General features: G+C 35.9%; 1 protein-coding gene across 3 annotated transcripts; it reads right to left on the bottom strand.

The window, feature by feature from the left end:
- Positions 1 to 11038: 11038 nt before the first annotated feature.
- Positions 11039 to 27405, bottom strand: LIPF (lipase F, gastric type). 3 transcript variants are annotated; one of them, XM_017510114.1, is made up of 10 exons: positions 27362 to 27405; positions 22369 to 22484; positions 22083 to 22200; positions 21036 to 21234; positions 19855 to 19964; positions 17506 to 17642; positions 15621 to 15767; positions 14019 to 14090; positions 13576 to 13647; positions 11039 to 11407 (listed from the first exon to the last, which is right to left on the bottom strand). In XM_017510114.1, the coding sequence occupies exons 2-10, from the start codon at positions 22471 to 22473 to the stop codon at positions 11171 to 11173; spliced, it is 1197 nt and encodes a 398-aa protein (XP_017365603.1). In that variant the 5' UTR covers positions 22474 to 22484; positions 27362 to 27405; the 3' UTR covers positions 11039 to 11170. The 3 variants fall into 3 exon arrangements, with proteins under 3 accessions (XP_017365603.1, XP_017365602.1, XP_017365604.1); XM_017510113.1 differs by lacking the exon at positions 27362 to 27405 and adding an exon at positions 26280 to 26298 and having other exon boundaries at positions 11075 to 11407; XM_017510115.1 differs by lacking the exon at positions 27362 to 27405 and adding an exon at positions 26280 to 26298 and having other exon boundaries at positions 11171 to 11407; positions 21036 to 21135.
- Between the last annotated feature and the right edge of the window lie 32490 nt (positions 27406 to 59895).

Here is a 59895-nt window from a genome sequence, read left to right as displayed (position 1 = left end):
TTGAGATGGAGTCTTGCTCTGTCACCCAGGCTGGATTGCAATGGCACGATTTCAGCTTACTGCAACCTCTGTCTCCTGCGTTCAAGTGATTCTCCTGCCTCAGCCTCCCCAGCAGCTGGATTTATAGCCTGCCATTACACCTGGCTAATTTTTTTTCTTTTTGTATTTTTTTTCTTTAGTAGAGATGGGGTTTCATCATGTGAGTCAAGTTGGTCTCGAACTCCCAACCTCAGGTGACCCACCCACCTCGGCTTCCCAAAATGCAGGGATTATAGGCGTGAGCCACAGGGCCCAGCCCTCTCACTATTTTTTAAAATAGCCTGTCTTCAAGCTTACTAATTCTTTCTTCTGCTTGATCAATTCTGCTAATAGACTTTGATGCGTTCTTCAGTATGTTAATTGTGTTTTTCAACTCCAGTTTCTGCTTGATTCTTTGTAATTATTTCAATCTTGTTGTTAAATTTATTTGATAGAATCCTGAATTCCTTCTCTGTGTTGTCTTGAATTTCTGTGATTTTCCTCAAAATAGCTATTTTGAAGTTTACAGCTGAAAGGTCACATTTCTCTGTCTCTCTGGGGTTGGTCTCTGGTGGCTTATTTAGTTTATTTGGTGGGGTCATATTTTCCTAGATGGTCTTGATGTTTGCAGATGTTCATCAATGTCTGGGCATTTAAGAGTTATGTATTCTTTGTAGTCTTCACAGTCTGGGCTTGCTTGTACACATTTTTACTGGAAGGTTTTCTAGGTATTCAGAGGGATTTGAGTGCTGTGATCCAAGTTTTTGGTCACTGTAGCCATGTCTGCATTAGGTGGCATTGTTAGCCCAGTAATGCTGTAGCTCTTGCAGACTTATAGAGGTACCAACTTGGTGATTTTGGATAAGATTCAGAAGAATTCTGTGAATTACCAGGCAGAGGATCTCGTTCTTTTCCCTTACTTTTCCCCAAACAAATGGAGTGTCTGTCTCTATGCTGAGCTGCCTGAAGTTGAGGGAGGAGTAACATAAGCACCCCTGTATCCACTACCACTGAGACTGCACTGGGTCAGACCTGAAGCCAGCACAGTACTGGGTCTTGCCCAAGGCTGGCTATAATCATTACCTGGCTACTGCCTATGTTTATTCAGGGGCACAGAGCTCTACAATTAGAAGATGATAAAGCCAGCCAGGCTCATGTCCTTCCTTTCAAGGTGGCAAGTTATCGCCAGCTCCACAGGGTCCAGAGATGTCATCCAAGAGTCAGAGCCTGGAGTCCAATATCTTAGGAATCCACCTGGTGCCTTATTCTACTGCAGCTGAGCTGGCACCCAAACCACAACACAAAGTCCTTTCCACTCTTCCTTCCCCTTTTCATAAACAGAAGTGTCTCTCCCCATGGCCACACCCCACCCCTCTACGAGGCCTGTGCTGAATATTGCCAGGCACCACCAATATTCGCTCAAGCCCAGTGGCTCTTCAGTCAGTCAGCTTGTGGTGAATGCTTCCAGCCCTGAGACTCCTTCAGGACAGTGGGTCCTCCTCTGGTCCAGGGCAGTTCCAGAAATGCTGTCCAAGAGCCAAGGCCTGGAATTGGGAACCGCAAGTGCCTGTTTGGTACTCTACCCCACTGTGGTTAAGTTGGCACCTAAGCTGATTTTTTCTTCTTATGAAGGTGCTTTTTTGTGTAGACAGTTGTCAAATTTGGTGTTCTTGTGGGGAGGATGATCGATGGAGTCTTCTGTTTGTTCTTTTGCTCTGACGATTGGTAAAGGCGTCTGTTTGCTCCGGCTTTCCATCTTGCTCTGCCTCCCTAGAACCATGGACCTGGGACTACGTTTTGTAACGGTTAAACCAATCTCAAGTATGTTTGCTATTTAAATGTGATTTTAAAAAATAATCTGGCACATGAAAGAAAAAACAGATCATCGACAGGGAGAAAAACAATTAGTAGTTAAATTATTTGCTAATGAGGCATTTATTATATAGGCACATAATAATAAGCTTCGATAGTTAAAGAAGAGCTCCCATGTGGATGGTTTGTGCCATGCAGTAGAGGACATGTCATGAGATGCAACATGGGTTACCCAAATTTACAGAGTTCACAAATCTAGAAGCAATGATAAAAAACATCACACGTACTTCTGTAGAAAACAAACAAAGATTGGTAACAAAGGTAACAAATATAATGTTTAGCAGGAACTCATGTGAGAGATTTATTTATATTAAGGCTTGATTTGATCTGTTAATGTGGTATATTGAATAAGTTTGGGTTTTTGAGCCAGGAACACCTGAATTCATAGGCTGGTTTCACTAATTTTGATGAGGATTTGCACATATAATTTATCCTACATCCCCTTTCTTTGCATGTTATAATACAAAATTGGCACACTATACTAATATTTATATTATGCATATGTTTGTATAATTAATACAAAATTGGCATAATATTACCAGTTTCATAGTACTTTTGTAGATATTAAGTGTTATCCCATGTTTAAAGTGCTTAGCTCAGTGTTAGCTATCTTCTGTCTGAGAACTTCTCTAAGATTTAATTCCTGATTGGATTTTGCTTATTTAGATAATCTTTTTTTTTCCACAATTTTTAATACAGGAGCTGACATGCTAAGTAAAATGAGTACAGACACCATCTATTGATTAAATAGGGTAAATGCCCCTGGATTAAGAGGAAAAACACATGCAGCCTCCAAATCTACCCTACCCTCTAGTGGCAAATCTGGATAACTGCATAGTTCTATGAAATTCTGTGAAAATAGATCGTGAATGTAAAAATGTTATTTTTAATAATAGTTTTTTTCATAGAATTATTAGCTGCATGCTCTGGCCACTTACGGAACTAATTTCAAAGAGCAGTTAAATTTTAGAGCTGTGAAAAAAAAACACTGCTTGATTTGCAGCAATTCTGATGTAATCACAACGTATAATTTCCTTATTAATGGCATAGATTCTGGGCTGTGTGTAATTTGAAAGGTCGAAATACTATTTGGTTATTTAAAGTCAATTTTGACTTCAAAAGCTTTTTAAAGATGAAGAAACTGAGCATGTTATAGAAAAAATAAGGAGAGAGAAAAAAGAAAATTATCAACACTCCTTAAATGGTACACATCATCTGTGCTTCAAGTAGTGCATTTTGTAGCTATAGAACAGAATGTCATTAATAATAACATTCGATACAAGGTTAATACTACAATTATTACAATGCTATCAGAAGCAGAGTTTATTCTCTATTATTTCTATTGCCTCCTCCTTTGTTTCATATCTGTAAAATCTGGTGTTGATACTAGCAAAGGTTTATCTAGAGAAGAAATATGTAAGCTCAACCACATTGTAAGATATGAAAGTTGTCTCTAATAAGAGATATGTCATTCACTATATTTAATGAAATCAAAGATAATAATAGGTCTAAGTAATATGCAATTGTGAGTTGCTGATTACAAAGCACAGCCAAATGAAAGCAAACCAATAATACTGCAACAAAATGTGATGTGTTTAATAGACTCAAAACAGTAATTCTCAAAGTAGAAATTCCTGACCAGTGGCATCAGCATTTGCTGGGAACTTGTTTCACATGCAAATTCTTAGATTGGCCCTAGACCTACTGATGCAGGAACACCAGAGATTGGCAAACTACAGATGATTCTGGTGTATGCTAAAGGTTGATGGTAGTAGACTGTTCTCCAGGGCATTTCTTCATGTCTCAAATCAGTTTTTGTCCCAGAGTTTTCAAGGATGTGTGTATAGTGAAAAGCCTTGAAAGTTAGAAGTGTCTCCTTCCAGGGTAGAGGGTAGATTTGTTTCTAACCAGTATAATAAAGATGTCTTCATATGGGGCAAAGATTGGACAATTTTGCTGGCAGCTCCTTTAGGAGATTGGGAGGTTCCTAAACTTGGAATTCTTCACTATGACATACACTTATTGCTTATGCAACATCCACCTGGGTCCACTTCTGCATCTCCTCTACGGACTTGGGGAACAAGGAGGATGTGAAGGTCATGAGGTCTGCTGTGATACAAATAATTGAGTCCTTTGTTTTTGAGCCAAGAGTTTCTTATCTCCTACTGGCAGGCTACCTTGTTAGCCTGTGAGACTCTTTGTGGTCCTTTGCAGTTTAGAACTGTGGGGCCAGAACACTCAATCAGATCCATTAAAATGGATCGTCCTCACTTTAGTCACGTCTCTGCTCAGGTGTCAGTTCCCAGGGGACCCTTTTCTGAACACTCAATTTAAAATAGTATCTTGCACAAAATAACAGATTTCTCACATTTTCACCCATACGTAGGAGCTAAAAATGGAAAATATTGAACTCATGGAGATGGAGGGAGTAAAATGATGCTTACTAGAGGATGTGAAGGGTAGTGGGGAGGTAGAAATAAATTGGAAATAGTTAATGGACACAAAAATACAGTTGGAATGAATAAGAGCTAATATTTTCTAGCACAATAGGATGATAAAATTATAATAATCTATTATCTATTTTTAAATAACTTTAAAATTAGAACTGGAATGTTCCTAACACAATGAAATGATCAATGCTTGGGTGACAGATACTCCAACTACCTTGATTTGATTATTATACATTTTATGCCTGTAACAAAACATTACATGTATATCATAAATATATGCAATTATTACATACCCATAATTCAAAAAAGAATAGTGCCTGTGCCATTCGTTTCTACTCTATAACCTGTATTTTATCAGAAATTATTCTTACTTGATATCATAATATATCTGATTATAATTATCAACCTCCACCATTAAAATGTAAGTTCTGTCAGAATAGGAGTTTGTCTTTTGTTCCTAGAACAAAGGGAACAATGTTTGTTTTGATAAATATTGAGTTTACATAAATATTTATTAAACAAATATCAATATTATATAGGATTTAAATTTATTAGATGAATATATATTTTCCAAGCAGTGCAGATTTAATAGACCAAGAAGCTTTTTTTTTTTTAAAATTCAATCAGATCAATTTTTGGCCTGTTAGTAAGTTGTCACATTTTATATCATTAATTTAACATGTGTCTGGCAGAAGGCATATTATTTAATTATTTAACCCAAAGATATATAATTTCCAATGCCTTCTTAGCTCATTTTTGGTCTGAACTTGCTTTAGAGCCAAACCATTTGCAGATCTTCTAATATTTTAACTTTCTTTGCTGATTTGACCTGTTTTGAATTCAAGTAACTTTTGGAATTCTAAAGAATAGTAAATATTTGCTGTGAGGGGCTGAAAACTAAAGGCATAAAGCAAAGACTTCTAAATTCACTAGAAGGTACATTCTTGAAGTTCTCGGAAAAGGAATATTAAAGCTTATATGATTAAAATTATTTGGCAGAATATTTATTGAAAGAAATTTAATTCTTTTTCTGACTTTATGCCTATGTCTGCATAAACACATTCTCAGTAAAGGTATATTTATTTGTAAATGTGTATTTACAAATATATAGTGTATACACGTAACACACACACATATATACACTCACATAATGAGCATATGTTCCTCATCTTCAGTGTCTTATAACCTTATCTAAAATATTTGAGATAAGGATTCACAACACAGAGCTACCCAACTCCCAGGAAATATTCTTGGATTATACCTTTCCAATCAGTAGGCACTGACTTAGTTAGCTACAGTGACATAAATTGAAAGTAAGATAGTAAGTCAGGTAATGTACTGGCACATGTGAATTGGGTTTACTCCAATAAAGAACAACAGATTCTTAGCACCAAGACCTTTAACTGAGGAAATTTAGAAAAGCATAGATGTTTTTCTTAAATATTGAACTCATAGATATGGCAATTCATATCATCCAGATGACTCTCCAGATCAACCATATCTATAAGTTCAATATTTAATTCACATATATTAACTAGATGATATGAACAGATGAGAAGAAAACCTAAGTGGGGAAACCAAATGAATACAGGAAGACAAAATTTCTCACATGCTCTCAGTCTTGAAAACAAACCTTGAAGTAATTACACAGGAAGGTTAAAATTCAGGGAAGTATAATTTGCTAAGTGCCAAAATGTAAATATTAAAAATAAAATTATTAAATGGAAGCTGGTTTCTCAGATTCAGCCTAACTTGGTCCCATAATTGTATGTAAGCTTTGGCTTTGCACGCTTATGAATATGCTTTTATTATGTTACTGAAAGATAATCAGGCTTCTAGGAACTGATTTATACTAGCCAAAACCACAAAGAAGAGATAATAAGTCAGAGTATCCAACTTTAAGTGTGCAGAGAAATTATCCACTGTTCTGTAATCAGATATTTATTTAGGCTGCTCTAACAATTTCCCACTTAGTAGATGAGTCTATCTTGACTCACCTACTATAAGTTATAGTAACTTATAATAGCCTATACGTTATTACAAGAAGATTGTCTGATATGTAAGAGAAAAGGAATAATAATCTTAATAAGTAATACCTTACAATTATAAAACTAATAATAATGGGTAATATTAGTTGAGTGATACCACAGATCATGCACTGATTATATTAGAATGTTCAAGAAATAAACACACAAATCCTCAGAACTCTGGGAGGTAGACACTCATTATTTCCATGAAGGAAATTAAAGCTCATGAAGTTAATAACTTTCTCCATTTATTAAATGGCTGGCCAGGAACTCAATCCAGGTCACTCTGACTCTCTGTGTTTATAAGAATTTTGTTAAATGGTTTGTTTGAAAATGTATGCATGTACTCTTCTCCACCTTCACACTGGCTAGAATACACTCAGTTTTAGGTTTTCATTTATCCATATCTACTATAGATTTTATTATGGAATTACCTTGTTATGACACTTTGTATTGTTTATAGTTTATTTTAGGGATAACTTAAAATCCTTGAGGAAATTTTGGACTCACAGGTATCATCAGCAACCCACTTCCAAACTACTGCATAGGGTGGGTTATTTCAGCAAATAATCTCATCTGTAATTTTTTTTTTTTTTTTTTTTAGACAGAGCCTCACTCTGTTGCCCAGGCCGGAGTGCTATGGTGGTATCTTGGCTCATTGCAACCTCTGCCTCATTGGGTCAAGTGATTCTCTTGCCTCAGCCTCCCAAGTAGCTGGGATTCCAGGTGTGGGCTACCACATTCTACTAATTTTTATATTGTTAGTAGAGATGGGGTTTTACCATGTTGCCAGGCTGCTCTCAAACTCCTAATCTCAGGTGATCCACCCACTTCAGCCTCCCAAAGTTCTGGGATTACAAGCATGAGCCACTGCACCTGGCCTCATCTGTATTTCTATTTGTTCTTCAGAGTGTTACTTTCAAAAGAAAATTCTGGAGTTACACCTTCCCTCTATTCTTTAAATACCTTTTCTGGTTTGGCTTAGATTATATATAGCTTTTAGAATTAGAATTTTTCCAGTAGAGCTAGGATAATGGCCAACTGAGACATGCAGGTAATGTTTGCATCTGGAAGCTCAAGTCCCTTTCTGTGTCTTCTATTATCTTCCTTTCTTTACTTCCTTCTTGCCTCCATTCCTTCTTTTTCCTTGTAATATCTAACTGCTAGTTCTCACTTTTTCTCACACTTTCAGAGAAAGCTCACATTCAGTTGGCATTTTTCTTTCACCAGATTTCTGTGTGTAACCCTAGGAGCTAAGATATCCAGTATTACCCTGTAATACTTCCTAAAACTCTTAGAAACCCCCCTCTTCCATTTTCTCTCTCAGATAACTCTAGTTCTCACTTTTTCTCACACTTTCATAGAGAGCTCGCATTCAGTTGGCATTTTTCTTTCACCAGATTTCTGTGTGTAACCCTAGGAGCTAAGATACCCAGTATTACCCTGTAATACTTCCTAAAACTCTTAGAAATCCCCCTCTTCCGTTTTCTCCCTCAGATAACTCTAGAAGTGTTTGACACTGTAACAGAGCTATTCATTTCAGCCTTGCACAGCTAAAGGAGAAGAGTACTTGGATTAGAAGATGTTGATTCCATCCCTGACAATGCCAATTGTATGACTTATCAAAGTGCTAAACTTCTATTAACTTTAATATCCCCACTTGGAAAATAATAGGATTATACTAGATAATTGCTTAGATTCTTCAAATTTGAAAATACCATGATTTTTAAAAATATGAGTCATGTTATTTCTAGTGGGTTTTAGATTGCAACACAGTTCTTGGTTCATATATACTGGTTTTCATGTGAGTTATGCGCAGAAGCATAGAAAACTACCTGCAGCCCCAAGACAATTTAAACAGAATTTTGGAGGGAAATGTGAACAACAATGTGATGATACAAGTTAAGAAGTGTATTTGAGGCATAATAAACAGACAACTTGATTGAAAGGGAGTTAAGCTACTAGTTAAGTAGTTGAAAAAGAGATAGTATATGTAAGTAACCAACTTTATGAGGATTTTACATGGTAGGTTGAACAATTTGAACTTTGGTGGAACAATGAAGAGGATTTTAGGAACAGTTTGGAATGTTAAGCAGAGATGAGAGAAAGGAAGACCATTTAAGATGCGACTTTAACAGTTCAAGCATTGTGTGTTGACAGCTGTCATGATGGAGAAGGAGATGAAGAGCTAAGTTTTTTTTTTTAATTGACAGAAAAAATGAACACAAAGTACTGATATGTGTTATCTCAAAAATATTTCCTATGTCTCTGTATTGAAAAGGCCTACAAATAATGACCTAATAACAATGATCATCCTCACTTATAGAATATGATCTTGTAAAATTCCACATTAAAAGGAATCAGGACCTCTTAGGGAAATAATTAGCAGAAGCAGCAAATATTCAGAATGACAGGTTTGGTCAAAAGAACTTTGGGGCCAACTTACAGAAGCTCTCACAAGCGACAGAGGATATAATTTTAATATAAGTAAAGATAATCCTTAACAAGAAATATGAAAGGCAAGGAATGTGGAATATAATCAGCAAAATTCCAGTGGTTTGAAACTACAACACAAAATACAGTTTCTTCAACAACAAAATGCAAGGGGGAAAAAAAGAAAGGGCAAAGGAGCCTATAGAGCTAAAGAAACAAGAGACAATATCAAGTGATAAAAGGCCTTACTTGAATTTCAATTTAAAGAAACTATAAAACATTTTGACATTTATGAGACTGTTGGAAATTTGAGGACTCGCTAGATATTTTTAAAGTTTTAGATGTAATAACAGTATTATTATGTTAAAAAGAGACTATCTTTTAGCAGTTCATCCTGAAATCCTCATGGATGAAATATATGATACTTGAGATTTGCTTCAAATTAGGATGAGAGAAGTGGCTAGAGGTACAGATGAAACCAGATTATGAAACAAGTTTATGTATTGATAACTGTTGAAGCTGACTAATGGTACAAAGGGGATTATTAAACTATTCTGTCCAAAATTATATATGTTTAACATTTTTTATATTACAAAGGAGAGGCAGTATTCAAAGTTGATTCCAGGGTCTCAATCCCTGCAGATTATGAAACAAGGCTATGTATTGATAATAGTTGAAACCGAGTAATGGGTACAAAGGGGATATTAAACTTTTCTGTCTAAAATTATGTATGTTTAACATTTTTTTATATAACAAAGGGAAAGTATAGCTAGAGGAGAGGCAGTATTCAAAATTGATTCCACAGTCTCACTCCCTGGTTACTGGGAGAACTTCATTAACTTGACATTTATTTGGCTCAGAGACATGGGGATGATGAATTTGAGTTTGAAATGATTGAGCTTGACATGGTAAGAGGTTTCCCAAGGAGTGATTACAACAGGCAGATAGAAATAAACTCTTGAAGATTAGCTGATAAATTGACAGTTCAAACTAACATATGAGAGACAGCAAAGCTGCTGTGGAAGCAATAAGATAGTATTTAATTGTGTTCAAAATCCAAACCAGAACAGCCTGCAGCTGCTGAGTACAGACTAAAAGAAAGGCAGATAGCTGGAAAAGCATAAGAGACTGCAAGAGTCTAATGATTGTTCTTTTCTCAAGAAGGTAGAGTTGATGAAACATCTGAGTCCTTAACTGCTTCCACCAACATGTACATTTGTAGCTAGCCACTGACATGATCATGTTAGTTTAGTAGTCTGCCAACAAAGTTGGCACTGAAATATTGAAATAAAGGCTCCTAAATTATCTTCTTTTAGCAATTTCTTGCTTAAAATAAATTGTTTGGGCTTCCTAAGAAACAAAGATTGAGGAATGTAACAATATAATAAACATTGTTAGCATGTTTTTGTGAATACTCACTATGTTCTACACATTATGCTGGGTACAAGATATTCCTTATCTCATTCATATTTTATACATCAAATGCTAACATAGCATAATAGGTGTTATTTGAATAAATTAATTGCATAAAATATGAGGTCACAAATTTGTGGGGTTAATAAAATTTCCCAGGTAAGGCAAGGCTGTATGTTTTTAGAAATTTTGAAAGTTTGGGTTAGCCTTTTTTTTTTTTTTTTTTTTTTTCTGATGGCAGTTGTACATCCTAATTTATATATCATGGGAATGTTTCTGGACCCTATGGCAGGGATTTCAAAAATAGTTCGGTTAGTTGGTGTCTATTTGGTAGTCAAGACCCAAAAACATGAGGGCAGAACAATAGTAAGTAGCACAGCATATCCTTTTCCTCCCAAATTCCTGAATCAAGGTTGAGGTCACTGTTACGTCCCAAACTACACTTGCTCTCCTCTCCCTGGGAAGTGAAAGTGAGTTGATTTATTTTATATCCCAACTGAGCTTTCCATAAGATTAAATATGCAAAAGAGCAAGTGATAGCCCCACTGCACAGATGGAAAGACTCAGCATCATCAACAATAGAAAGCAGTATACTCAGTATCAAGTGTACATGAGCAGAGTGACTATGAAGCCAATACTGTCATTTAGTAACACTCATGGTTCACAGCTCATATATAAGTGAGTTCAGAAGCGAAATTGAATGGGAAAATGGAAAGAGAAGCTTCATTTCCCCAGAAATATGTTCTCTCGAGTGTTTCTAGATAAATTTTCAGGTGAAAAATTAAATTTTTTTAAATTAAAAAAATTCAAAATGACAAATGGAAGTTTGTTGATGCTAGTATATTTCTAAAGTCAAAATTACAGAAAGAAGTACTGCATGTCAAACATTACAGAACTCTATGTGTGAGAGAATAAAGTATTTTGGAAAAACAAATGGATAATTCTTTAAATCCAGAACTACTTTTTGTTGTCTGACATCATGGAAACAATTTCATTGTAAACTTCTTGAGGGGCATCCATTGCCCAGATAAAGTCCAAGTGATTATAAAAGGGAATCTCCTTGTGGTAAATAAGATTGGGGAGTTTTGGAAGCAAAATGCCAACGTCTTGGGGGTCAGCCAATAGGTCATTGCCACCATTCCACACTGCAATTGGTACATTCATGGCTGTCACATTGTAGTAGGGAGGCTTAGGCTAGAAAACACAAGAGAAAGAATCAGAGTTTAGGTAACAACACTTTAAATCCAGTACTTCTTCTTCTTCAAGTAGAGTGTAAAACATTAACTGACAGTTTTATAAGTGAATTCTAGCAATGATTGCACAGAGAAAACCACCTTTATCCACAGAGCAAAGTGAATGCAATATGTTTTAGATCAGTGCTTCTCAAATTCTAATGGACCTGTGAATCACCTGAGGATCTCATTGAAATAAAGATTCTAATTCAGTAGATTCAGTGGAAGAGCCTGAGATTCTGCATTCATAGGTGATGCTGATGCCATTGGCTCCAAACCATGCTCTGAACAGCAAGGCTTTAGACAGTAAGTCTTACAAATTAAGAACATAGATTGCAACTCAAGCTAAGGGAAATGGATTTGATTAGATTCTAATTGTTAATAGGTTGTTTCTACCTAAACACTCCAAAGTATGATCTTAGAATGTCCCAAGTCATTTATTTCAGCTTTGTATTGACTTCCCAGTATGGTCAGGGGATAGGTCAGTTGGTTCAGTTACAGAGCTGTAATTGTTGAATAGCTACCTGAATATTTTCAAAATGTTGCTTCAAATTCTGAGAAAGGGTGTTATCATCTCCATGTCCTATTTCTCAAAAATCACAATCACACATAAATTTTAAAGAGGTTTACAAAGTAGAAAAGGGAATAAGAGAATCATCTCCAATTTTCTTGCTGCCCAGAGAGAATTTTGTTAGTTTATTTAGATCATAATTTCAGGAATAGTAATCCAATATACTAAAAGTTTCTGTATTCTCACCTTTTGTGTAATAGCCAGCTTGCCATAGCAAAATATTTTATGGTATTTAATTTCCCTAATATTTTCATGATTTCTATTATATTTCCTAAATATTAGAGAAAAGGGAGCAGTGTGGAAAATATTCATGATTATAAACCCACTTTGTTTTACTTACATCCCGTTATTCAAAGAATTTTCTAGATGCTGGCCCTGGCTCTTAAATTAGTGTCACTGCTTCAGTTAGTTAAAGACCAATCTGGTATGTTATTTGTTTGGTTGGAAGAAGGGTGGACTTTGGGACTGAGTTTCTATGTCCCACTTGTTCCTCTAAGATGAAGTCTTCTTATTATGATTATTAGAGCCCAGCAGAAAGAGACACTCAAAGCAAATCTGTGTTTTGGAGGTTTAAGAAGATGATGGTGGGAGGAAAAACATGTTTTCAACAAAAGTTTGATCTCATGCTATTCTGAAAACGTTAAAGACATAACACAAAATCAAGGTGGGGGGCATCTTCTCTACACATAGAATACTGTTATTAAAGCATATAAATCCCTTATAAATTTTGAGTCATGGAAACACGTTAAGCTTAGTAGAGTTGTTCAGCTACTACTTGGATGGAAAAATTAGATGTGGTGAAAAGGAAAAATAGAAGGTTACAAAATACTGTAGGGTACTTCCTTTGTTCAACATTAGTCAGTGATACCCTGAACTAAGAGCTTATAGATGTTATAGCATGAAATCCTGTCAACAACCTCCTGAGCCCAAGTGGAGAGATGAAGAAATGATTGCCCAAACTCATATTGACTACAGATAAGATAAACTCCAAGGTCTGGATTCTTAGGATGATAAGTGTGAGGACTGCTTAGTATGTCTGCCTGTGCTAAAGGCCTCTTCCTGTTGTAAAATATTTCCAGCCTTGACCTGCAAGCACAACATATTTTTCTTCTATATGGGCATATATTCTGGTGAAATCACTCCTCTGGCTGTCAACAAAGGAAAGAGTATTGTTTAAGAAGACCAGAAATTCCAACTCTATCTCATGAATGATTAGAATTATCAGCTTATTATATTAGGTATTTGTACTTCAGAAAAGAGAGAACAGTGTGTTGGGGATCTGGGATACTGGACAGGTCAGTGTAATGGCAATGGCTAGTGGTAAGTCCTGGGAAGTCTCTCACATATGGGGGTGTTGTACTTCAAGGGTAGCTTTGTAAACCTCTTTAAATGAGCATAGCAACCGAAGCATGAATGCATAGTCATGTGTGAGAATGAGAGACAGGGCATCAACATTCCTTTGGAAAATAGATGTGCAATTAACATAATTTCTTCCTTAACATTCACATAGTTAATATTGTTGTTTAAAATGTGAATAATTCCAACTTTAAGAAGCTTACCTGATTATAGTGCATCATATTCTGAGCTGGGCTTCCCCAATCATAAGCTTGAAATTTCCCAGACTTAACAGCCTAATGTAGGGAAATTAAAAACAAATAAAAATTATTATATTGTGAAAAATAAAATTCAAACATTTCCAAGCAGTTTATTTTCAATTTAAACAATTATAAAACATTTTTCTTATTCCAAAAGGTTATTTATAATCCAGGACAAGGTATTTAAGTAAGTTTAAATGCAACTTTACTCAATTTTTCTTGCATGCCAAGTCATAAAAAGCATTTGCTTCTTTGAAATAAATTCATAGTTATTTTTGTGTGGTAGTCAATGCCAGAAAAATTACCTGCTAGGTGCACTCGGCAGGATATTTTAAGAATGTGCTTAGGTAAAATGTAAAGTGTTGAGGCCCACAAAATAAATTTTAACAGCATTTGAAAAGTGATACCTGGGTCCAATGGAAGATGTTTTGAACAGAAGTTCCTGCCGGGTTATGTGACAGATACACATCCAAGCGACTCTAGAAATCAGCACACACATATGACATATATATACGTCGACATACTCAGTATCTCAAAAACAGTTAAGATCTGTGTTTTCTGATTCAGGTCAAGTGTTTAAAGGTAACATTTACTGGTAGGATATGAACGACACATTTGCATGTCACTTCAGAATTTGCAAAGTGCAATTGCATGTGTTAACCCATTTAATTTGTATCTGCCTAATGAGGAGAGCTTATTAGTTCCATTTTATCAAAATGAAAACTGAGGCACAAAGAAGTTTAGAGAAATGTCTAATATTCACACAGAATAGAGCCAGATACTTTAATGCAGGTCCCTGAATCTAAATTCTCAGCTTTTATGCTTCTCTACCCAGTGCCAGAGTGCTGTAGTTAAATATTCACACACAGGCCTTTTGCTTTGCAGAACCCCAGATAGCAAACTGAAGTCCCTTTCTCCACTTGCAGAGGGCCACTCCATAGTGGGTCTTAATGCCATTAATATAGTAGACTGTGGCCAGAGTGAAAAAAATTGGCCATCTTCATTGAAGACTGAAGATTCTCTTCTGCAAATTATTACACAGAAGATGAAATTTCTAATTTCCTTTGTCTTATTTTACTATTATTTTTCTTATTAGACTCTCACTAATGGAATACAGCAATTTTTTCTGCCTTTACTTAGTGTGATGAGGATAGGCTACTCTCTGTTAAACTCCACATATGGAATGACAGATAACTACAACACTTCATAGAATTATACCTTCTTATCAATAAACATAATTTTCTTAGGTGTTCAATGGTATAAACTATATAATTTTGAGTGAAGACAGTTGTCTATGATTAACAGTAGAAAACCTTATATGATATTACTATGTGCTCGATGCTTTGTACAACGTTCTATATGCTTTAAACATACTAGCTCATTTGATCATCAAAATAATGGATTTTGTGGATGAGGAAATCAAGACAGAGGAGTTTAAGTCGGTTCCAAATGTAGGGTTTGAATTTAAACTGATCTAAATCCATACTCTTAACTACCTTATGATAGTGTATTTTGTCCATACATTTTAAAACCCCAACTCAGTACAAAGTGAGTAAAAGGATAGATAAAGAAGATGGGCAAAGTCTTACATAAATAGTTGCTCAGAAATATGGTCTATAAGATTTATGGAAATGATTATCAGTGTTAAAAATCTTTATTGAAAACATTTATTCAATACCTAGACATTTTTCTCACAGAGGAGCCTATCAAAACATATGGTTCAATCCATTCTCTCACAGAATTTAAATGTAACACCTATTATTTAGGTGCTCATAGTAAGTAGTGAATTTTTTTTTCTTCATGTTGTTTATTTTAGGGGCAATCAGGGTAAAGGAAGGACTCTGGAAATGATGAAATTGGGAGCAATGATTTGTGAATTCTCTTGTGTTTATCAGGATATCACAATTCTAAACCTGCTCCTAGTTCTCATAAAGCACCAATTCTAAGTGGCAATGAAACAAGTAATCAAGGATGTTGCTCAAAATATAGAAATTGCAATGAATACAAACCGTGTTGAAGTTCTTACTGTCAAATCCACAAAAGATAAATAAGGCATTGCTGCAAACGCGATTCAGTGTCTCACGGGAGCACACTTCAGTAGCAAGAAATTGATCAAAGAAGTTGTGTGGGAGGAATAATTTGTCACCAAATATCATCTGAAAAATAAAGGCATTATTAGAGGGTTGTAGCAATCAAGCTGGAGAAAAGACTCACTAATTTATCTAATCTATTTATACATGTGTGATTAGGATGATGATATATTCCAATTTTTACATGTTGTTTTAGGAATTTCCAATACTTTCAGTTGGTTAATTCCCTCAATAAAGTTGTGAAATGGGCAGCACAGATATCAATACTGGGTATCTACTGTGGCATTCAGAACTGTACTGACTGCTAACAGGAAGTATAAGACACAAAGAGTTACAATCTAGTTGGGGTGATAGGAGTTGTGGGATGAAATCTTTAAACAACATGGCAGACTGTCATAATGAAGAGTCAAGATGTGAGATTTCAGCAATGAATTACGAAAAGTTTTGGAGGAGAAATGGTGACTTGGCCATATTTTCAAAAAAGCCTTTACAGAGGCAATGAGGCTCAGTATAAGAACTGAAGCCTAGGTCCAGTGGCTCACACATGTAATCCCAGCACTTTGGGAGGCCCAGGCGGGTGGATCATGAGGTCAGGAGATCAAGGCCATCCTGGCCAATGTGGTGAAACCCTATCTCTACTAAAAATCAAAAAAAAAATTAGCTGGATGTGGTGGTGCACACCTGTAATCCCAGCTACTCAGGAGGCTGAGGCAGGAGAGTCGCTTGAATCTGGGAGGCAGAGATTGCAGTGAGCCGAGATTGCGCCACTGCACTCCAACCTTGCCACAGAGCGAGACTCCGTCTCAAAAAAAAAAAAAAAAAAAAGATTGAAAGAGTTTGTTCCAACTCTCTTTGAGGAAGGCAAATAATTTGTTATCTCTATTTTATACATAAGGAAACATGAGGTTAACATGAGTCAGCAACTTGGGCTAATTAGAGCTGAATTATACCTAAAATCCTTACCCGAGCCTCTAACTTGAGGTCTAGTGCTTTTTTAAATTTAACTAATGTCTGCATTGCCTATCAGAAAATCTGTGTACAAGTAGGAGATAAGTTCTTAATCAGTGTTGCCAATAAATATATTTGGGTCACCACAAAACTTTAGATTTTAATACAAGTTTTCCAAATGTAGTTTTGGAAAGGCAAGTTCTATTAGGCTTTAGACATATATGTTAATACAGAGTAAAAAGAGATGAACAATACAAAATCATAGAAGGAAATTGCGTCATTACATTTTATAGCCTGAGGCTAAACCATTCTCCTAAAGGAAAGTGGAAAGTAAGTGTGTGTGTATGCGTGTGTGTATGTGTGTGTGTGTTTTACTAGGTAAAAGAATTAGCGTATAAGTATTGGCAAACAAAAGGATTATTAATTCCATAACATGTGTGACTACTGCATAAGGCACTTAATATTTATAATTTATTGAAATCCACATCCCTGTCTTATGAAATGCCCGTTTAAGGATGAAGGAGCTCTTGGGAAAGCCAAAAGGGAAAGCCATGAGAGATCTCAAGGTGTTTGCCCTTGAGATGATTGAGTCAATGACTCAATCATTGACTTAATTCCCCCTTTTCTCCTTTTCCCTTCCCTTCCTTTCCCTCCTCTTTCCAGTCTCTCTGGCACAAGTTTGTTAATCTCCTTATTTGACTATTTTGTTTTGTTTTTATTTCCCCTTCCCTCTCCTGGAGTGGAATCACAGCCTTGACACAACTGTATAGAGTGCTTGATAAACAAACCATTGTGAAAAAGCAAAACTACTTTCAGGCATTGCTGACCCATTACTTAATTAAAGAGAATCAAATACCTTGAAGAGGAATGAAGGAACAAATCTAAGTTTGTTTAAAAGGCTTTTCGTATACTTCACAGTAGCAACCGGAGCTAGAGCATAGAAGGTTTTGATTCTTTCAGCCAGTTTGGGATTGGTGGAAAAGGCAATAAAACCTGAAAAATAACAAGGAACTGGTGAAAAGGGGGTATGTATGTATTTGTGTGTTGTCGTTTGGTTTGTTTTTACAAGTGTGACATTATTTTGGACTTACTAAGGATGGTGTTTGAGACAACCTGAGAAATTGGCATCTCTGCTGGCTCAAAGTGATTAGATTTTTGTGTTATTTGTTTTATTTTCATAGTTTTCTGTAGGGACATGAGGCTAGAACGTTTTAAAAGTTATCATAAACCTTAATCTGACCTTAGAAAATAGGCCGGATTTAGGATACTCATATGGTTACAAAAAATAATTATGTATGCTATATATTTTTATGAATTTAAATTTATCTCTTCACAGTGAGATAACTAACACTTAATATGAGTAGAGTATATAAGTGGAAAGGTTAAGGGTAGAAGTTTAAAATATGACCAAACTCGATTTGAATCCTGGCTCTGTGGTTTGTTAGCTTTGTGGTTTATTAGCTTTGTGACCTTGGACAAGTCACCAAATCTCTAAGAGCTGCTGTTTCCTTATCTGAAATACAAGGATAGTGGTGAGTGCTTCGTTAGGTTGTTAGGAACTAAAGGAAGTAAATCATGTAAAGAAAGAATTTATCATTATTCTTGGCACATAGTAAATACTTGATAAATGAGGACCCAAGAGAAATCAAATATCTATACATTTAAAGACTTTCAGTAATTAATTAATTTTATAAGCGCTAATATACTAGCAGATGAGGATGTGATTACGTAGTTTTCAAGTTTAACTTTGCAGTATAACTACATAGGCAAGGCCCTCTCCCTGTCATTAATGACATATTGATGAGACTCAAGAATGGCCTGAAAAAAACCCTCTCTGATCTAGACATCTGTATAATATGTAGCCTGCTTCTCTTTGTGGAAAATGGTTTTTCTGAGAACACCCTTCATCCAGGTCACGACTATCTTCTTCATGGGTACTATAAGAGTCCTCTAATTGGTTCTCTGCTCCTGCCCCTTTTCCCCTCAGCGACAAAAGGGATCCTGTTATGAATTATGTAGCTCTTCGATTCAAAATTATTCTGCGCTTTTCTTTTTTCTCAAGAGTGAAAGCTAAAATCCCTACAACAGCCAAAGAGCCCTAAACAGTCTTTCCTCTCCAACCCTTGTGATTTCATCGCTCATTCTCTATGTCTCTTTCTCGATTTGATTCATTCACGCAAGACGTGGTCTCACTGCTATTCCTTGAACAAACTAGGTGTGCTCCAGTTCAGATTCTTTCACTTGCTATTCTCTCTTCCTGGAACACCAGCCTGCTAGGTAGGCATATGGCTCACTCTGGCCTCTATCATGGCTTTACCCAGAGGGTGCTTGTGTTACCTATCTACAATTGCTGTGAACCCCTCTGGTGCTCTATAATGTGATTCCCTGGGTTATTTTCTATCCATAGCTTTACCATTATCTAAAATATATTATATTTTACTTTTTTTTTTTTTTGGAAAGTTTTACTCTTGTTGCCCAGGCTGGAGTGCAATGGTGTAATCTCAACTCACCACAACCTCTGCCTCCCAGGTTTCAGTAATTCTCATGCCTCAGCCTCCTGAGTAGCTGGAATTACAGGCATGTGCCACCATGCCTGGCCAATTTTTGTATTATTAGTAGAGATGGGGTTTCTCCATGTTGGTCAGGCTGGTCTTGAACTCCCAACCTCAGCTAATCCACCTGCCTCGGCCTCCCAAAGTGCTGGGATTACAGGCGTGGGCCACCATGCCCAGCCTATATTTTACTTTTTTGCCATTTTTAAACTACTTGATCACATCCTCATCTGCTAGTATACTACTGCCTCTATCACTAGAGTGTAAGTGGTACAAAGGCAGAAGTTTTCATCTATTTCATTTATTGTTGTATTCTTCGGATACATCATAGGAGTCTGCCCCATAAATATGGTCAAATGAATAGAATAAACTCAGTTCAGTGGCCATGTGGTATAATGTTTCAGAGTATATGCTTGGGAGTCAGACTGCCTGAGTTATCTTATTGGTAATAACCATGTTACCTTGCACAAACTGTTTATCCACTTGCTTTGTTTTCCCATATAATAGGAATTATAATTGTCCCTATGTCATTGTGTTGTTGGAGGCATTAAATGAATAGAAAGCAATTAGTGTGGTTGCTAACACACCTACCATAATCACTGGGAAAATGTTTATGAGGAGTAAACCACTTGGCCTTGACTGCCATTACTTACCAATGGTGGTGCCCTGTGAATGGCCAACATAGTGTAGCTGCTTCTGTCCAGTTTTGTTTACAATGAAGTCGATTGTGGCTGGAAGGTCATATTTAGCCATTTCATCAAAGCTGAAAGGAAAAAGACAAAAGTGAATACACTTCCTTGATATAGTTTCTAAAATTCAAGCATTCATAGCCAATGATCCCTTTGGAATATAGAAAACTGCATTATCTAAATATTGATGCTTAGAGACCATCAGTGAGTGTCAGGTGCCTTTGGGTGGCTTCTTATAAACAACTGACATCATTTCTGAAGCACAGCATTACAGCTGCAACTGAATCCAAACAAGATAGTATCTGTAGGTAGGAATTATTTCTATCCTTGAAATGGAATGTCAGATTTAATAATAATGTGTATGCTGTGTTCCAGTGTTATTTTATATAAATCCTATCTTTCTCTATTTCATTATTCACAAATCAGCCAACATATTTTGAAAACGAAAACTGGATTATGCTACCTCCCTATTTGAAAATTCTCAGTGTACTTAGAATGAGGCCCAATACTCTCACTATCACCACTACAGCCCTGTCAGCACCTCAGTCTTTATTCATGTCATTCTCCTTCTGCCCAGCACACCTGGGATACACAGGTTTCTTTTCAGCTCCTAGAACTCTCGGAACACTTTCATGCCTTAGCAACAGCAGCCATATTTTCTTCTGTTCTCCACCTCCATCAGTAATTTCCAAGAATAAGGCACAGGAAGACCAGTGAGAGAAGCCTGTGATAATCTCTCCATGGTATCTGAATTTCACTCTCCCCACCCCTCCTATTGATGATGACTCAGATTGCTCTTCTCCTATCCCCAACTGGGCTTTGACATCCTTCTTGAATCCATATGGACATTCCTTTGGAATTTTCCAGGGGCAGAGAATTTCCTTGCTTCAGCCATATTGTTCATTCCATTTGGAAAAGCACATTCTGGGATCCCTTATGGAGACTCCTGAGATCACAGAAAGTTTGAAGGAAAAGCTACCCTAGGAATGAGGTACATGGAAGAATCCAAGAATGGATTAGAATGAAAATGACTTATTTCTCCTCCTACTTGGAGTGTAATTTGTTAAAAAGGGACTGGATTAGTAGGGGTGAATGCCCATGCTTTTAAAGCCCAATGTTTATTTTTAATTGTCCCTTTTCTTTACCTGAAAGCCCAGAATTCAACTGAGTCCGGTGAATAGTACAAGTTTTTCCTGGCCCAGGTGTTTCCTCTGCTGTTGCCCAGCCACACATCATAACCAGCGTCTGCCAGAATGAAGGCAAGGCTGTTGTTTGGCAAGTTGGCAATCCAGTTTGTGGCTGATGCAAGCAAACCGTGCTGCAAAAACACAACAGGTCTCTGGCCTAAAGAAAAAAAAAATGTTTATAAACTTCATAAATGAATTCCTTATTCTAGGATAAACGTGAGACTAGAAACAGTCTTCCATATGATTAGCATTAAATACATTTGCCTGATTGAGTTGAATATTTTTGACTATCTTAACCATGCTGATAATTTCTCAGGGAGTTGATTTCTCAGGTGCCAACACTTATGAAACTGTACACTTTAAATATGAGCAGTTTATTATATGCCAGTTACATCTCAATAAAACTATTGAAAAATTATATTCTCAGGTAATCCAGCACAATGTTATATTAGGTAAACTGCGAGTGGTAAAATTATGAGTAATCTTTTTTTTTCTTTTTGTGCTTAACAACATTTCTACAAGGAGAAAAGGGTAAACTTTCAATAGTACTAGTGAAAATTGGACTGCATGTGTTTAGGAAATGGGCCTTGAATTGGCTCCCCATCGTCCCCTCTGCAACACACACCATGGCTAACTCTTCCTGATCTTCTAGGTCTTCAACCAGTTAAAGCTTCATCCATGCTTTCCTTGACTCCCCTAGCTGGGTTAGGTGATTTTATTAAAACTTTCAGTTTAACATCCTATGTACAGTTATAGCTTGAGTACATATTATTACAATCACCCATTTACTTATCTATTTGATTGGCTTGATGATGATCTCTTTTAAAACTGAAAATACAGCTTAGTTATTGTTGCATTTCGAGAATAAGCAATACGTTAAATCTTTAGGAAGAAATAAAAGGAGGAAAAAGGAAAGAACAAAAAAGGAAAAGATGAAGGAAGAAAGAAGAGGGAAGGAGGAAGAAAGAAGGAAAGGAAAAAACTGAGAAAGGAAGGGAGATATACCTCTATTCCCTGAATTTATCTTCCCATAAGGAATTCTGTCTACTTCAAGGATATAACCATCTTCAGTCACAACTTCGTATTTTTCATTTGGGTATCCCCAATAAGAAATCATCTGACTCTGAGAAAGAAAACCCAAAACTTTAAATTTTAGTTGATTTTTAGATACATCTAATAAATAAATATTGCTGTTTATTTTTAATTGGTCATATAAAATCTTAAACCCATCATGATTTTAAATAATAGTATCTTTTAGTTGTATAGAGTTTCTTTCCCTAGAGTAACTTACAATGTTCATAGTCACTTCAGGGCTTCCAGGATTTACTTTTCCAAAGAAACCATGTGTAGTTCCCAGTACAGATGTCAAACTCGCCAGTGTTAAAAGTAGCCACATTTTGGACCTGCCTGAAAGAAAAGAATAACCCGTGCCATAGTTAACCCATTATACTTTCATAATGCTCATATTTTATGCCAATTTTACCTTTGTGCCGAGTAAAGGAATGCTTGGGTTTGATTATATTCAGTTGGGAAATAAACTGCGACACATGAATGTCAGCACAAGTAACTTAATGCTTTTAATGCTTAACATGTTTTCACTATTTGATTCCTTTTGTTTAAGAACATTTCCCATTTGGTTTCAAGTCATACTGAATTAATCTTAATTGGCAAAAAATTTTCTCTAATTGGCATAACAATGTATTCTTATTATGCTTTGTGTTTTAGACTTTTACCACTTTCTTTTGAAAGCCCAGATTTGGGTGGGGGATGTGTGGGCCTTTGACTTCTTTAGCTCTAGTCTCTATATAATGTGCTTCAAAGTCAATATGATAATTTTAAATGTTCTTTATAATAGTCATTCCATAAACATTTACTGACTGCGGGTCATTATGTGGATTTAAAAGCTGCTACCACCTTCTCAAAATGGTGCCATAACCAGAGTTATGTGTGAATATAATTTCAGGGGCGTTATTGCTCTTTTAAATTTTTGCTGAATATTGTCTCATTGAAATTACTTAGGTAGGCCTTGAAAATTATAAATCAGCAATGTATTGGATGGTCCAATATCCTTTTTAACAAATATTTAACAATAAAAAGGAAAATTAGTATCATGATTTGAAAAGGATCCAAGAGATTTTCTAATTGAATCCTCACATATTTTACAAATGAGAAATAACAACTCAATTCTTTAATAACAATGCTAATTCTAAGTAAACTCTGAATTAGTGATACTATTTAAATAATCAGCCTTTTACATAATTACTCTAACAAAATTGTTAGGCTTTCTGAGGTGTAGAGCAATACAGGTCAAGAGCAATACAGGCCAGTGATAAAATGTGTTTGTTATTATACATATATATATATTGCACTTTAGGTTCTGGGGTACATGTGCAGAACATGGAGGATTGTTGCATAGGTACCTACATGGCAATGTGATTTGCTGCCTCCATCCCCCCATCACCTATATCTGGCATTTCTCCCCATGTTATCCCTCCCCAACCTCCCTACCCCCCACTGTCCCTCCCCTATTCCCCCCCAACAGACCCCAGTGTGTGATGCTCCCCTCCCTGTGTCCATGTGTTCTCATTGTTCAACACCTGCCTATAAGTGAGAACATGTGGTATTTGAGTTTCTGTTCTTGTGTCAGTTTGCTGAGAACGATGGTTTCCAGATTCATCCATGTCCCTACAAAGGACACAAACTCATCGTTTTTATAGCTGCATAGTATGCCATGGTATATATGTGCCAAATTTTCCTCGTCCAGTCTATCATCGATGGGCATTTGGGTTGGTTCCAGGTCTTTGCTATTGTAAACAGCACTGCAGTGAACATACATGTTATGTGACTTTATAATAGAACGATTTATAATCCTTCAGATATATACCCAATAATAGGATTGTTGGGTCAAATGGAATTTCTATTTCTAGGTCCTTGAGGAATCGTCACAATGGTTGAACTAATTTCACTCCCACCAACAGTGTAAAAGTGTTCCTATTTCTCCGCATCCTCTCCAGCATCTATTGTCTCCAGATTTTTTAATGATCAACATTCTAACTGGCGTGAGATGATATCTCAGTGTGGTTTTGATTTACATTTCCCTAATGACCAGTGATAATGAGCATTTTTTCACATATCTGTTGCCCTCATGTATGTCTTCTTTTGAAAAGTGTCTGTTCAAATCCTTTGCCTACTTTTGAATGGGTTTGTTTGTTTTTTTCTTGTAAATCTGTTTTAGTTCTTTGTAGATTCTGGATATTAGCCCTTTGTCAGATGGGTAGATTGCAAAAATTTTTTTCTCATTCTGTTGGTTGCACGTTCTCTCTAATAATTGTTTCTTTTGCTGTACAGAAGCTCTGGAGTTTAATTAGATCCCATTTGTCTATTTTGGCTTTTGTTGCCAATGCTTTTGATGTTTTAGTCATGAAGTCCTTGCCTATGCCTATGTCCTGAATGGTTTTGCCTAGGTTTTCTGCTAGGATTTTTATGGTGTTAGGTCTTATGCTTAAATCCTTAATCCATCTGGAGTTAATTTTAGTGTAAGGTGTCAGGAAGGGGTCCAGTTTCTGCTTTCTGCACATGGCTAGCCAGTTATTCCAACACTATTTATTAAACAGGGAATCCTTTCCCTATTGTTTGTTTTTGTCAGATTTGTCAAAGATCAGATGGTTGTAGATGTGTGACCTTGCTTGAAAATAGGCTAATTGATGAGCCTGCAAGATCTAACCCCTCATAAAAGCTGAGTAGGTTCCAGGTTAAAGTAGCTTGCCCATCTTAAAATTTATCAGCCTTGCTTGTCAATATGTGGTTCTTGGGGCAACTAGTCAGCATTTTCTCTTGTACAATAACTAGGAATTTCATATACATATAAACTTAGAATGAAACTCATGCTCCTTCCAATTTTTTTTATTTTGACCGAAATTTCAACTCATAACTATCTTTTTTCAAAGATCATTTCTGTAGGACTCCAACTTTCTGATCTTACGATATATATATTTATTTATATATATCACATTATCTTAATATATCATTTATTTATATATATCATAAGATTAGTTTCTCAAACTGATCATATTTATATATACATTTGAGAAACTAGGTCTCACTCTGTCCCCCAGGTAGGAGTACATACATATATGATATAGTAATATATTTATGTAAATTCTTATATTTATGTAAATAAATATATTTCTATATCATATATGTAAATATATATATATTTGAGAAACTAGGTCTCAATCTGTCACCCAAGGTAGCATGATCATAGCTCATTGCAACTTTGATCTCCTGGTTCTTGGTCCCAAGTGATTCCCCCCGCCCCTGGCCCCGCTTCCACAGTAGCTAAGGCTATAGGAGTGCATCTAGCTATTTTTTTTTCTCTTTTTTTAGAAATTGGGTGTTCCTACATTACCCGGGCTGGTCTTGAACTGGCCCCAAGGTATTTTCCTGCCTGGGCTTCCCAAAACACTGGGATTATAGACACGAGCCACCACATCTGGCCCTATAGACAACATTTGATATTAGACCTACAACCCTTGGACTTCCTTCTATGTTGTAGTCACCAACTATAAGTTTGAGAATCTTCAGATACTAAGCTCATGAAAAAGCTTCAATGGAGAAGTGATATTGTCCTCAAATATCCGAAGGGAAGCCATGTAGAGGACAGTTTTACATCAATTTATTTTTAGTGTGTCAGAAATAAATTATTCATTAAATATTTATTGAGAAACTGTGTGTTAGCAATATTTGGAGGTCATATATAGAAATATTTGACTTGAATACAGTGAAGAAATTGTAATATTTGGATCTTTGGATTCAAGTGAAATTCTTTGAAAAGTGGTGACTTCTCAGTTGCTGATAATATGTCAACAAAACCTATTTATAGTAATACATGCAGAGCACATGGCATAGTTCCTGATTTACAATAAAGCCAGACCAGAACTCTCAAGATCTAAATCTGACCCTCTGGTCTAATAGTTTGGCCACTGATTTAGTATAGAATTAGATTTAAGGGTGTCTCTTAAAAGTCAGTTTTTAACTAAGCCTTGTCTTTACCATGATATTTTAGGGAGGGATAACCCTGTATATAAAAACTAACCAGCAGTATTGTAACATTCAAACCAGAGGCTTTCATCAAACGTTTCAGGAACCCACAAGGTCTCCATTAAGTGATTTGCCATTGTAAAGTGAGGATACTTAACCTACTGTTTGCATTGGAGTACATACCAACAGGCTCAAAGGAGTTCAAGGTCAGAATAAATTTCTCAAAATGCTTGTTACCAAGTGCTACGAAAATACCAGTAGTTAACATGTACAGAGGATCCACTGTGTGCTGAACTGTGTGTTCAACATAGTATATATGAAGTGAACTATCTTTGTTAAGACAGTTTTCCCATCTATAAAATAGGGCCTGTAACAGTTCATTTCTCTATGTTAGAAGAATTCATTATGATAACAAAAGTAGAGTTCTTAACATGCTGGGTATCTTATAAACATTGTTTAAATATAGTTATTATTATTATCTCCTTTAATAATTCTCATAACAACTCTATGAAGTAGGTAGCATTATATTGTCCATTTTACAGATAAGCAAGGTAAGGCTAAAAGAGGACTCATCCAACCAAAATATAGAAAGTAGTGTAGCTCATATTTGGAACTAGATAGGAGTCTGTTTCCAAAGACTATGTTCTTTCCCACTGTAATCCTTCTTCAGTATGACCCTGGGCCAGCTTTTATAGGGAGATCATCCCCAGAGAGATGTATGTAATTTGCTCTAGTCTTCTATTTTGAAAAATTTATAATTTAAATAAATGCTTTAGTAACCTATGAAGTTTAACAATAGTATTAATATGATCAATTCAACAGCAGTTGATTTGAATGATACTAAATATTCAACACAGCACATTAATACAGCCAATTATATGACACTAGAGTACTAGTCTATTCCTTCTCAAAAAGAAGAATCACAGAGACTAGACTTTCACATTAGGAACTTAATAAACAAACTTGTAATTCAATAATTAAGAAATTACAAGACTTTCACATTAGGCACTAACTGCAATAATAAGCAAATTTGTCATTCGATAATTAAGAATCTCATGTCCATACAAAAAAAATTTAAAAAAAATCAAATCCTAGAGGTATAAGCCATAATTCAAACAGATTAATTTATAAAGGTGAATATGCAACAAATATCTAAGCCTTTAAAAAAAAGCAACACTTGAGTTAAAGAAAAAATAAATCTAATAATTCAAATAACAGTTTTGTTCAGCAGAAGTTATACTTACAGTTTCCTCAGAAATAGGATTATGTTTCTCTGGATGGCTAGTATTTTGGTTAATGTTGTATTGACTTCTTATATACAAAACCTTTAACAATAGTCAGATTACTCATCCACTGATCACATTACCAAAAAGACTTAATATCTGGGCATCATCTAATGTTAACAGGACAAAACTAGAAATTAAATATTGCATTCATTTTCACATAGTATTGAGTGCTCACCTTTAACTTTTAACAAACACAAATGTTGGCCAAAGCAGTTCTGAGGGTTAAAATGATTTAGGAAACATTAAAAATAATCCTTGATAGCCTAAACATATAAAAGTTTTTGAGCCAAAGGTATAATGCAGATGATTATATAGTTTGGCTCAGATAAAAAGGCATAAAATGACAAAAGGGCACCTGTTATTCTTTAAATTGCAGTACATAAGCCATTCTGACTAGATGGTTAGATAAGTGAATGTGTTCAGCAAAGATTAATATTTTATTATGGTCTTTGACCAGGGTCTCAAATCCTACAGATAATGGTCTAGCTAATACACAAAACCCAGCCCTTGACCTTTAAGAACATATGTGTGGCGTCTTTTTCTTTATAAGAAATCTAGGCTTAATACCTGGGTAATGAAACACTCTGTACAACAAACCTCCATGACACAGATTTACCCTTGTAACAAACCTGCACTTGTACCCCTGAACTTAGAATAAACGTTAGAAAAAAAGCAAACAAAAATATCTATTGGTTAGAGTTTGAACAATGTGAATGTGTTTATAAATGAATTGTGCAATTAAAAAATATATTAAATTATATTTTTCAATACAGTTGATCCTTTATAACCATCATGAGCATCTGTTGCTCACAGTGAAAGAAAAATAGAATTATATTTTAATTTGTTAAAATTATTATGATTGATTTTTAGAAACTTTTGCTTTATTTTATTTATTTTTTATTATACTTTAAGTTCTGGAATACATGTGCAGAACGTACAGATTTGTTACATAGTATACATATGCCATAGTGATTTGCTGCGCCCATCAATCCATCATCTATGTTAGGTATTTCTCCTCATGCTACCCCTCCCCTTTTCCCACCCTCCAAGAGGCCTTAGTGTGTGACGGTCCCCTCCCTGTGTCCATGTGTTCTCATTGTTCAACTCCCTCTTATGAGTGGGAACATGTGGTGTTTGATTTTCTGTTCCTTTGTTAGTTTGCTGAGAATGATGGTTTCCAGCTTCATCCATGTCCCTGCAAAGGACATGATCTTATTCTTTTTTATGGCTGCATAGTATTCCATGCTGTGTATGTGCCACATTTTCTTTATCCACTCTATCGTTGATGGGCATTTGGTTTGGTTCCAAGTCTTTGCTATTGTGAATAGTGCTACAATAAGCATATGTGTTCATATGTCTTTATACTAGAATGACTTATAGTCCTTTGGGTATATACCCAGTAATGGAATTGCTGGGTCAAATGGTACTTCTGGTTCTAGATCCTTGAGGAATTGCCACACTGTCTTCCACAATGGTTGAACTAATTTACCCTCTAACCAACAGTGTAAAAGTGTTCCACAGCCCCTCCAGCCTCTGTTGTCCCCTGACTTTTTAATGATCACCATTCTAACTGGAGTGAGATGGTATCTCACTGTGGTTTTGATTTGCATTTCTCTAATGACCAGTGAAGATGAGCTTTTATTCATATTTTTATTGGCCACATAAATGTCTTCTTTTGAGAGGTGTCTATTCATATCCTTCATGCCCTTTTTGATGAGGTTGTTTGTTTTTTCTTGTAAATTTGTTTGTTTCTGTAGATTCTGGATATTAGCCCTTTGTCAGATGGATAGAATGAAAAAATTTTCTCCCATTCTGTATGTTGCCTGTTCACTTGGATGATAGTTCCTTTTACTGTGTAGAAAGAAGCTCTTTAGTTTAATTCGATCCTATCTGTCAATTTTGGCACTTGTTACAATTGCTTTTGGTGTTTTAGTTGTGACGTCTTTGCCCATGCCTATGACCTGAATGGTATTGCCTAGGTTTTCTTCTAGGGTTTTCATGGTTTTAGATCTTATGTTTAAGTCTTTAATCCATCTTGAGTTAATTTTTATATAAGGTGTAAGGAATGGGGCTGGTTCCAGTTTTCTGCATATAGCTAGCATTTATTAAATAGGGAATCATTTCCCCATTGCTTGTTTTTGTTAGGTTTATCAGTGATCAAATGGTTGCAGATGTGTGGTGTTATTTCTGAGGCCTCTGTTCTGTTCCGTTGGTCTATATATCTGTTTTGGTAACAGTACCATGCTGTTTTGGTTACTGTAGCCTTGTAGTATAGTTTGAAGTCAGGTAGTGTGATACCTTCAGCTTTGTTCTTTTTCTTAGGATTTCTTGACTATACAGGCTATTTTTTGTAGTTTTAGTCTAATTCTGTGAAGAAAGTCAATGGTAGCTTGATAAGAATAGCATTGAATCTATATATTACTTTGGGCAGTATGGCCATTTTCTTGATATTGATTCTTCCTATCCATGAGCTTTTCCATTTGTTTGTGTCCTCCCTTATTTCCTTGAGCAGTGGTTTGTAGTTCTTGAAGAGGTCCTCCACAGCCCTTGTAAGTTGTATTCCTAGGTATTTTATTCTCTTTGTAGCAATGTGAATGGGAGTTCACTCATGATTTGGCTCTGTTTGTCTATTACTGGTGTATAGGAATGCTTGTGATTTTTGCACACTGATTTTGTATCCTGAGACTTTGCTGAAGTTTCTTATCACCTTAAGGAGTTTTGGGCTGAGATGATGGGCTTTCTGAAGATACAATCCTGCCATCTGCAAACAGAGAAAATTTGACTTCCTCTCTTCCTATTGGAATACACTTTATTTCTTTCACTTGCCTGATTGCCCTGGCCAGAAATTCCAGTACCATGTTGAATAGGAGTGATAAAAGAGGGCATCCTTGACTTGTGCTGGTTTTCAAAGGGAATGCTTCCAGCTTTTGCCCATTCAGTATGATATGATATTCAGGTTGTGGATTTGTCATAAATAGCTCTTATTATTTTGAGATATGTTCCATCAATTCCTACTTTATTGAGTGCTATTACTATGAAGTGGTGTTGAATTTTATCAAAGGACTTTTCTGCATTTATTGAGATAATCGTGTGGTTTTTGTCATTGGTTCTGTTTATATGGTGGATTACATTTATTGATTTGCATATATTGAACCAGACTTGTATCCCATGGATGAAGCCAACTTGATCATAGGGGATAAGCTTTTTGATGTGCTGCTGGATTCGGTTTCCCAGTATTTTATTAAGGATTTCCACATCGATGTTCATCAGGGATATTGGCCTGAAATTTTCTTTTTTTGTTGTGTCTCTGCCCAGTTTTGGTATCCGGAGATGATGCTGGCCTCATAAAATGAGTTAGAGAGGATTCCCTCTTTTTCTATTGTTTGGAATAGTTTCAGAAGAAATGATACCAGCTCCTCTTTGTACCTCTGGTAGAATTCAGCTGTTAATCTGTCTGGACCTGGGCTTTTTTTGGTGAGTAGGCTATTAATTACTGCCTCAATTTCAGAACTTGTTATTAATCTATTTAGGGATTCAACTTCCTAGTTTAGTCTTCAGAGGGTGTATGTGTCCAAGAATTTACCCATTTCTTCTAGATTTTCAAGTTTATTTGTATAGAGGTGCTTATAGTATTTTCTGATGGTAGTTTGTATTTCTGTGGGATTAGTGGTGATATCACCTTTATTATTTTTTTATTGTGTCGATTTGATGCTTCTCTCTTTTCTTCTTTATTAGTCTGGCTAGTGGTCTATCTATTTTGTAGATCTTTCAAATAACCACCTACTGGATTCACTTATTTTTTAAGGGTTTTTCATGTCTGTCTCTCAGTTCTGCTCTGATCTTAGTTCTTTCTTGTCTTCTGCTAGCTTTTGAATTTGTTTGCTCTTGCTTCTCTAGTTATTTTAATTGCGATGTTAGGTTGTCGATTTTAGATCTTTCCTGCTTTCTCCTGTGAGCATTTAGTGCTATAAATTTATCTCTAAACACTGTTTCATCTGTGCCCCAGGGATTTTGGTACATTGTGTCTTTGTTCTCGTTGGTTTCCATGAACTTACTTATTTTTGCCTTAATTTCATCATTCGGAAGTCATTCAGGAGTAGGTTGTTCAGTTTCCATGTAGTTGTGTGGTTTTGAGTGAGTTTCTTAATCTCGAGTTCTAATATTATCACACTGTTGTCAGAGAGACTGTTTATTATTTATGTCCCTTTACATTTGCTGAGGAGTGTTCTACTTCCAATTATGTGGTCAATTTTAGAATAAGTGCTATGTGGTGCTGAAAAGAATTTATTTTCTGTTGATTTGGGGTGGAGAGTTCTGTAGATATGTATTAGATCTGCTTGGTCCAGAGCTGAGTTCAAGTCCTGAATATCCTTTAAAATTTTTGATCTCATTGATCTGTCTAATATTGACAGTGGGGTGTTAAAGTCTTTCCACTGATATTGTGTGGGAGTCTAAATCTCTTTGTAGGTCTCTAAGAACTTATTTTATGAATCTGGGTGCTCCTATGTTGGGTACATGTATATTTAGGATAGTTAGCACTTCTTGTTGTATTGATCCCTTTACCATTATGTAATGCCCTTCTTCGTCTTTTTTGATCTTTGTTGCTTTAAAGTCTGTTTTATCAGAGACCAGGATTGCAACCCTGCTTTCTTTTTTTTAATTTCCATTTGCTTGGCATAGACATACCAAATGCGTGCTTTGCAGTAGTAAACTACCTAATGGAGATTTTAAAAAATAGCATGATTAATTAAATGTGAATATAACATGAAGAAGGATATTTAAATATATGTGAGAAAAGCACATATGTAATAGAGTATTACTATTTCTTTTTTCTGATGTCAATGATAAGAAATTTTGGTAACAACAATAGAAAAGCTTTTGTAAGCTGCTGGAAAAAAATATAGTTTAAGTCTTGCACAGACTGTTTCATCGAAACCACCTTGATTTCAAGATATGTGGGACAGAAATCAGCAAACACCATTAACGCATTCAGTGTTTGAGGCTCTTAATTAGGACAAATGGAAACATGAATCTAATTTGGAAATCATCTTTAATTAGGCTGTAATGGTAAGAGGTCAAGAGCAGGAGGAATGATTGTCTCCATAGAGACATGTATTAGGTGATTCTAGGCAAATCATGTATTCACTTAAGCCTTACTTATGTAATAAACTGTACATAAATGATAGTAATAATAAACACTATAATAATACCACTATCGTAGTAATAGTAATAATACTATAATAACATAAAATCATGGTAATAATCATAGTAATTAATGTAATACTATAAATCATAGTAATAATAACACTATCTCCCCAACTACATGATAGGTTTGATAGATAAATGACCTTATTTACTTTTTTTGCTTGGCACATTTTACTCAAGATTCAAGATTCAAGTTTCATTTCAAATGTCACTTCCATGATGAGGACTTATCTGAATTGTCCAACAGAGTTAGTTCATTCTTCCCCTGGTTTTCCTAGGTCTTCAGCTATACCACACTTCTCACACTTTTTGTGCTATAAATATAAGCTATCTGTTTCCTACCTAGACTGTGTATAACAAATGAAAGGGTGGATGGATTAATAAATTAGCACATGAGTAGAGATCAAAGAAGATAATATAATAGCATATACTTTAGAAAATTTAAAGAACTGAAGAAATAAATGTAAGATAGTATTATCACTAGTGTTTCATCTTGGCCTCACTGAAAAAACAACAAGATCCACAAGAATGCCCCAACCCGCTCATAGACAGATGCTGCCCTTTATATAATGTGAAGATTTCTTTATGTTTTTTTCTGACAAGAGAAGAATAGCATAGGCACAAAAACATGGGGTCTGGGGTCAAACTGATTAAGCTCAAATTTTTGCACTACCACCTGCTTCCTGTATGAATTTATATCAACTTCAGTCTCTCATTTCCTTCATTTATAAAATTGGGATAACATTGCCCTACCTCTCAGATTGTTGTTGTTAAAAGTTAAATGAGTTAATTCCTAATATACTTAGCAAAATGTATAGTATAGATACTCAGTAAATGGTACTTTTTATAATGAATAAATGGACTCATTTCTCAAGACCTCATTCATTCGTTGAGCAAATATTTATTGAGTGCCTACTGCATGTTCAACACTGTTTCAGGAGGTAGAAATACTTATTAAAAAGGCAAAATCAATTCCTGTCCAGTAGGAGCTTACATTTTGCAGAGAGACAAACAATGAACAAATGGATATGAAAGAGAATAAGCAGAGTTCATCACTTAGGATGAAGTGGCCATGGAAGGCTTCTCTCAGGAAGCAACTGAGACCTAAATGACAGGAAGGAACTAACCTTGTGAAGAGCCAGTGAAGTGCATTCCAGGCCAAGTTCAAAGGACATGAAGTGGGAAATGACTTGTCATCTTCAGTGGACAGAAAAGAGGCCAGGAAATGGCTGAGGCACAGGAAGTGAAGGTGAGAGTGGTGAAAGGCAATGTTGGGAAATCAGCCAGGACCAGATCATAAGGCTCATGAAAAGGAGTTTGATTTCATTTCAAGGGAAGTAGAATGCACTGAAGGGTATGAAGCAGGGTAGTGATATGCTATATGTTTTTTTAAAAAAATCAACCTGGAGACTGTATACAGATGAAGAAAGAAAGGAAAGAATGGAAACAGGAATCACAGTTAAAGCTTTTGCAATGTTTCAGCTGAAAGATGATAAAGCTTTGATCAGAATGGTAGCAGAGAAGGTAATAAGAGCTGATTCAAGGTATCTTCTGGGTGTTTGTCTGATAGAATTTACTAACATTAGATTCAGGAGAGGTTAGGGTGAGAGAAAAAAGAAGAAACAAGAGTTATTTATAGGTTTTTGCTTTAACCAACTGGTGGATGGTGGGTTGGATGGTCAATTACATAGGGAAGCCTAAGGAAGGAGCAGATGGGGTGGGAGGTAGAAAGTCAGGAAATCCATTTTGGATATTTTGACCCATAGATGAAATCATGAAATAGATATTTTTCATAAGACTGTTGAGTTTAAGGAAGCATTTGTATTGGAAACAAATGTGAACGTAATTAGTACACAAATGGTAGGTATCTAGCCTTGGAATGGGATAAAATCACTTAGGGAAGTAGCTCTCAATTTTGACTATGTATTAGATTCCCCTGGGGAACTTTTAAATATCAATGGCTAGTTCCCTGATCACTTAAGAAGGGATCACATAAGAAGCCCTAGGGTGTTAGTTGGACATCAACATTAAAAAAGAAACCTTTATGTTAATTCTGATACATTCATGAGTGCTGAGAACCACTGACACAGGGGAGAGATTTTAGATAGAGAAGAGAAAGTGGCCCAAGATTGAGCTCTAAGGCACTACAATACTTAGAGAACTAAGATTCCCAGTAAAGGGAACTGATAAGGAGCAGCCAAAAAGAATGAAAATAGACAAGACAGGAAAGTGTTTAAAACAGTGTGGCTAACTGTCTTCAATGTTACCAAGACAGATGCTAAGGACAGATGTAGTGTTTTAAAATTTATTTTTCTTTGAAGCATCATATATACACAATAAAGTGTACTGTATACATCTTAAGTGCACATTTTGATTGCTTTGCGTACATTTAGACACTGAAGTAACTGCCACTCAGATCCAGATATGGAGCTTTCCAACACGCTAAAAGGATCTTTTGTTATCCTTCCAGATTCATATCCCCCACACCTCCCGGAAGACCAATTTTCTGCTTATACATAGGCATGGATTAGTTTTGCCCATTTTAAACTCCTTATAAAAAGGATCAGAAAATATGTACTCTTGTGTCTGGCTACTTTTGCTCAACCTTATTTCTGTGAGTTCATCCATGTTATTCCATATATCAACAGCTTGTTCTTTTTATAGCTCTATAGTTTTCAATTGCGTAGACTTAGTGAATACAATTCATCTAGTCTCCCATTGATAGATATTTGGGTTGCTTCGAGTTTATTGGCACTTATGAATAATGCTGTTATAACCATTCTTTACGTGGCTTTTTGATGGATATATGTTTACTTTTCTACTAGGTGTTTTTCTAGGAATGGAATTGCTGGTTCCTTAGGATAGACCTACAACTAACTTTATAAGACCCTGCCACACAGTTTTCCAGAGTGATTATACAAACTTACACCCCCTCCAGCAATAAATGGGAGTTCCAATATTCCATATACTCACTAATACTTAATATTGTCATTCTTTTAATTTGTAGCAATTCTGGTGGGTGTGAAGTGGTATTTCATTGTAGTTTTACTTTGCCTTTCTTGATAAATAATGAGAGACATTTTTTTCCCCACCTGAGACAGAGTTTTCCTCCTGTCGCCCAGGCTGGAGCACAATGGCACAATCTTGGCTCACTGCAACCTCCGCCTCCTAGGTTCAAGTGATTCTCCTGCCTCAGCCTCCCAAGTAGCTGGGATTATAGGCACCCACCACTACACCCAGCTAATTTTTTTGTATTTTTAGTAGAGACAGGGTTTCACCATGTTGGTCAGGCTGGTCTTGAACTCCTGACCAATTAGAGACATTTTAATGTACTTACTGGGCATTTAGTTATCCTCTTAGCAAAGTCCCTGTTCAAAACTTTTGGCCAATTTTATTGACTTGTTTTTCTTTTTCTTTCTTTTTTTTTTCTTCCTTTTTTTTTAGACGGAGTCTGACTCACTCTGTTGTCCAGGCTGAAGTGCAGTGGCACGATCTCAGCTCACTTCAAACTCTGCCTCTTTGGGTTCAAGTGATTCTCCTGACTCAGCCTCCTAAGTAGCTGCGATTGCGCCTGGCTAATTTATGGGGTTTCACCATGTTGGCCAGGCTGGTCTCAAATTCCCAGCCTCAAGTGATTCACCCGCCTCACCTCCCAAAGTGCTGAGATTACAGGCGGGAGCCACTGCACCCAACCAACTTTTTTTTTCCTTTAATTGTTGATTTGCAGAAATTCTGTATATAATTTGGAGATTGGTGATTTTCTAGATACATGTGTTGTGAATGTTTTCTTCTAGTTTCTCAGTGGCTTTCTTTTACAGTCTTCTAGTGATATATTTTGATGGAAAGACCATTAATTTTAATACAATCCAATTCCTCATTCTTTTATGGTGCTTTTAATGTCATATGTGAAAATCTTTGTCTATATCAAGGTCATGAAGTTATGTTTTTCTCTATAAATTTTATTGTTTTACCTTTTGTATTTAGGCCTTCCCAGCAATTCACAAAAAATGTTGCCTATGATTTCTGAGGACTTGTGCAGATTCCATGATGTTCACACATGTTCAGAATACCTGTTCTAGCTGAGCTACCATCTCTTAGGAATCAACCTATTTATAATGTAGATTACAATGTTTCCCTTTCTATTTTCTTTCTAATTTTATAGTGTGTAGAAATATTTTCATAGATGTGTAAGTTCAAAATGATGGAATCATTTGTTTATTTGCTTGTTTGTTTTTGAGACAGGGTATCACTCTGTGACTCAGGCTGGAGTTCAAATGTGCAAACATGGCTCATTGAAGCCTTGACCTTGTGGGCTCAAGTGATCCTCCCACCTGAGTCTCCTGAGTAGCTGGGACGACAGATGTGTACCCCTACACCTGGCTAATTTTTGTATTTTTTGTAGAGGTAGGATGTCACTGTGTTGCCCAGACTGGTCTTAAACTCCTGGGCTCAAGAAATCCTCCCGCCTCAGCTCCCAAAGTGCTGGGATTACAGGCATGAGCCAGCATGCCTGGCCTTGAATCATTATTATCAACTCACGTCCTTTGTCTTTACATTCAGTCAGTCCCCAAGTCTACTGCTTATCTGTGATGGATCTTTTTTTTTTAATTATTATTTTCATTCCTTTTTCCCTTTTTTTGTTCTAGGTTTTTATTACACTTCATCTATGATTTTTGCTGTCACTCTTGACTGGTATTCTAGGCACTAATTTTCCATTATTCAGTGCATTAGCAAACTGTTGCTCAATTTACAGTCCAAGTCCAATTGTATCACCTTTGGCTTGAAAATTAGAAATGGCTTTCACTGTCTCATGAATAGAGTTTAAATAGCAAAGAATGTATTTCATTCAACAAATAGGCATTTTTAGAGAATGCCCTCCATTCCATGAAACAAGAGTATTCCTAAAATTCCCAACACCAGTTCATCCCTCAATTTCCTATGACCTCCCATTGCACTTTGAAAACTACAAAACTTATTTTGGGGTGGGGCATAGTGGCTCACACCTGTAATCCCAGCACTTCAGGAGGCCAAGGTGGGTGGATCACTAGGTCAAGAGATCAAGACCATCCTGGCCAACATGGTGAAACCCCATCTCTACTAAAAAATACTAAAATTAGCTGGGTATGGTGGCACATGCCTGTAGTCTCAGCTACCCGGAAGGCTGAGGCAGGAGAAGTGCTTGAACCCGGGAGGCGGAGATTGCAGTGAGCCAAGATTGGGCCACTGCACTCCAGCCTGGCGCCTGGCGACAGAGCAAGACTCCATCTCAAAACAAAACAAACAAACAAAAAAAACAAAAACAAAAAAACTCATCTTGGGTCTTAATCTCTATACTTTTATATGGCTCCTTAAGAACATGCCCTCTTAGTTCAGGAAAATGAACTTCATTAGAATATATGTATATATCACTACAGAGCACATTGCAGGACTTTTCACTCTGCAGGTGTTTAACATTTTAAATATTAAATTAGCTTATTTTCTTCATTATTTCACAAATACATGAGACAACTCTAGGTGCTTAGCAAATGAGTTTATTTGATTGACTTCATTAATTTCCAAAGTCTTTTCTTAAAACAATTACTTGTGGACAATTGATTGCATTTGTCATCACAACTCTTCTTAGAAACCTAGGGTGGCCCTTGTCACTCTGAATAGTTGACAGTGACATTATAAAGGGCAAGCATTTGTAACCTGAAGTTCATGTAAATTTGTGTGCATTTCTAAGGTGCGTAGCTTCATGGCTTCCATTAGACTCTCAAATTTATCCTTAACCAATAAAAAGCTTAAGAATTGTAAAGACTAACAATCTTTCAAATAACAATTACAACATGTTCAATAAATGCATGAATGAGACTGAGTGGCAGTGAAAAGCTGACAGAATAATATTCGTGACGATAGAAGGACTTTCTGTAAGTAAAAACATCACACAAAATGTTATTTTATATGCATTATAAAGTCAATGTCAGCATTAAAGAATAAATCATAAATGTGATAATGATTATTTCTGTAACTATTTTAGAGTACTAAAATATTATATTGAAACTTAAGGAATATTTTGAAAACATATAAAAGGTATGTATGTATAATAACATCAAGAAAAAAAAATCCCATTATCAACAAAGTCTGATATTTTTCTTAAAAAATAGTGATGGCAAAACAAATAGTAGAAAAATATTTAGATCCTTGCATCTAGTAAGATCTTCTTTATTGTTTCTATTATTCAAGAGTAAATATCCTGAAGTACACCATGCTTTTTGAATAAATCCAGTTGATTATAGGAAGGCAGAGACAGACGGTGAATGAGGTTAGGGATTTGATAGAGTAAGTTGCTGACATCTTTAGGGTCAGACAGTAAGATTTTTTTCCCATTCACAGTACAGCTGTGATTTCTCTGTTGTTTACATGAGATTCTAGAGGAGTAGTCTAAATGAATACAAAGAAAGAAAAGAGGTTTCACAATTAATCACACTTAAAAGTATTATTAGGTCTTTGTAAAACCACGTTTTACTAGAAGACAATGTATATCTTAATTTTTTATGTTATTATTAGTGAAAGTGAGTTGGCCTTAAGACGTATAGCTTCTAGAAGAAAGACCATTTTCATATTAGCAAAATGGAAAAGGTCCAAATCAGAGTAGTTCAGGTACACCTGACAAGTTATTTGGTGCCTTTCTATGCACCGACTGAGATTAGAGGTGGGACAATATTTTTATTCCTAATCTTTAAGGCAGTAGTGAAATAGATTGTTAAAAATCAAACCGGATCTGCTTTGTTGACTTTTCTGAAGGGATAATAATAGGTGTGTTTTAGAATTTCTAGACAAAGACCAATCTGGGTGGCTGCCTAGTCTCCTACTCTGGCCAATTTATCCTAAATTGATCCCTTGGGTCTCATGATAAGGGTGTTGACTCCACTCCTTAGAGTGAACAAGGTTTAGCCCTAATCCAGCCTAGGTCTGCCTCCCACCCCACCCTCAACATTACTTGGATAAGAAGTTTTCAAGGAGTTCCTGACACAAAAGAGGCAAATGGTAAGCCAAGGAAGGAAGCTGAAGAGGCTTTGCCGAAAAGACAGAACAGTCTTGAGAGGGCATTGTAAAAAACTACCTTGGGGAGAGAAAGCCCTGGATGCTCTAACTATGAACTTACAGACAAAATCTGCTGCCCCAGGCAATACCCAAGCAATATGACAGAAGCATGAAGACAAAATTGCCTTTGGTTATGTCATATGATGACTAGAGTAGGTTAAACAGATTCAAGAATATTAAGGTTTCATTAGTTTTAGACAACACTTTGTCCATTATATGTACTTTTACTTGCATTATTATATGCAATCTTTAAAGCCAACCCTAAGGTAGCCATTAAATGTCATTGGTTTACAAGTGTGAACACCAGCTCAGGTAGGCCCACTGGACTCAGGGCATGCAGCTGGAGACAAGGAGCTAGGAGCAGGGTTTCTGCTCATGAACTTAGTTCATCTTCTGGTCTACTCTGGGGTTCTCTAGAGCATCCATTGAAAGTCACTGTATTAGTTAGCTAGGGCTGCCATAACAAAATGCTACAGGCTGGGTGACCTAAACAACAGAAATTTATTTACTCACATTTTGGAGGCTGGAAGTTCAACATCAGGGTGTTTCCAGGGTTAGTGTCTTGTGAGGAGCCTGTGTCCTTGACTTGTAGATGGTGCAAGTCTGTACCATCTTCCCTCTGTACCTGGTGCATCCAGATTTCCTCTCCTTATAAGCACACCAGTCATATGGTGTTAGAGCTCATCCAGAAGACCTCATTTAACCTAATTACCTTTCTAAAGACTCTATCCAAAAATAGTCATGTTCTAATGTACAGAAGATTAGGACTTCAACATATAAATTTTCGGATGATACAGTTCAGATAATGAGTCACCAATAACAAAACTATGTTTTTATTCACTTAATATTTATAAATCTTGTGTGATAAAATGAAATATACAGTACCTGAAACTCTTTTTCTAATATAAACTTGAATATTAAAAATCAAAAATGAATCTTTTTTAGCTTCAATTAGAACAAATACAGTCATGCCAAATACAGTTTTTTCTTTGGTTTGTTTTCCTGGTTGTGAGCAGAAATAAATGACAGTGGGACTTGGAACTTCTGTTTCATTAAGGTCAACAATTGAGAAATTTTTGACAATATCAGCTCAGAAAACTAAAAATTAGGTAATTCCATAATGCTATAAGCCCAGTAGTTATAAAAAGTTCACTTGTTAGCCCATGACTCCTGAGAAGTTTTCCAAGGCAAAGCAAATGAGAGACCCATCACAAATGACAGACCAGTGCCCAAGCAAGCATATCACTTGCTTCCTCTTATGACCTAAGGTAAAATCCATGAAGCTTTCTTAGTATCAGAAGTGCTGGCTTGGATTTCCAGAACTGCAGAAGCTATGTGTGAAATGTGTGGCTTTGACGGCAGTTGCAGTTAGAGTCTGTGGATCTTAAATTAGTTGGTTAACAACTTGATTAGAATATCTATCCTTTAGATGAATCTTCACATATCCAGAGAAATATTTAGGGAAGCCGAGGGTGGCTATATGCCCTGGGGTAATTAGAACTTTAATTGGCAAAATTCTTAATATATGGCACATTTTCCATTTGAAATATTCTATTAGAAACAATGCTAAATAAACAATTTCAGAGCACACATTTAATGAGACATTTACTAATTCCTTTGTTACTTGACATCAAATTAACCAAAACAAAAATTTCAGAAATTATTGTCCACAATAGAATCTCAACTTTCTCTTTTATATTTACTGAAAAGAATAAAGTTCCACTGAATCTTAGGTATCCTCTGGGATCATTATAAAATTCCACAATTTAAAGTATAATGAAATAAATAAATAAATAAAATTCCACAATTACCTCTTGTGTAGACCAGTGTAGTTAAGAATACGGAAGGCCAGTCATATCACACAGATTTGCAAAATTAATCATACTGTAGTCATGGCATGATATTTAAACAAATACAAATAAAACAAGTAAAATGTATATTCTTTTAATAATAAATATATCTTATTAAAATATATTTTATTTAAGAAAATAAAATTAGTAATCAGGTAAAGTCAAATTGGTTATTTAAATAAAATATATTTTATTTAAGAAAATAAAATTAGTAATCAGATAAAGTCAAATTGATTATTTAATAAAATTATATCATCCATTAAATTTTACTGCTATATAATGACCTGGTTTGGTATCTTGGAAAAAACAATATTTCTACTAAGACATTATATTTGCAAGATTTTCAATAGTTAATTCTAAGTTTACTTAATTTGGCTAAAAGTTAAAAACAACATTTTTTACAAGTATTTTTAGTTTTAGATATAAATGTGAATACACCAGAGTTTACTTTAACTAAGGCTCTTCCAGTATTTGAGTCTTTTGAGGCAGCTATACCCACAATCCATTTTTAATGACCTAGACGACTTTACATGTACTCTATGACTACACAGAATTTTGAAGAAAAAAAAGCTCTTGTACTCATAGCTACACAACTTCAAAATTTGGGCACTTTTTGACCTTTTTTCTTTAGGCCAAACCACGTTCTCTTTAAGGAATGAGATTATTTTGATTTCTCTCAGTAGTATATGAAGCACTTGCAAAGCTGAGGAAAGATGTCTCCTTTTAGGCTTTATAAACAGCTATGATCCAGTTAAGACTTTTTGGGGGCTTTTATCAGTATTGAAAAGTAGGACAAGTCACCTTCCTTTAATCATCTCCCTATTCCCCATTTTTACTGTTCAATAACCTTCTAAGGGATATTGCACTGGAGTTAAAAATCTCCACTTGGTGATAAACATACTTTTGAAAGCATTAGTCTCATCAGTCATCCGTATGTGCTCTTCAACCATAGTTATTTTATTGGAGACATCCTGCTTAAAATAAGCTTAAAAATTTAAGGTTTCATTGGAAGACAGCTAAAATGAAGAAAGAATTAAGCAAACAGTAAAAGAGGAGGTGTTTCTCAGCTTAGGTCAATCTGCCTCTCTAACCGTCTCCAATATTTCCCTTTGTCTATCTTTTCCCCTCCCCAATTTATTTTTTTGTATCTTTTACTGAGTAAACTATTTTTCATATAGCTTAAATACTGGGATTAAAATAAATAAGCAGTGAAAAGTGTGATCTGAATTAACTAGCAGGAATGTTTAATGATTTTTCCTATTGTGTGTGATAAAATGTGTATTTCTGCTGGGCGCAGTGGCTCACACCTATAATCCCAGCACAATGGGAGGCCGAGGTGGGTAGATCATTTAAGGCCAGAAGTTTCAGACAAGCCCAGCCAACCTGGTGAAACCCAGTCTCTACTAAAAATACAAAAATCAGCCAGGCATGGAGGTGTGTGCCTGTAATCCCAGTTACTTGGGAGGCTGAGGCAGGATAATTGCTTGAACCCAGGAGGTGGATGTTGCAGTGAGCCAAGGTGGTGCCACTGCACTCTAGCCTGGGTGATAGAGCAAGACTCTGTCTCAAAAATGTATATTTTACATTAGGAAATTAATTTTTTACTTTTATTCAAAACAGGAAGTTATTACCAAAGGGAAAGAAGTAGGGTTTCCCATTATTAAGGAGAAGGGTAACAGAGAGAAACAGGGAGTTAGAGAAAAACAGAAAGCAAGATTTAAGATTTTAAATCTAGAAGCAATTCCTGGTTTAATAGATTAATAGTTAATAGATTAATAAATACAAATATAGATTATTTGTATTTAATTTTCTCCAGTGCATTTTTCAAAGTACACTGGAGAAAATTAGATACAAATAATCTATATGTGAATAAATTTTGGAAATTACATTAGCAGAAACTGAGGAAATCTACCAAGAGTACTAACAACAATGAAATATAAATGATCATCCCAGCACAAAGTAGCTAGGGACAAGAATGGGATGACATCTAGTAAAGCTTAGAAATAAACAGAAAATGCTATTTTTGATTGCTGAGATAAAGGACAAACTTAGACAGAACTGAACATTGATATCAGAACTACAAAATACAATTGTATATAAATTGTATATAAATGTGCTTAATGTGTAAGGAGCTTTACAAAATTCTTATTTCAGAGGTTGTGGTTATTTTAGATACATATTTTCATGTAAGAAATCTTGGCAGGTTTTTTTTTAATGCTTGGATAACCTTGCCTAAGCAAATTCATTCCTGGTATTCAAATCTTATCTTGCTTTTATGTGCTTTGCTAATTTGATCTGAGGGTGCCACCTCCAAATCCAGCCTTGTAATTTTGCTTCCTGCTTTCCATCTGTATTTTTGTACCCTGGCTCCAGAAGCCAAACCGCCTCTGATGTCAGGGATGAGTAAAAAAAAGTGAAGGAGTCCAATAAAAAGTTATGATTAATCCAAAAATGATTTTACATAAATTAGAACATAATATGTAGAATTAGTCAAAGCTTAGATTATATTCTGTTTTTCTCTTGAAAAACAAAGCCTATTTTGGAGCTTAGATCACTTATCTTGAAAGTATTTCCCTACAAGAGGCTCAAGGTTTATGAAGTCCTCCAATCCCTGCAGTTGGTTTCTTGGTCTCTTGAATTTCCCATGTGTAACCCATTTTCAGTTGTGATTCATAAAGCTATCTGGCAAATGCCAAAGCCAATGCAAACTTTTCTAAAAAAATGAGATTTTAAAAAAGTTTAGTGTAAGATAAAATGGCAGTTAACTTGCGGTTTGAAGATATGCCACAAGAAAATACACTTATCAGTTTTGCAAATCTCTTTAATGTCTGGCTTAACAAAGCAGTTGGATCTGTTTTATAGTTTTGCAAACCTCTTTAATGTCTGGCTTAACAAAGCAGTTGGATTTTTATATTTGTGTCTGCATTCAATCTACTGCAATAACATGTCATGGAGGTTCATGGGAAATTCCACTGTACACTGATAAAACAATGAGAGTAATAAAAGACAAATCATGTACTCATATGATTATGAAAGTATTTTAAATTATACTTTATTAAAATCTTCACAATCAATTAAAGAATTCATTATGTATATTATAAAATTAGTCCAACTTGTCCTATCACATCTACATCACTTCATTTATATATTTATGTTTGTTGGGAATCCTAGATTTGATTTGTATATAGCTGTTCGGAGCAAAATATAAAAACTGATCATTTCTGGGTGCTGGATTATATGGTATTAGCTTGACATCACCTATAATCCTTTCTATATTCTCCTCTGTTTAGAAGGGGAGCAAGTTTGAATTCTTTCCTGTAATGTGTTTCTGCTTTTGTCTTAATAAAGGGTTTTCATTCGTTGGGGTAGTTGCAAGCAGGTGCACAGGCAAATAACAGAAGCTTATGGTGGCTTCTGGGTGAACTCCTGGGAATCACCCACACAATGCTGCAGGCAGTTGAAATTGCCATCATGGCTCCCCTTTTACTCCTGAGCTTTCATTTGCAGCAACTCCCAGGAAAGTTCCTATAAGTCACTCATTTCTAGCAGTGACTTTTTTTGACCTTCATTGCTTAAGAAAGTTCATCAGTTGTGTAAGCATCTAATTACACATATAAGAACCCTTTCTGCTTGGTATACTTAGAGTAGCTTCTTTATTCTGACCAAACTTTGATATACACAGCTCAGTTCTTCTGGGAAAATCATTCAAATAGTATAAAATTGGTAGTTTCTTTGTTTTCTTCACATTGAAAAGATGTGATTAAGCAATAATATATACAATAGTTATTGTATAACTATTTTCTTTTTAGAATACGTTTATATTATAAAGAGATAAAATAGAAATTTAAGAGAAATTTGTGGCTATTTGGAAATAAAGAATTACAGGTGCTAAGCCATTAGAAAGGAAGGAGCTCTGTTACAAAGAGCTTTGCTAAAGATTGTTCATAGTTAATAGAAGGGCGGGGACTTGAAATCCAAGTAAGCCCCATAGCAACACTCTCTCCATAATTCCCAGGTGCGGAATGCCCTTTTCTTTAAAGAGAAAATAAATAATAATTAAATAACTTTATGTGTGTGTAGTATATTTTGTATATATAATACATATATGTATATGTAATACATATTTAGTGTATATATGCATATAATACATATCTACTATTTGTATATTTTGTATATAATACATATTTGCTACATATATGTATTATATGTGTATTCAGGTCCAACATTGTAACATCCTGTCATCATCTTGTTGGTTTCCTCATTCTTTTCATCCTTTCTTTGTCCAGCCCATTTAATTGGTACAGAAATGACTAACAATATCTCTAACCCAATCTTTCTCCTAAACTTAATTACCACATATCCAACTGTCATTTTGGGATAGAATCTTGGTTCTGTTATTTACTATTTGTAGAATCCTTGGCAAGTTATTTAATCACTATAAATACGCTTCTTCAACTCTAAAATAAGATTGTTAATACCTACTGCAAAGTATTAAGAATTCAGTGAGACTGTATGTAAAGTGCCAGGCATACAATAAGCATACAATTAATGATAATTATTATGACCACTATTAAGATTTTCCTTCCTTCCTTCCTTCCTTTTTCTTTCTTTCTTTCATCTTTTTCGTTCTTTCTTTCTTTCTCTTCCTTTCTCTTTCTCTCTCTTCCTTTCTCTTTGTTTCTTTTATCCTCTTTTTCCTTCCTTCCTTCCTTCCTTCCTTCCTTCCTTCCTTCCTTCCTTCCTTCCTTCCTTCCTTCCTTCCTTCCTTCCTTTCTTCCTTTCAACAGGATCTCACTCTGTCACCAAGACTGGCATGCAATTGTGGTGTTGTAATCACTGCTCACTGCAGCTTCAACCTCCCTGGGCTCAGATGAACCTCCCACCTCAGTCCCAGCTATTAAGCTTTCCTTACTGCATGAAGATATGTAACATTAGCCTTCTTCTTACTGAATAATGATGATGATAATGATTAGCGTTTTTATCTTTTTGAGATGAAGTCTCACTATGTTGCCCAGTCTGGAGTGTAGTGCATGATCTTGGCTCCTGCAACCTGTGCTTCCTGGGTTCAAGCGATTATCCCACCTAAGCCTCCGGAGTAGCTGGGATTACAGGTGCCCGCCACCATACCTGGCTACTTTTTGTATTTTTTAGTAGAGATGGTGTTTCACCATGTTGGCCAGGCTGGTCTCCAACTCTGGCCTCAAGTGATCTGTCTCCTTTGGCCTCCCAAAGTGCTGGGATTACAGGCATGAGCAGTGATGCTTAACCCCTGCTAGATTATTAAACAACTTTCAGGTTGATGCTTTGATCAATCTTCTAAAATTTATGTCAGTATTTTTGTTTAAATAAATATATTCCTAATTTACTTTCTATATAGCATACTCTATGCTCCAATTCCTCTCATTTTGACTTCAGTGTTACATATTTTAACCACCAATTTCTCCCTGGGATTTATATAGATGATTAGAGTTGGGGAGAGCTGATAGGTGGTAATTAACTATGTGAATCTAGTACTTTCTTTTCACTTCTGACACCCATAAAGGATACCACAAAACTTCAGCTTCCAAGTAAATTAAATTTTGCTAAAATTAATTTTATTGAGGTCTAACTTATATACAATAAAATTCACACCATTTAAGTGAACACTTAATGAGTTTGACAACCTCTGTGTCCATGTAACCACCAGCCAGTAAAGTTCCGGAACATTGCTATCTACCCAGAAACTTTCCTCACACTCCTCCTTTGTAGTCAATCTTTCTCCATCCCCTTCCCCAGGCAAACAGTAGCCTGATTTCTATTGATATGGATTGTTTTCCTATAATCAATACAAATCATACAGTATGTATTCTTTTTCATTCATCAATGTAGCTGTGAGATTCATCTGTGTTGTTGCACGTACCAATAGTTTGTTTTTATACTGCTGAGTAGTATTTGCTGTCTGAATATGCCACAGATTTATCTATTTACCTCTGATACTTTGTTTACAGTGTTTTGTTTTTGTTTGTCTTTTTTGCTATTAGAATTAAGGCTGCTATAAACATTTGTGTACAGGTTTTTGGAATGATATATGCATTCATTTTTTTGAGTAAATTTGTAGGAGTAAAATTTCTGGGTCATATGATAAGTGTGTGTTTAACTTTTTAAGAAACTGCTAAACTGTTTTTCTAAAGGAACCACACAATTTTACATTTCGTCATTTGCATTCTTAAAAGTTGTGTGTGTCTGGGATAAAAACATATTTTAACTTCCTCAGAAACCCCTCTTTCTTATTCCTCTTTCCCTCAGTACCTGACAACTCAAGGTCAACGTCTAAAGAAATGCAGAAAGTTTGGAAATAGCAAGTTTTTAGACTTGGGAATTGTGGTGTGAAGGAGTAAAGGAGATCCTTTATCCTCAATCTTTTTAAAAAAATTTTTTTTTTGAATCTTTCTTTCTTTTTATATATATAGACACACACACACACACACATATAAAACTGTACTTTAGGTTCTGGGGTACATGTGCAGATCATGCAGGATTGTTGTGCAGATCATGCAGGATTGTTGTGCAGATCATGCAGGATTGTTGTGCAGATCATGCAGGATTGTTGCATAGGTACATACATGGCAATGCGGTTTGCTGCACCCATCCCCCTGTCACCTATATCTGGCATTTTTCCGCATGTTACTGCTCCCAACCTCCCTACCCCCCCAATCCCCTCCAACAGACCCCAGTATGTGATGCTCCCCTCCCTGTGTCCATGTGTTCTCATTGTTCAGCACCTGCCTGTGAGTGAGAACATGCAGTGTTTGATTTTCTGTTCTTGTGTCAGTTTGCTGAGAATGATGGTTTCCAGATTCATCCATGTCCCTACAAAGGACACAAACTCATCATTTTTTATGGCTGCATAGTATGCCATGGTGTATATTTGCCACATTTTCCTTGTCCAGTCTATCATCAACGGGCATTGGGTTGGTTCCAGGTCTTTGCTATTGTAAACAGCACCGCAGTGAACATATGTGTGCATGTGTCTTTATAATAGAACAATTTATAATCCTTTGGATATATACCCAGTAATGGGATTTTTGGATCAAATGGAATTTCTATTTCTAGGTCCTTGAGGAACCACCCCACTGTCTTCCACAATGGTTGAACTAATTTACACTCCCACCAATAGTGTAAAGTGTTCCTATTTCTCCACATCCTCTCTAGCATCTGTTGTCTCCAGATTTTTTAATGATAACCATTCTAACTGGCATGAGATGGTATCTCAATGTGGTTTTGATTTGCATTTCTCTAATGGCCAGTGATGATGAGTATTTTTTTATGTTTGTTGGCCTCATATATGTCTTCTTTCGAAAGGTGCCTGTTCATGTCCTTCATCCACTTTTGGATGGGTTTGTTTTTTTCTTGTAAATCTGTTTTAGTTCTTTGTAGATTCTGGATATTAGCCCTTTGTCAGATGGGTAGATTGCAAAAATGTTTTCCCATTTTGTTGGTTGCCAGTTCACTCTAATGATTGTTTCTTTTCCTGTACAGAAGCTCTAGAGTTAAATTAGATCCCATTTGTCTATTTTGGCTTTTGTTGCCAATGCTTTTGGTGTTTTAGTCATGAAGTTCTTGCCTATTCCTATGACCTGAATGGTTTTGTCTAGGTTTTCTTCTAGGGTTTTTATGGTATTAGGTCTTGTGCTTAAATCCTTAATCCATCTGGAGTTAATTTTAGTGTAAGGTACCATGAAGGGGTCCAGTTTCTGTTATCAGCACATGGCTGGCCAGTTTTCCCACCATTTATTAAACAGGGAATCCTTTCCCTGTTGCTTATTTTTGTCAGGTTTGTCAAAAATCAGATTGGTTGCAGATGTGTGGCATTGCCTCTGGGGCCTCTGTTCTGTTCCATTGGTCTATATCTCTGTTTTGGTACCAGTGTCATGTTGTTTTGATTTGCATTTCTCTAATGGCCAGTGATGATGAGCATTTTTTTCATGTTTGTTGGCCTCATATATGTCTTCTTTTGAAAGGTGTCTGTTCATGTCCTTCATCCACTTTTGGATGGGTCTGTTTTTTTCTTGTAAATCTGTTTTAGTTCTTTGTAGAGATCACAGAAAACAAACCATCCCATTTATAACTTTTCTTTGTTCTTAATCACAGTGAATAAATACATAATCAGTTGTAACTTTTTTTCTATGTAGTATAGTTTGAAGTCAGGTAGCATGATGCCTCCAGCTTTGTTCTTTTTGCTTAGATTGTCTTGGCTATGCCGGCTCTCCTTTAGTTCCATATGAAGTTTAAGGTGGTTTTTTCCAGTTCTCTGAAGAGGGCCATAGGTCTTAATTCAACTTTAAATGCCTAATCGGAATTTTCCAGCAGCGCCAGTTCTAATGATCTTTTTCCTCTTGGACATCTCAACAGGAAGTTTCATAGCAAGTGTGAGACCTTAACACTTCAAATTTATGAATGAATAGGAGAGGGTACATGATGCTGAAAGAATCTAAGTCTAGTTGATTACTTACTTTATTTTCACCTTATTTGTACACTACAGAAGTAGAGACTAATGAGTATTTTCCCTTCCATGGAATACCTGTATAGAGAACTATGGAGAAAGCCTCTTCTGCCCACCTCATGAGTTGGGCAGAGTTCTTGGCCAGGTGCCCTCAGTATCTTCCCCCTTTCAGCTGATTCAAAGCCTTACCCCAACATTTTCCCTCATCTTCATGGCATATGAGATGCTTCACAGACTTCCTCGTTTGTAGTGTGTATACTTGCATACATGTGTACATTATTGTAGAGGGATTGGTGGGACTCAGAAGAGGCAGGAACATGGAGACAGTTAAGTGTCAGGTTCAAGAAGAGTGCACTCCGTTTTTCCTGGATTTCATGACAACTTTCTTGGTTTTTTGTTTTTTGTTTTGAGACTTTCTTCTCTTTTCTTTTCTTTTTCTTTTTTTCTCTCTCTTCCTTCCTTCCTTCCTTTCTTTTTTAATTTTCTCATTTATATAGAGATTTGCTAAGCATTTAAGGTGTTCCAGCTTCCAGGCTCACATCACTGGGACTAAGTGAATCATAGTTTTTGCTTTTGTGGCACTCAGAATTAGGTGAGAGAGGCAGACATAGAAAAAAAGTTACAACTGATTATGTATTTATTCACTGTGATTAAGAACAAAGAAAAGTTACAAATGGGGTGGTTTGTTTTCTGTGATCTCCCAAACCAGGCTGTGAGTACTTCAAAGGAAAGCAATGCATCAACTTCTTTTTGCATTCTTTTTGCAAGACCTAGAATTAAATATTAAGAGTAGAAGAGAACTATCTGGTTTGCCTCAGGTCCTCAAGTATTATAGACTAGGAACTAAGGCTCTAGGAGATTGACAGAGTTGTAAAACTTGCTACTGATAGAATCAGGGAAGACTACCAAGTCACTTCTCTCTTCATTATACCAATGCCCTCTTTCAAATGATACAAAATAATTTAATATTTTTATGTATTATTTTTCACATTTGGTCATCTCTTATAAACACTTGATTTAAACTTGATAAACAGTTTTACTTTGAAACCAATTACCACAGTTCTGAATCATTGGTCTAATGCCCAAAGTGTGTAGTTTTTCAGTATTCATATTGAAATTTAGTGTTTAAATTATGTTATTCATGTTTTCTATGCCCCTTAAAAATGATATTCTTCTTTTATCAGCCCTAATTTAGTACAGTAACTTTGGTGAATTATCTGGGATTACATTTATAACTGAAGTTTTGCTGCAAGGAAGCAATTCAACTTCAATAAGTGGAGATGTTTTGAAGTAAAGATGACATGACTGAGAAGGAGGGCTTTTCTTGGGAGGAATGGACAATGGCAAGAAAGAAAATGGGCTGTATCATCTAAGCCTACTGTGGCCACTAAATAACCTGAGTTGTTAAATCCAAGGCTTCATAAACAATTCTACAGAGGTGAATCTATTGCCAACTTGACAATTTGTTACCTGTTTTATATCAAAATATTACACAAATGTCAGAATATTAAAAGGGAAAGAGAAGAGGGAAAGCATCTATTCCTGAATGAATCTCTGAGTCCATCCCCTAAATCCTCTTTTCTTGCATGTCTTCCCTTCTGCTGCAGTTCTTAGGATACCATACAAGAAGCAGAGTTGATCTTTTGAGTTTCTTTCTCTTGTTCAATTTTCCTTATCCCCTAATTCCAGTGTTCACAGTGACCTTTGGAGAATCTGCCCCATCCTCTCCAGTTTTGTAGCATCTCTCACTCTCCCAGAGAACAAACGCTACCTCCCTTTACATACTCCATGTATTCATATACTTAGGGCCTTTGGCAATTTCTGCTTTTGGTTTGGGGTCTATTGGGTATTAATGGCTATTGTGGTTTAATCACATGAATGCATTTTATCTGATATATACACTGGGTTTGCCTTACTTCTGCAGATAAAAAAGAAAAAATAACCTCCAAAGAGGTGATAGCAAAAATGAAGAATTCAGGAAAAAAGATACAGGAAATAAATTTGAAGGGTATTTCTGAGACCCATTACATCACGATATGTAGGAAGTAACTTTCAGAATTCCTAGTGAATTAAAGGTGCTCTTGTTTCACTCTCTACTTCCTATTTTCAATTCCTCCACTTTAGTTCAAAACTTCATTATTTTGCCTTCATTATGGTATCAGACTCCAAACTCTTTGTTTCTCTTAGAGTGTTCTGTGGGTCACCAGTTTCTAAATCACCTAAAGTGCTAGTTAAAATTGTAGATTCCTTCACTCAGCTTCAGGCCTGCTGAATCATAATCTCCTGGGATGGGGCCTGGGATTTATGTAAATAAGCACTCCAAGTGACACGAGTTTTATCACTGATGGATCGATTCATCAGGAAGCTACTGTTTTCTCGACATTATATCGAGTAAATCATGCCAAAACAGATATGTTTCCTGTCCTTATAGAGTTTACAGTATAGTGGCTTATGACAGACATTAAACAGCTGGCACACAGATACTTTTATAAGGGCAATGTGATGGATACACAAACAATAAGACTAAAGTGTAGAAGTAAGGAAAAGGTCAAGCTGCTTTCATAGAGAATGAGTTGAGAAAGTAAAATTTAAATATGATAATGGAAGGATGAGAAGATGCTAGCTGGGTGAGGAGTGTAGGGAAATTATTTCAGGGAACGGAACTTAAAACTTTCAGCTTGGAAGACACTGGTTTGAGTAGCTGAAAGTAGGTCCAATTACTAAAGAATCAAGAATGAGGATGAGAGTTGAGTGAGATGAGTGGAATGATGATAAACTATTTACCCGGTTAATAGATTGCTCTGGCAACTATGAGAAAGATGTGTCAGAGGGGGTCACATAAACACAGGTCAAAGGCAGAGACTCAGATCAAAGCCAGAGAACTAACAGTGGTTGGACTAGAGGGATGGCCTGGGTGCAGACAGATTTTAGATAAATTTAAGAGATAGAATGAGCTATTTCAGACATGAACAAATTTCTCACCTGGCCCAATGAAGTTATTATTTCGCCATTTAATGAGTTGGTAAAGACTAGGAAACTGACAGGTTATGAAAGGGAAATCTAGAGGTTAGATATGGACATGTTAAGTTTGAAATGACTACCTCTTCACCATCACTCTGTAACCCACCCTGGCATCATTATCCTCCTTCATTCCCTCTGTCCTTCGGTTTCACATTGCTTGCTTCTGTCTCTGATATTTAGGTGTGTCCCTGGGAGATCTCTCGCTTGAGAATCATGACTCTACATTGAACTGCTAATACATTCTAAAGAGCACTGTGTTCTTGTTCGCCTTTTCAGTTTGGTACTTTTGCTTCCTTGTCCTGAAATGATTTTAATCCAATTTTTCCATGTGAGCAACTTCTATTATTTTTTTGAGATCAATTTCAAATGTTTCTGCTATGGATATACTGTGTTCTTCCCAAGCAAATGCCATTCCTCCTTTGTGCCATTATTTTTCTTTGGCTCTACTTTTTGTATAACTTCTATCATATTGTTTTGACATGTTTGGTGCACTTGTCTTTTCTTCACTTACACTATATAACTGGATACTGGAAGCAGACTTTATTAGGTGTTTTATAGAGAAAGGGGTCTTACCATCTTGCCCAGGCTGGTCTCAAACTCCTGGACTCGAGGTATCCTCCTGCCTGAGCCTCCAAAATTGTTGGGATTACAGGCATGAGCCACTGTAATTGGCTTCTGCAATCTTCTTATGAAACCAATAACCTTCCAACTCTGAAAGCAGTAATATGAAAGCAGAAAATGAACTAAAATTTGTAAGGAGACTGAGAAGAGTGTTTACATTCCATAGCAATCTGAAAGTTTTAAAACTCCTCTTTTAGGTATCGCTTTTTCTATAAACTTTCTACCTCCTCTGGTAGTAGACACATATTCCTTTCTCCTTATTTTTCTTCCTTCTCAGAAGAAATTGGCTTTACTTTTTCTCTTCGCTGTCCCTCTCTGTATTTCTACATTCATGGTATTTGGTCAACACGACAACCATTTGACAAAAACATGATGCAAAATAAAAATTCTGACTTTAGCCATAACTTCAAACATCTGTATTTATTTAAGCATAGCTTTGCACAGTGTTACGTGCCACTAAAGAGAAGTGTGTTATATTATAAAATAGTATAATGATGATTCATAAACTAGTTTGGCAATTAAGGAAATGCTGACTTTGAATAGATCACATTCACACTGGATGAGCAGAATGAGTATGAAATATTTGACACATCTTGAAAACAAGATTTTGGCAAAGTTAGTTTGGCAGAGGCAAATAATTCAGGTAGAGGAAATGGCATCCATAAAGCCCTTATAGTAGCATAAAAATGATAATTTCAAAGACTGAAAGAAGGATAATGTGAATGAAGCTCTAATTTTCAAGGTAGTGCCAAAAGTGAGACTACTTAGAATGATAGAGACTATATTTCATAGGACCTTATGGGTCGTTTTTAGAATTTGGAGTTTAAGCACAAAAGAAGCCATTGAGTTGTGTTAATCAGAAGGGACTGACAAAATTATATTTACTTTCTACAAACCTCATTCTAATGGTAGTGTAGAGAATTGACCAGAGGGGCAAGACTGCCTCTGGAAACTTAACAGAGTTCTTCCAGGATTCCTGGTGAAATATGAGAGTGACCTGGAAAAGGATGATGATATTTATAAAGGTGGCAGGTTTAAAACACATTTGGCAGACAGAATCAAGTGAACTTAATAATTAATTGGCTACAAAGATTCACGAAGTGGCCAAGACAAGGAAAATGATCAGTTTCTGTCTTGGGCATATTGGTGATGTACCATTTATAGAGATTGGTGGCCTGAAGGGGTCATGACTGAAAAGTAAGATGATAGGTTTAGATGGGGTGTGTTTAGTTTGAAACACATGTGAATCATTCAATCTGAGTCATTGAGAAGGAAATTCAAGCTATAGACCTGGCACTAAAGGATGAGGATTGAGCAGAAGAAATAAATTTTGAAGTCATCAACATAAAACTAGCACCTGAAGCCATAAGAATAGTTGCAGTATCTTATAAATTTTACAGTGAGAAGAGAACCTACTATTAATCCTTCAGTTATTTGATTTTTAAAAGATGAAAGTGGATAACATAATATGAACATCAAACAATAAGCAGCAACACAAACCCCATCTGCTAGTCTTCAGGTTCTTTAGGAGAATAATTTGGGAAAGTCATATAGAGCTGTTTGTCAAGATAATTTACCACTTGTATCTTATATTGATGACCAAATACATTTTTAAATGCATCCGCTGATATTTGATTTTAATTTATACCATGAAACATGGGGTGAAATACAGCTTGTCATTATGAAATTAGTAACTCACCAAGATTTTGGTCAGAGAATGACAGTAGACAGAACTCAAGACAAAAAGTACTGAGCGAAGAATCAAACTCTTATCAAGTGCTGGGGCACTTGTCTCAGCCTCTTGGGATGTAAATGTTCTTGTCTCTTGAGATTTGGAGTTGATTCTAATAAGTGATTCCATGATTAACCATAGACTACTTAAGACTCAGGGCACTGGAAATGCCTTTGTACCCAGCTATAGAAAATCTAACCCATAGCTTTGATCACCTTGGTCAACTCCATCTTGGTTTTAGCTCAGGCATCAAGGTTAATGTTTATTACTTCCCAGCTCTGTGAGTAGAAGACATGGATCACTTGAAGCATCCATGAACATGAAGTCTGCTTTCACTCCCTCACATTCCAGCCTATGTAATGACCCAAGATCAAGTACCTTTTTTTTTCTTTAATACTAAGTCTCACTCTGTCGCCCAAGCTGGAGTACAGTGGTATGATCTTGGCTCACTGCAACCTCCATTTCCCAGTTCAAATGATTCTCCTGCCTCAGCCTTTCAAGTAGCTGGGATTACAGGTGTGTGCCACCACACCTAGCTAATTTTTGTGTTTTTAGTAGGGTTGGGGTTTTGCCATGATTGGCAAGACTGGTGTCGAACTCCTGACCTCAAGTGATCCACCCACTTTGGCTTCCCAAAGGGCTGGGATTATAGGCGTGAGTTCTATAAATGAAAGAAAATTTCCACTCTTGTCTCAAGTTTATTGCTTGCTTTTGGGTACCAGGATCCAACTAGACCGTCTCTCACATTCACAGAGCATAGGAAATATATACACCATATATACAAGTAATATTCTGAGGATGGAAGTAGATCATAAAGGTATAAACATTTACTTAAAGATTAAGTTGAAAATAACTATTTCTCCTCCCTGTTTCTCTTAATGCTGCCCTCTATTGTTCACAATCCCTTCGTTAAAAACGAAAAAAAAAAAAAATGACTCTTAATGCTTACTAGATAATGATTCCACCTCCAAGATCAAGAAGCAGAGAGCACACATGCTTCATAGAGAAGATAACTATTTATTTAATCATGCCTCAACTCTCCTGCTTTTGTTTTGTTATGTGCAAGGAGCATCTACACAAACCCTTGAAATGAAACTTTCTACCACCCGGAAAAATAGAGCTTGGGTCTCCCTGCATGTTTTTCAGTTTAGCAATTTCACCTTGAAAAATCAGATTTAATTTTAATGATATTGTCCTATAAAAATATTTTAGGACAGAAATTAAAGTACCTTTAGACTCATCTAGCCAAAACCTCTTGTTTCAAAGGGTGATGTGGAGACAGGGAGGTGAGGTGATTTGTCCATAAAGCACATATAGCTGGTTAGTAGCAGGACTGCAACTAGAATACAGTCCTGTGAACTTTCTATTATAATGCATAACTTGGAATGGCTATAAGATCACTGAACATAAAGCATTATAAGCTTTTGCCTTATGTGCAAAAACTGCTGAAAGGAGAACAAGGAGTAACAGTTTGAAAACATTCAGTTCCCCAAGTGTACAATATGGATAATGTCAACTTGGTACAGTTAACATAACCTTCTACTTTTCCTCAAGTTTAAGGTAAAAAATAAGCATGCACTTCTGAGGGCTATTAACTGGAAGATGAAGATAAGATAATCTTGTGTAGAAAATTTTAGCTTTGAAATTAACTACATCTTACTTGCTGGGTAAATAAAAGTGGGTGCATAGAGGAAAATAAAAGACTTTACTGTTTGGACTTCTTAAATAGTTTGACATTTTAATACCTTTTGTTCTCTGTGATTTTTAATGCTACTTTTTATTTTAGTATGAGCTAACATTAGTAACACCTGAAGGAACATTCTGAATTATCTCGAGGACATTTCTGCAAAAGATAGAAATAAAATACAAATAGTTTTGTAAGACGTGCAATGACTGTGCTTATTTTCTCAGCAGTCCTCAATTCTGCTCATTTTTCCCTTTCCTGTCTTCCATAACCCTTGTCTTGTCTTCTCTTCTTTTTCTTTCTCCTTTCTATTTCCTATGAATACATGTACAGCCTGTATTGAAGGATCTGGGGATTTCTTAGGGAAAACAAATAAATATCAAAATTTAATCAGAACTGTTGTTTTCACTTTAACCAGCAATCTGGGTCTGGATAAGAGGCTGGAAAACCATAGGCTATGAAACCAGCTGTTCTCCCGTTTTGCTCCTTCTCCTAGGAGACAACAATATTGAAATCAGGCCAATGACCTTGCAATGGCCTCTGAGCTGTTCAAGTGAAAAGAAAAGTCTCATTTTAAATAAAGAACTAGAAATGATAAGCTTAGTGAAGAAAGCATGTCAAAAGCTGAGACAGACCCAAAGCTAGATTTCTTGTGACAAACAGCCAAGTTGTGAATGCAAAGAAAAAGGTGTTGAAGGAAATTAAAAGTGTTACCCTAGTGAAGGCATGAATGATAAGAAAGTGAAACAGATTTATGGCTATATGGGAAAAGTTTCAGTGCTCTGGGTAAAACATCAAACGAGCCATAACACAAAAGTGCAAGGTTCAGAAAGACAAATATAGCATGTTCTCGCATATACATGGGAGCTAAAAAAAAAAAAAAAGGCGCATTTTATGAAGACAGAGAGTAGATTGATGGTTACCAGAGGCCAGGAAGGGTAGGGTAGAGGAGGTGGTAAAGAGAGGTTGATTAATGGGTACAAGTATAGAGTTAGATAAAAGAAATAAAAGAAATAAGCCCTAGTGTTTGATAGATCAGTAGATCTATCAAACAGACTATAGTTAACAATAATCTAATGTACATTCCAAAATAGAAAAGAATAATTTGAATTTTTTGAACATCGATAAAAGGTAAATATTTAAGGTGAGGTATATCACAATTATTCTGATTTGATCTTTACATATTATATGAATATATCAAATTATCACGTGACCCAAAATATGTGCATCCATTATGTACCAGTATAAAAGCACAAGGTGAAATACCAAGGACTGCTGTAAAAGCTGCAGCAAATTATTCAGAAGATCTAGTTAAGATAACTTTTGAAGGTGGCTACACTACACAAGATTTTTCAATGTAGACAAAGCCTTCTGTCGGAACAAAGTGCCATCTAGGACTTTCATAGCTTGAGAAAATAAGTCAATGTGTGGCTTCAAAGCTTCAAAGGACAGGCTTTATTAGGGGGTAATGCAGCTGGTGACTTTAAGTTGAACCCAATGCTCACTTACCATTTTGAGTATCTTAGGGCCCTTAACAATTATGCTAAATCTGCTCTGGCTGTTCGCTATAAAAGTAACAACAAAGCTTGGATGCCAGCATGTCTATTTACAGCATAATTTACTAAATATTTTAATCCCACCGTTGAGAACTACTGCTCAGAGAAAAAAATTTCTGTCAAAATATTACTTCTTCTTGACAATGCACCTTGTCCCCCAAAAAACTCTGGTGGAGATGTTCAATGAGATTAACTTGTTTGCCATGCCTGCTATCAAAATATCTGTTCTGCAGCACATGTATAAAGAAATAATTTTAACTTTCAAATCCAATTATTTAAAAAATACATTTTATAAGGCTTTTGATGCCATAAATAGTGATTTCTCATGTGGAATCACTACTTTCTTCAACAATGTAAATTGAAAATCTTCTGGAGTCTGTGGCTGGGACAGCAGTGGGGCAACTGTGAGGAGCTCTGCACTTGTGCTGCCCAGAGCTTCGGCTCTGCTGCCTATGTGGTGTGACTTTAACTTGAAGAAAGGAAGAAGGTAGAAATGACATTTCTAGGAATCCAGAGTCAAATTACTGATTATTCAACAACTTAGGCAGCCCTCAAAGGTAACTGTTCCCATTTTATAAGCAAGAAAACTGATGCAAATAGGCGTTGTCAGACACCCTATACAGGAGTGATCCTACTGGCACAAGACAAGGATGCCCTCTTTCACCACTCCTATTCAACATAGTATTGGAAGTTCCAGCTAGGGCAATCAGGCAAGAGGGAGAAATAAAGGGTATTTGAATAGGAAGAGAGGACATCAAATTGTCCCTGTTTGCAGATGACATGATTGTATATTTAGAAAACTCCATTGTCTCAGTGCAAAATCTCCTTAAGATGATAAGCAACGTCAGCAAAGTCTCAGGATAGAAAATCAATGTGTAAAAATAGCAAGCATTCCTGTATACCAATAATAGACAGACAGCCAAATCATGAGTGAACTCCCATTCACAATTGCTACTAAGAGAATAAAATACCTAGGAATATAACTGACAAGTTATATGAAAGACCTCTTCAAGGATAACTACAAACTGCTGCTCAAGGAAATAGGAGAGAACATAAAAAGATGGAAAAACATTCCATGTTCATGGTTAGGAAGAATCAATATCATGAAAATGGCCATACTGCCCAAAGTAATTTGTAGATTCAATGCTATCCCCATCAAGCTACCATTGACTTTCTTCACAGAATTGGAAAAAGCCACCTTAAACGTCATCTGGAACCAAAAGAAAGCCCACATAGCCAAAACAATCCTAAGAAA

Source organism: Cebus imitator, unplaced genomic scaffold, assembly GCF_001604975.1.
Source record: "Cebus imitator isolate Cc_AM_T3 unplaced genomic scaffold, Cebus_imitator-1.0 Scaffold431, whole genome shotgun sequence".
Classification (NCBI taxonomy): Eukaryota; Metazoa; Chordata; class Mammalia; order Primates; family Cebidae; genus Cebus; species Cebus imitator.
The sequence above is the reverse complement of the archived record's forward strand: the minus strand, read 5'-3'. Positions and strand labels throughout refer to the sequence as shown.

Excerpts from the sequence above, each read along its gene's own strand:
- LIPF (XM_017510113.1), bottom strand. Across the intron at positions 19,965-21,035 it reads GTTGAATTCTGGGCTTTCAG|CTTTGATGAAATGGCTAAAT; the intron begins GTAAAGAAAAGG and ends TTTTCCTTTCAG. Across the intron at positions 14,091-15,620 it reads ACAGTAAGAACTTCAACACG|AGTCGCTTGGATGTGTATCT; the intron begins GTTTGTATTCAT and ends GCTGATTTCTAG.